The sequence below is a fragment of the Pezoporus wallicus genome, unplaced genomic scaffold (assembly GCF_028554395.1).
Source record: "Pezoporus wallicus isolate ANWC-B61680 ecotype Strahan unplaced genomic scaffold, APGP_CSIRO_Pwel_v1 contig_10769, whole genome shotgun sequence".
Taxonomy (NCBI): Eukaryota; Metazoa; Chordata; class Aves; order Psittaciformes; family Psittacidae; genus Pezoporus; species Pezoporus wallicus.
The window spans coordinates 1,709,304-1,762,454 of record NW_026635715.1 but is presented as its reverse complement, the minus strand read 5'-3'; the positions used below and the strand labels follow the sequence as shown (position 1 = coordinate 1,762,454).

Below are 53,151 nucleotides of genomic sequence, written 5' to 3'. Positions count from 1 at the left end.
TGATTCTTCATCAAGCACCATATGAATATTGTAAACCAGCCACATCCTCTTCTCAAAGCTTGTGGAGGTTGCATCTACAGTGAATGGTTTGAAGAAAAACATTCAAAAACCTAAGTGGAAAGCACAGCAAACAGCTTTACATGAACACCCGGTCACAAGAACGGGGCTAAACTACATCCTAAGTACAAAGGCTGAAGGACTCCACTGAAAACGAAGCAGCACAACATGACAGTTCAACAGGAAACACCATTGTGGTGGTCACCTTCAGCCCGGCACGTGAACCCCCCACCCGCACCCCTTCCCCATGGTACACACACCTCAGCACAGCGCCATTCTCTACGCACAAGACACACAAGAACAATCTCTAAGACCAAGGAAAGCTCAAGTAAAAGGGCTGAAGGTCTCTTCCTGCAGCTCTTACAACACAGACTTTCACAAGAGGTTCGTTTTCCCTACTCTGAGTGTCTTCACTTTCAGAGTCAGCCATGGGAGAAGCTGAATCTCCCAGCAGTTTGTGCTGCACCAGCCAGAACCACGCTTGGCCAATAGTCCATGTCGAGTGGCTTCTACCAATATTTACAATCAGGTGGCACCTTCATGCCAGAACGAACAGAAATGGGGATGCCTGGCCACCAAATACCAGTTTGGATCCCTATTTACATTCTTACCCACTTCCATTTGCAAGTTTGTCTCCCAGCACAGATAATCTGACTCTTTTCCAAGTGTTCTCACATGCAGAAGTTCACCCTTAAGCAGATAATCCCCAAAAATACCCTCTGATGTTGCATGGACTCAACAAAGATCTAGTGGTACCCCAAAGGCTTAGCCCTGGTCAGCTGCAGGGGGGTTTGCAATGTGCCACCAAGATTTACAGCCCCTTCTTTTGCTCAGATATTCAAAACCCCCAAGGACCCAAAACCAGAGGTTGGCTCCAACTTTGGCATCTACATGAGCTGGCATTTGATGGTCTCGATTTAGATTACTAAAACAGAGCCCTCAGGTTTCAAAGATGATGTCCCAGTGATTTTTCTAGGATGATTTGTGTCAGTATGACACTGTTCAGCTGCTACAAGCTCCGATCTACAGGTGACCTGGAATAGGGGCTACTGAAAGCTCAAGCAACTGAAATTACAGCCTGTGATGCCAGGATCTCCTTGCGAAGGTGGCACTCAAGACCAGATCCTTTCAAAGCAAGTCTTGTTCCCTTCTGCTGTTTTCAAGAATCACCAGGAAAGTGCTGGCTTCAAAAGCAGCTTGTTTCTTCTCTCCTCACCCTACCCCATCTGGCAATGAATTCTCAACTGCATTTGTGAGACCAGAATCACTGCCCCCAAGGAAATTACAACATCACTGCAGGATGGAGCAGACAGAGAAGCTGAATTGTTCTTTTTCAGTATGTCAAATAAAAGCATAAGATGGGCAAAAAGAATCCAACTGGTTAAATCAGAGGGCTCTTCGGGTTTTGGGTTCTGTCTGATGTTTGGAAAGTGTAAAGTCTTTACCCTAAAACCTGAGGAAGCACTCACTGCCTTGTTAAGTGGGAGGAACTGCTCACTCTTAGTCAGCCACAGGCTTCTGATCTAGCACTTACTCCAGCCAGAAAGACTCCTACAACTTGCCTTTTCATGGAAACACATGAACACCACAGTAAAGAAGCATTAACAGTCTTATTTCACAGTATATTTCAGTTTTGCCTCTTCGTTAGGAAACAGGAGGTTATCTGTAAGCAAACAGGCTTTCTGGTGGTGGAGTGTTTTCTTCTAAAGCCTCCCAGCTTGATCTTGAATAGTTTTTATCAGTTTGCTACTGGAAAGGTAAAGAAGATCTCACCTCCTTTGGAAACCAGCCTTTATCTATCTCAGCAAAGAAGCAGGAGGTCTACACCAGAGGGTTTTGTTTAAAACAACAAAACAACACAAATACTTGGATAAATTCACACAATAACATAAACCATGAGAAGGATCATCAAAGACTGAAAGAAAATAGAGTAAAAGAGAAAGAAAAGGATTTGCGTACAAAGAGACTAGTAAAAAACTCTGAGGTTTCCTACCCAACAGCTTCAAAAAGGGTCATCAGAGCTCTTTTATACACACAGCTCAGACATTTATATTTAACTACTCCTCAGCTACACCAGTGGTGAATGTGGCTACTTCATCTGCCACCACCTCAATTCCCACAGGACCTGACTGACAGCTTTCCACTTCTACCATGAAAAGCTGAAGAGAACTGGGCAGTTCACTCAATCTAAATGGAAAGACCAGGACACACAACACCATAACGTGTGCTTAAGCCAAGACTACCAAAGTCTAAACAACATCAGACACACATCTGAAGCTCTGGAGGCTGAGCTCTTGAGAGAGGAAGCTGCAGTAAAAGCAATTGAGAAGGAGACGCTTCTTTTCTAAATACCTGCAAAGTTAAGGTCAGATGAAATGTATGTACTCTTACTGTCTATGCTCTCAGCAGCAGCACGGTTTTGTTCTCCTGGGTGTCTGCCCTGGTTTCCAGGTCAAATCCACTCTAAATAAACCCTTAACCTTTACAATTTGGAGAATACTGTCCTACTACAAAAGGATCGCGACTTAGCTTAGAAATGGTCCAAGATGATGGGTGAAAAACACACTCATTTTAATGTGATCTTCAGAGAGGAGATGGGGCCCCTTTCAGATCAGGGATTAAGGACCGTGACAGCATTATTTGAAGAGACCTGTTATCAAAACACACAGAGATGTTCCACCCATAAAATCAAGACTAGGAGGCAGAGACACCACTGGAGATTGCTCAAGTACAACCTCAATGAACCCCAGGCAGCAGATTCTTCACAGATTTCTGGTGCACAGCACTGAAAAGTATTAAAAATTCCAATTCTCCCCACTTTCTATTAAAAAATGGAATGATAAAAAACAGCACAGTCTCACTAACTGGGCAAATACTCAGTCTTGTGTCACAGACTGACCACTGTCACAGAGACGCTTCAAACACTCCCATTCTCCTCTCACTGCTACATAAGTGTTTCTCGGTCTGACAAGCTCCTGTGGATCTCCTGCTTGTCATCACCATCAGCATCCTCATCATCGGCTGGATCGTTTTCCTCTCCAGACTCCACATATATAGGCCAGTCGTTATCGGCATCACCTTTCTCTTGGCCTTCTGATGACTGCTCCATTAGGCTGAGGTTGATGGGCATCGAGTCCTCGTGGGTGGTGGTCACACAGGTACAGCTGTCGCACAAGCCGAAGCGCCGCAACCCTTGCGACAGGCTACTTGTGAAGGTTCTCCTGCAGCCTTTGCAGATGATTGGCTTGTTTGATCGATGCACCTGAAGTTAAAATGAAAACACCCCGGTAAAAAAGGCCATCTGCCTCCTTTAGCTCCTTCTGGGGTTCTCTTTGCACCAGAAGAACACCTCTGCTTCAGCTAAAGGGCAGGTGATCCCATCATACTTGGGACTACACAAACCCCAAGTAGCTCCATACTTGGAGCTACACAAGTACTAACAACTCAACTATCTGTGGCTTAAACTTATAATCACAGAATGGTTTGGGTTGGAAAGGACCTTAAGATCATCAGTTCCAACCCTCTGCCATGGGCAGGGACACCTCACACTAGACCGTGTCACCCAAGGCTCTGTCCAACTTGTTCCTGAACATTGCCAGGGATGGAACTACTTCTTTGGGCACCCTGTGCCAGTGCCTCTGCACCCTCACAGGGGAGAATTTCTTCCTTATATCCAACCTGAATTTCCCGTTCCAGTCTGAACCCATCACCCCTTGTCTTATTGCTACAGTCCCTCATGAAGAGCCCTTCTCCAGCATCCTTATAGACCCCTTCAGACACTGGAAGCTGCTCTGAGGTCTCCACGTGGCTTCTCTTCTCCAGGCTGAACAGCCCCAATGTTCTCAGCCTGGCTCCATACAGGAGGTGCTCCAGCCCTTGATCATTCTCGTGGCCCCCTCTTGACTTGTTCCAACAGTTCCATGTCCTTCTTATGTGAGGACACCAGAACTGCACACAATGCTGCAAGTGGGGTCTCATGAGAGCAGAGCTTAGGGGCAGGATCACCTCCTTTGACCTGCTGGTCACGCTCCTTTTGATGCAGCCCAGGACATGGCTGGTTTCTGGGCTGTGAGCACACACTGAAGCTGAGTCATGTTCAGTTTCAAATCAATCAACACCCCCAAATCCTTCTCCTCAGGCTACTCGTAATCACTTCTCCACCAACCTGTAGTTGTGCCTGGGATTGCCTCGAACCAGGGGCAGGACCTTGCACTATGCGTTATTACTATTATTACTTACTCCTAGACAAGTTAATCTCACATCAGCAACAACCACTTTGAACACCACATTTTGGGAAATCAGGAAACACCAAGAACTTGCCAAAGCTCCCAGAGAGACAGAATCCTTCCAACTTACACTTAAAGCGTGGCTCCGGAGGTGCTCCTGGCGCGTGAAGCGCTTCCCGCAGGTCTCGCAGGGGTAGGGCCGCTCACCCGTGTGGGAGCGGATGTGCCTCTTCAGGATTCCTTTCTGCTTTGCTGTGTAGGGGCAGAACGGGCATTTGTGAAGCTTGATGGGCACCACTAACACGTCACCTTTGGGGGAGAAACACACTGCATTAGGTGAGGCAGATTTCCAGTGGTAGCTCCTTGTCCTCCCTGCTGCATACATGAGTCAAGACAACCACACTGTCCTGTCCCTCCACATTTCCTTTACCTGGGATTGCTGGAGGTTGTGCAGTTCCAGAAGACATTAACACAGCTGCAGGTGATGGCATCCCTGAAAGCTCAGCCTGCCTGTACCTACACAGCTGCTGCTCTGAGGGAGTTGGCTCTCAACACATTCATTTGCTTTTAAGAAGCCATTTAATTAAGTACCAAACATTTGCCTTTCGTGCAGTGGGGTCTCTGCACCATCTCCGCTGTCAAAGTCTCCCATTTTCTAAGACACCATTAGCATTAAGCAGCATTAAATCCTAAAACCACAAATTACACGTAGTAGCAGCAAAATATGCCCATGCGCTTTTATGAAATGCCTAAACTGAGGTGTGGGGAGCCCATCTGGAAACAGGAATGCTTGTTTCTACTGCCAGTCACTTCAGCCTTTCTACTGGTAGTAACACGATGAAGGGCTCCAATACATTTGCTGAGGATATTTTCCTTCTGAAATTAAACTCTATGAACACAAGTAATACGTAATTTATGAAGTCAGGCAAAAAAAAAAGAGGATTAAAATCGAAGATCACATTTTCCATAACCATGGGTATTGCAGAGTTGTGCAGCAGCAGCCCAGGCATGAGCTTCCCCTCCAGCATAAAGGCTGGGATGTTACACTACAAGATCCGTTTTCCCTGTTTCAGGTTTTCAGGTGCTGACCCAGGGAAGGGTTTGTGTGTTGAGCCTTGAGCTATGTCAGTTACACCAGGCTGTGGAACGTTCCTTGTACTGAGGTTTGTCCAACCCAGTCTCAAAGAACCCCAAGAGGAGTGTCTAAATGTATTAACATGTGAGTGAAACCCATCTCACCTGATCTGGGACCTTCACAAGGTGTTGCTAATCCCTGCTGGGTGGTTAGAGCTCCATTTAGCAAACAAGAAACCCAGTTCCTATTCCTGCCTTGCTCCATACTCTTCCAAGGTGCCTGCTCCCCCTCCCTCCACGGTGAAGGAAACCAGGAATGGATGTGGACACATGAAAGTCACTGGTATTCATCTCAACTTTGTATTTCTCATTCCTGGCGTCTTCTGAAAATGCTAAGACAGCAGGAGCACTGAAAGGTGAGGAGAGATACTCCCATCCCACTAAACATCCTCGATGTTTGGTTTTAGCAGAGAAACAGACCTAAGGCATGTTTGAGGGCTTCCTCACTCCTGTTTAAAGCACATCTACCACTCCATTTCCACTCTCACACCACCTGATTCTATCCAATTCTAGAAGCACCACCCTTTTAGTGAGTCATTAATGGTCTGAAGACTTAAAGAGAGGAAAAAAGGTAACTGAATTCTGTGTGTGAGATGCTCTTGCCTTGCTACACATCCCCGCTCAGAGGCACAATGTGGTGACAGGGCTCTGTCCTGGCAAACTTTGCCCTTCAGTGTCTCGTGATGTTATCAGATTCCTTCTTTTAAAGCAGTAAGAGAATATACTGGGTTTATTTGCTTTAAGATCACACATGTGCACTGGAGCTGGAAGTGATGTGAGTGTACTTGCTATGTAAGAGTAAAACACTTGGGGAAAGGTTTCCTGCCTGGTGCCCAACCCACTCCTGCATCTGTCACATCCTGACCAGTGATGACACTTGCAGTGCCTGTCAGAGCTGCCTCCATCTTTGTAAGCAACTAAAATGCCCAAATCCTTATTGTCCATTTCAGGAGAAACTCGTCTGGACCTGATCTTCCTTTCCTCCAGCTCTCTGCCACTGCTGCTGGGACATATTCCTGCTAGTGTGAGCCATCCCATCCCATGGGGTTCAGGAGGCAGTGGAACCTCTGGTGCCCAGCTGAAAAGCCAATCTGCCTCTCGAGGTAAAAATTAAGTCTTGTCTTTCTGCAATACCACAGAGCTTAAAGCTTTCAGTGCTCTGAAAAGAATTCCTGGGCACCACTCAGTGTTGTATAAAACCCATTTCTGTCCTTTTGAAGTTCAAAGCACCAGCAGCTGATGTGCTGGCAAGAGCTCCGGTGGAATGAGCTACTTCTGCTCTGTCAGTTCTGCAGCAGATCCCTCTTGTGGCAGCTCAACTCATCTTCCTGATCGCTCTTTATAGCACTAATGCTACAAGAGGAAGAGTCGTTTTCACAATCCTTTCAATCGGGTCCCAGCTGAGATCGTTTATTAAAGCCTTACCACCAACACTGAACTTTAGCATCTACCTCAGAGAGGCTGGAAGAGCCACCAGAAATACTTACCTGCCATGTGCTGCACTGAATAAAGGAGTACAGCTCTTTGGGAGTCCAGAACAATAGTTTATTTTGCTATGGCATAATATTCAGCAATATATTCCTGCACAAGAACGAGAGTAACAAAGGAAGTCGCACACTTGGTGGTTGCCTCCTCCAACCTACAGACTGCACCCTCTGAGTCCTCTCACCTGTGTCCTCACCATACCAGTCGCTGTGAATGTCCATCATGGAGCTCACTGCCACCCCTGCATCCTCTGGCCTACCCTCAAAGCCCCGGACAAAGTGATGGACCACGTCCTCCTTTCTCTGAGCCGAGCTGTTGCGCAACAGGGCCTCGAGGAATTGTTTCATGTGATAGTTATTGCAGGCCAAGTCCATGGCCTGCCCGCTGTGCAGCCCCTCTTCCATCTGCTCCAGGGACAGCGGGGTCGGATACTGCGGCAGCCGCTCACCCGCTTCCACCTCAACCTCCACCTCATCCGAGTCAAACTCCACCTTGGGTTCCACCCCTTTGGGCAGTGAGGAGTTGACATCGTCCGGGGAGTCGCTGCTGACGGGGTCCCGGACCACGAGCTCCAGGGGATGGCAACCACTGCACTCGCCGCACGGAGGGTCCTGCTGGCAATCCGAAATCCCTTCCTTCTCCTGCAGGGAGGACACAGAGGCAGAGCACTGGCTCTTGGAGCTGAAAGAGGTGCCCTCTCTGGCAGACCCGGTGCTCCCACTATCAGCCTGATAGAAAGCCGCTTCCCTCTCTATTTTCCTGCAGATATCCAGCGAGGAGCGGATGTAGGTCTTGCAGAAGTTGACCACGTCGGTCATCTGCAAGTAGCTGGCTGCAGACATCACCTCGATAACGTTTTCCCCACAGAGATCCAGCTTCCCGGAGTAAAGGAAATCCAGGATGATGGAGAAGGCCTCGGAGGTGACAATGTCCAGCGAGGCGGTGCTGTGCCTCCCGCTGTCCTGGATGTAATGGATGAGGAGCGCTCGGAAGTATCCGCTGTTGGCGAACAGGATGTTCTTGTGCGCTTTGAAGATCCTCCCCTCCACGATAATGCTGCAGTCGCAGAAGAAGTCCCTCTTGCGCTGCTCGTTCAGCTCCCCCAGCAGCTTCGCGTAGTACGACTGCATCTCCATGGCTCCCGCCGCTGCGGGGACAACGGGAACGCACCGTCAGTGGAAGGGGAGGGTGGGGGGGAAAGGAGGAGGACTCCGGGACCCACAACCGCTGCGGGCCGCAGGGGCCGCGCTACCTCCCCCCAGCCACAGCCACCACCGCGGAGACCCCGATCCCGGTTCGCGGTCCCCGCTCAGCGCCGTTCCCGCCCGGCCGCCGTACCGGGGCCGTCCTCCGCGGAGGAGGAGCAGGAAGGGGAAGTGACGTCACGAGAGCCGCGGCCCACTGAGGGGTGAGGGGTCGGTAAATATTGATGACGTCACGCCGCCAAGATGGCGGAGGGGTGAGAGGGGTGGGGACGGGACCGGGACGGGGGTACCGGGGGGAGATGGAGCGGGGCCGGGCCGGGCTCCGAGCTCCGCCTCACACACGTGTTCCCCGCAGGGAGGACGCGGGCTGGTGGCGGAGCTGGCTGCAGCAGAGCTACCAGGCCGTCAAGGAGAAGGTAGGAGGCGGCGGGAGCCCCTGCACCGGGACGGGGGAGCCTCGGGGGCCGGGGCCGCCGCAGCGCGGGGCTCTGCGGGTGCGGAGGTCGCCACCCACCAGGGCGGGCAGGTGCTCGCGGTGCTGCTTTGCAGTGCCCCATCCCTGGCAGTGCTCAAGGCCAGGTTGGACACAGGGGCTTGGAGCAAGCTGCTCCAGTGCAAGGGGTCCCTGCCCGTGGCAGGGGTTGGAGCTGGAGGAGCTTTAAGGTTCCTCCCAACCCAGACCAGGCTGGGATTCTGGGATTTCCTGCCTGTGACAGCAGTGCTTATGTTAATTATATGCAAAACTCAGAACAAAGCTCTTCCTAACGTGTCTTTTTGCATTCTTAATTTAATCCTCCTCCATCATGTGTTGGACATGCAGGTTCCTGTTGTTATTCAGGTTATTGCAGTCTTACCTATTGCACGTGTTGGGCTAAAGGCACTTCAATCTCTGTGACATGACTGGTGTTCCCAGAGCAACCGTGGCTTTGTTGGAGCACAGAAGGATTGCACAATCTATTTGTTCTCTTCTTGCAGTCCACAGAAGCTTTGGAGTTCATGAAGCGGGACTTGGCTGAGTTCACTCAAGTGGTGCAGCATGACACAGCCTGCACGATTGCTGCTACAGCCAGCGTGGTCAAGGACAAGCTGGCAGTGAGTAGGGGTGTAAGAGCTGGGATTCCTGTTGCAGAAAGCAAAGTGGGGGGCAGTAGGATGTACCCACCTCCAAGGTCAAGGTCCTCTGAGTAAGTCCCACCATATAACCATGAGCTTCAAGTTTCAGATGTTCTCCCTGGTGCAGGTTTGGTGCTGAGCACTGCGTAGGTTCCTTACTGCAGTGGTGAGGAACATCTGGAGATGAGTGGAGGAAAGTTCTCTGTGCTTTCCCTTCCTCTGTGCACCACGTAAGCAGGATAGTGGCGGCATCACTCTAGCACAGCAGCAGACCTCCACACAAGTTGCTGCCGTTAGCCCTGCACAGCTGCCACAGTGACAATCCAGTCCCCAGACCTGGCTGCTCCTTCCTGCAAAACCAAGGCTTGGTTCCCCACAAACCTATTTTAAGGACTGCCTGCCCCCCCCAACCTTCTAGTCCAGCCCTGGCCACAAGTCACCTTGTTAGCAGTTATTTGACAGGAGGAACACCCTCCTCTCTTAAAGGAACTTACCCAGGAGAGAGCAAGACTTGTCCTACTGCCGCAGGCACTGTTATGAGGGTGGTCAGGGGCTGGAGCACCTCCTATAGGATGGCAGACTGAGAAAACTGGGGCTGTCTACCCTGGAGAAGCTGCATGGAGACCTCAGAGCAGCTTCCAGTGTCTGAAGGGGGCTACAAGGATGCTGGAGAGGGACTTTTCATCAGGGACTGAGGTGGCAGGACAAGGGGTGATGGGTTCAGACTGAAACAGGGGAAGTTCAGGTTGGAGATAAGGAAGTTCTTCCCTGTGAAGGTGCTGAGGCACTGGCACAGGGTGCCCAGAGAAGCTGTGGCTGCCCCATCCCTGGCAGTGTTCAAGGCCAGGTTGGACAGAGCCGTGGGTGACCTGGTTTAGTGTTGAGGTGTCCCTGCTCATGGCAGGGGGTTGGAACTGGATGATCTTAAGGTCCATTCCAACCCAAACCATTCTATGATTCTGTATACTTACCCTGTGCTGCCTTTTCTTTTCAAGAGGACCGAAGGTTCTTCAGGTGCAACTGAAAAGGTGAGGAAGGGGATCTCTGACTTCCTGGGTGTCATCTCAAACACATTTGCTCCCTCGCCGGATAAGACCATTGACTGCGATGTCATAACATTGATGGCAACCCCTTCGGGCACCACCGAGCCCTATGATAGTGCCAAGGTGAGTGCCCCATTTGAGAGCTTCCCTCTGGGATGTGGGGTCCTGACCCTTGTCCTTGGGGGCTCATTTACCACCCCAGCATTGCTGACAGCTCTGCCCTGTGCCTCTTCTCCTCCAGGCTCGCCTCTACAGCCTCCAGTCAGACCCAGCCACGTACTGCAATGAACCTGATGGTATGACAGGGCTGCTCAGAGCCTTTCTCAGTGCCTCAACAGGGAACACTGCTTATGAAGGGCAGATGTGTCTGTTGCACTGGGGACTAGCTTAGACTGAGAGTTTGGTGGGTCACTGCATGGCCTCTTGCTGGCACAGGACCCATGAGAGTGGATGGGCTCAGAGACCCACATCTCCCTCCTCCTTGGGTCTCCCTTGCTCACTCCCATCTAGTCTGGTCTGTAACATCTTCCCAGTGAAACTTCCCAAAGCTGTTCCTGCCCTGTTTGTGCCAAGATCTGGTATCTCTGCGCTTGCCCTTTCCAGGCCCTGCTGAGCTCCTTGAGGCCTGGCTCTCTCAGTTTAACCTGGAGGAGAAAAAAGGGGAGATCGCGGAGCTGCTGGCAACCAGCCCTTCCATCCGGGCTCTCTACACCAAAATGGTATGGCCCTGCCTGGCTTCTCACTTGGGGTGTGGTGCAGGGAAGCCCTGAGCTGCTGGGCCCTGGTGCTGGTGGTAGAAAAGACTGAAGTGGCCCATGGAGGTTAGGATTCTTCTTCCCTTCTCATTTGTCACGGGCCTGGAACAGAACTTCCTCTGTAGCCTTCCAATGTGTTAGAGCATTTCCCAAGCCTATGCCCCTGAAAACACAGGTGCCTTGCACAGGTTAAAGGGTGGCTGTAAGGATGGGGAAGAGAAAGGAGCTCGGCCCTCCCTCTCAAGTGACTCATCCCATTTCTTGTGTCATTCCCAGGTCCCTGCAGCTGTTTCCCATTCGGAATTCTGGCAGCGCTACTTCTACAAAGTGCATCGGCTGGAGCAGGTGGGGGGGTGTGGGTGTACCCCCGGGGTGGGTGCTCCAGCCAAGGAGCTCTCTGATGCAGACCAGAGATGCTTTTCCTGGAGGTGCAGGGATCTGGGCTGCTGTGACTGTGCCCTTGTCACTGATGGGGAGGGAAGGGCTGGGACGGGAGCTGCTGACACTGAATCCCTGCAGGATGAAGCCCGGAGGGAGGCTCTGAAGCAGCGAGCGGAGCAGAGCATTCACCGAGAGGAGCCGAGCTGGGAAGAGGATGAAGGTGGGTTGGGTGGTTGGGGGTCTGTGGGAGGGCTGGTGCAGACCTCAGCAGTTAGAGAGGGTGGTGGCTCCTCCTCACTCCCCCACATTCATCTCCCAGCCCCACTGCAGCCACCCAGCTGCATGTCACCTGCTGAAACATCTCTCGCTTCTCTTCTGCCTTCCTACAGAGGAGTTCTTGGGGATGTCACCCCTGCCTTGTGCAAACGTCACATTGCCAGAAGCAGCAGAGAAAGAGTGTGCCTCTGCAGCCCCGGAGGGAAGGCACCCCACTGCTCACAAGGGACCCTCAGAGGAGAGCTGGGCTGTCCTCCCTCCGGAGCCAGCCCCAGCAGAGGGGAGCCCCTCTGAGAGCAGTGAGAGCGTCTCCCTTGTGACTCAGATTGCAAACCCTGCCTCTGTGCCTGCTGCGCAGCTACAGACTGGAGCTGTACAACCAGCTGGGGCCGGAGACCTCTCCCAAGAGCTGGTGGAGGCCACCTCGGAAGAGCAGAGCTCCCTGCCAAAGCCCTCAGACCCTGCTCGTCGTTCTGCACCTACACAGGAATCAGCAGCATCCTCAGAGCAGCCGGCTGCTACCGAGCTCAAGGAGGTGGAGAGCAAAGCCCAGGCCAGGACAGAGACTCTGAAAGAGGAAGGACCATCCGATCTACGAGTCTTCGAGCTGAACTCGGATAGTGGGAAATCCACTCCCTCCAACAATGGCAAGAAAGGTGTGTATGTGGGGGCCAGCACAGGGCCTGAAACCTGCTGCTGGGGGTGGCAGCTTTTGGGGAAAGGGCTCTGATTTTCATGATGATAGGGAGGAGGAAAGGGTTTTTGCCAAAGTTACTCAGGAAGGGTAGATCCAAAGAGTTCTCTCATGGCCAGAACTAAAGTGGAAGGAAATCCTTCTGCTGTTGGGCAGGGTCAGGCTGGTCACATCAGATAGTGACAATCTGCTCCGGGCAGATGGCTGGGCTGGTGCCACAGTTGGCTCTGTTCAGTTGGCAGGGGAGGCTCTTCCACCCTCTGGCTGACACCATTCCCAACCCTTTCCTTGCAGAGGATGCTGCCTTCAGCAGAGCCTGCTGCAGGGCTCCCACAGCAGTGATTATATAGGTTGTAGGATTACAAAGCCACTGAAAGCAGCTCAAGGTGCAGCACGGTGGGAGGTTCATGAGCTGGGTCTGTGAGCAGAATGAAGGTGGACAGGAAATCCAGTGTCTGTTGGCTGGACACAGCAGGGCTTTGATCCCTGGGTGCTGGGTCTGGGGTCTGGGAAGGGAATGTGGTGGGTCCTTACCTCTGAGTGTCACCCTGAGGAGTTTCCCTGCTGCTCCTCTGCCTCAGAAGGTCATTCTTTGTACTGGGGACTAGGACAGTTCCTGTCATTCCTTATCTGATGTATTTTCTGCATGACTGAAACGTGACACATCCCAGTTCTCCCAGGCCAGAGAACAGGTTTCACTGTTCACCTCTCCCAGTTGTTCTGGACTAGCCCTTTGCTGCGAAGCAAGTACAGCTCAGTCCACCCCATCTCTGTTAGTGAGCTGACAGCCTGCTCCTAGGCTTTCTCTCCTCCCAGGCTGCAGGAGATCTGAGCCTCAATGAATGCCAGGGCTTTGTGGGGCTGCTTGGGCACCTGTGTGCTTTGGCCAGAGCATCTGGAAAGCATATGCAGCTGTAACAGCTCCATCGTGATGTTTGTGGTTCCAGGCTCCAGCACTGACATCAGTGAGGACTGGGAAAAGGACTTTGATTTGGACATGACTGAAGAAGAGGTGCAGCTGGCACTCTCGAAGGTGGAAATGGCCGGGGAGGTGAGTCCAGGGAGGTGCTCACTCACATAGGGTTGCATCCAGAGAGGTGTGGCTGCTGCTGCTCTGCCTGTCAGCTACTGCCCACATAGAGCAGCTCACAGGAGCCTTCTGGAAGGCGTGAGGTGCTCCTTGAGGACACAGGCTTAGCTTGGGATGCTGCTGTGGGAGTCACAGGTATTAGCTGAAGCAGAGAGTGACTGCCTGGGCATGCTTGAAGAGGGATGAGTGTGTAAGTTCCCTAAGGGAAGCAGAGCAAGAGAATCCCTCTTGAGAGCATGAGAATATGTCAGGCCTTGTGCTGACTCAGGTGCCCTGGGCAGGAGGAGCTGTTGATAGATGGCTTTTGAGTTACAAACACTGGGGGATGCTCTTTTGTTTGCAGCTGGAAGATGAAGAGTGGGAAGACTGGGAATAAAGCAACTGCTTCCAGTGTGTGTCACAGGCTCATTTCCACCATCGACTGTGAATTAAATCACGGACCGGCTGTTCCTTTGTGTGTGACTGTGCTGGGGATTGCATTTCCAGGCTGGAGGAGTTTCATTCCTGCTAAATCCTGTGGGCAACTCCAGTGACCCCTTCAGACCTGGATGAGGAGGAGGAGGAAGCAAGAGTTCACTTGTACACTTAGCTGCTAGGGAGCCCATCTTCTCAGTAGGTCCTAGAGACTGGCCAAGCCAAACTGGCTGCCCTGGGTAGGGGCAGATGTGATGCAGTGAGGGGTCCCGGGTGCTTGGGTGCCTGGCAAGGTGCTTGCTTGTGTGTGTGTGCACGTCAGCTGCAGCCCAGCAGCTCAAAGGCTCTTGGATGCAAGCTGTGCCTGCTCCCTCGTGCTCTGTGCTGCTCCAGACCAGCCCTGGAGACCATTCCCTGCACAGGTGCTGCACGGCTGGAGGTGCCACAGGCTCAGCCCCTTCTGCTGCCACTCATTGCTGCAAAGAAAGGCAGTGGGTTTGTGGCTTTGCCCCGGAGCTGGGTCGTGCTGAAAGGAGCCAAACTCCCCTCCAAACCCTCAGCTTCTGCCTGGCTTTTTTTCTTGGAAGCTTTTTCTAATGGGAACTCTCATTTCCTGCTGCAGGAGCAGCAGCTCCTCAAAGAGCCAAGGCTTTGCTGCTTCCCCCTGCACTGCCTTCCTCTCCTGGCATTTGTGTCTTTCGAGTTAAATTCCTCAAGCAAACTACTTGTGGCTTGCTCTTAACTTGAGTCACTCGGGCAGGCAGTGATTTGGGCTGCCCTGGGAGCAGAACCCTTCCCTGTGGTGCCCAGTTTGGGGTGCACAGCCCCAGCCTGGCCCTCGGGGATGGTGGTACCTGTGGGCTGAGGTCCACTCCTCCAGCTCCCCTCGTGTCCCACCAGGGTCTCAAGCTTTGCTGTGCTCACTTGGGTTCCTTCACTCAAGCCCTCTGTGACTGCTTGCAACGCTTCTCTCTGACCCGCAGCCTCTCTTTTTGGGGCACTTCCCTTCTCATGTCCTGAGGTGCTCCTCAGTGGATGATGCTAATACACAGTTATCCTATAGAGATGGAGCCCTTGCTGCTGCTCCTGCCCTTTGGGGGGTGGTTTTATACATGCTGCCTTTGTCCTTCTGCCCCTTCCAGGGCTGCTTGGTTGGAGCTGTGGGTTTCCTGCTGGTTTAGGGTAGCGTTAACCCAGGTACTCTTGGAAGAGTTGGGTTTTTGGGGTTGGTTTGGGTTTTTTTTTCTCCCCTTTAGGATTGATTCTCAGGCACAGCTGCCCAAAGGATTGCATCAGTGGCAGTGGTGGCTTTGGGCACTTACATGAGAGCACGTTTGTCCTGCAGAACCTTTGAGGGCTGGAGCTGAGCTACGTGGGCTGGCAGAGCCTCTGGTGCCTGGCCCCAAATGTAGCTGCAGCAGGAAAACCAGCCTTGGGTGGGTGCCAGCAGTGGGTGCAGGCTCAGGTCTCTGCTCCCCGGGTTTGATGTGAGTGGTGGCTGCATCCCTGCCCGGCAGCAGGGCTCCTAGCGTGCCGTGCTCTCCTCTGTGTCACTTCTGGTTTGCTCTTCTTTAGTCCAATTAACCATTGGGTTGTCTGTGCAATATTCTCTGTTCTCAAGTATCCCACCTCTCTCTGAGCCTTTTGTAGCTGGGGAGAGAGCCAGGAGCAATTCTAACAGCTGGTAGTTTTGTAACGATGACTTTCTCCAAACCTTTTGCAGTTAACAGCAATTAAAGGAATTCTACAGAGTCTCTGCGTGTGCTGAGAGTTTCCTTTGCCTTCGGGATGGGAATGGGATGGGGTTGGGATGGGGACGAGATAAGTACAGCTGCCCCAGGAGGGTCTGTGGGTCGTTGCTTTAAACCTCCCTTGCCTCCCACCCTGTACAGAGCTTGGATTGAACCCATGCAATGCCTGAGCACACGAATGGCACTGTCACCTGCGAGGATGGAGACACAGCAGACACTGACCTCCAAATTTATCTTAGTATTAGAAACGCTTCCATCTGGGGAGATCAGGGGTTGGTGAGCCAGGGGTGCCTGCGCACGGCCTCAATGGACGGCCTCAGCACCATGTCCGGTTCCAGGAGCATCCTGAGGAGGTTCTGCCCCTCCTTGGAGATGCCGAGGTGCGCGGGGACCGAGACTCCCTTCTGCTGCTGGTGCAGCATGCGGGGGATGTCGGCATCGTTGAAGGGCAGGCGGGCACAGAGCAGGGCGTAGAGGATGACCCCCGCGCTCCACACATCGCCCTTGCGGCTGTCGTGCGGGAGCCCCTGCAGCACCTCGGGCGCCGTGTAGGCCGTGCTGCCGCAGAAGGTCCAGCTCAGCTCCTGCCGCTGCCAGGGCAGCAGCTTAGCGAAGCCGAAGTCCGTCAGCTTCAAGGTGCGGCCGTGCAGCAGCGTGTTCTCACACTTGAGGTCGCGATGGACCACGCCGCGCTCGTGGCAGTACCGGATCGCCTCCACCAGCTGCAGGAAGAGCGCCCTGGCGCGGGGCTCGGGCAGGGGCCCCTCCCGCACCAGGTAGTCAAAGAGGTCCCCGTCCTCCGCCAGCTCCATCACCATGCACAGCTTCCCTTCCGCCCACTCCAGCACCTCGTGCGTGCGGATGATGTTCGTGTGCTCCAAGCGGGTGATGATCTGGAGCTCCCGGGGCAGGAATTTGTGGATAAACTCTAGCAAGAGAATCATGGGATCAACCAGGTTGGAAAACACCTTTAAGGGCACCAAGTCCAGCTGTTGCCCAACAGCTGTCTGGTGGCAAGGGTGGGAAACCAGCTTTCTGCTGGGAATTCAAAGCCTCCGAGGACGGACAGTGCCTCTTTGGAGCCCTTTTTGGAGTCACCCCTTACCTTCTGGCCTTCCCTTCTTATCAATTATTTTAATGGCCACTTTCTTGCGGTGCTTTTGGGAAAACGCCTCCTTCACTTTGGAGTACATCCCCTCGCCGATGGTCCTGCCCAGCTGGTAGCCATGGGCGAGCAAAAACCGCTCCATGCCTCCCTTAGTTCGTCCTACAGTGAATCCTCAGCAGCACCCTGGAGGCACCCGGGGGCGGGGCAGTACACAGAAGGGACCTGTGAACCCCCGGGGGTACCATTGTGACGCAGGTCGGTGCTGCCCAGAACCGGTGGTGGATTCTCAGCGAGGTGGGTGCAGGCTGGAACGTCCTCGCCCGGAGCCCAGCGGTGGGCAGGGTGATGCTGAGGGGCTCGCAGGGGTCCCACTGCTCCTTCCTCTCCCCCAGGTGCACGCAGGGTCCAGCCATGAGCTCCCAGCGAGCGCTGCAGGCTCGGAGGTTCCCCATCGAGGCCGGCGACTGCCCCAGCTCAGAGGTGCCCCCCGAGGTGCAGGAGGCCCGGGGCCAAGAGCTGGCAGTGGGGAGGTAAGGAGTGGGCAGGACGTGCTGCGGGGGCAGGCACAGCCCCACTGCGGCCCCATCGCCTGCAGCGCTGCCTTGGTTTGCTTTGCTGGGTGCTTCGATTCCCTCCGTGTCTGGGATGGGGGGGGAGGTTGAGCCCTGCTTGCCTGCGGGCTGCTGCTGCCCACAGGCTTTGCTGGGGCAGGCAGGGGCTTCTGATGTGTTGTGCTGAGCTGTGCCGTGTCGGTGCTGCGCTGTGCTGGCTCATGTCAGATCATGCCGTGCCATATCAGAGCGCTGTACTGAACCACGCCATGCTGTGCTGTAGAATCCTGGGATCCCAGCCTGGTTTGAGTTGGAAGGGACCTTAAAGCTCCTCCGGCTCCAACCCCGGCCATGGGCAGGGACACCTTCCACTACAGCAGCTTGCTCCAAGCCCCTGTGTCCAACCTGGCCTTGAACACTGCCAGGGATGGGGCAGCCACAGCTTCTCTGGGCACCCTGTGCCAGCGCCTCAGCACCCTCACAGGGAAGAACTTCCTTATCTCCAACCTGAACTTCCCCTGTTTCAGTTTGAACCCATCACCCCTTGTCCTATCCCTACAGTCTCTAATGAAGAATCCCTCTCCAGCACCCTTGTAGCCCCCTTCAGACACTGGAAACTGCTCTGAGGTCTCCACACAACTTCTCCAGGCTGAACAGCCCCAACTGTCTCATCTTGTCTTCATATGGGAGGTGCTTCAACCCCTGAGCATCCTCATGTCCCTCCTCTGGACTTGCTCCAACAGCTCCATGTCCTTATGCTGAGGACACCAGAACTGCATCCAGCTCTGCAAGTGGGGTCTCATGAGAGCAGAGTAGAGAGGCAGGATCAGCTCCATGCCATGGTGTTCCTCTGCTTTGCTGTACCATGCTGAACTATGTTATACCATGCGGTACCATGTTATGCCATGCTGTACCACGTTGTACCACACTGTACCATGTTATACCATGCTGTACCATTCTGTACCATGTTATACCATGCTGTATCATTCTGTACCATGTTATACCATGGTGTATCATGTTATACCATGCTGTACCATGCTGTACCATGCTATACCATGCTGTACCATGCTGTACCATTCTGTACCATGTTATGCCATGCTGTACCATGCTGTACCATGCTATACCATGCTGTACCATACTGTACCATGCTGTACCATGTTATACCATGCTATAATATGCTGTACCATGTTATACCATTCTGTACCATTCTGTACCATACTGTACCATGCTGTACCATGTTATACCATGCTGTACCATGTTATACCATGCTGTACCATGTTATACCATTCTGTACCATTCTGTACCATGCCAGGCTGTGCCATGCCGTCCTGCACCGTGCATTGCTCCCTGCCTCACTCCTCTTTCTCCCACAGGCAGCTGCGGCGATGCCCCGGCAGCCACTGCTTGACGCTGCCCAACGTCCCCATTGACGTGTTCATCGCGACGGGCGGCAGCGGGCGGCCCCGCACCTCCTGAGGGATGCCGAGGCCTCGCACGAGGCACAGCGTTTGTAATAAACCGAGTTTTTTGTGTGTTCCTGTGCTCGGAACCCGCACTGCTTGCGTGGGGAGCTGGGGGGGGGGCGGGTGGGAGCAGGGGGTGAAGGGGGGACACGGGAGGGCAAGACACGGATTCCACGCCCGGCCGCTAGGGGCCGCCCGAACGCAGCGGGTGGAAGGAGCGGCCCCGCCCCGTCCGCGCGCTGAGGAGGTTTGTCCCCCCGCGGCCGCCGTCCGTGCCCGTCGCCCTCCCTCTGCCGGCGCCGCCATATTGTGGCTGCCGCCGCTCGGGAGCCGCCGCCGCAGGAGCCGCGATGGGTGAGCGCGGGCAGCGGCCGGGGCTCGGGGAGCGGGGCTGGGGGGCACCGGGAAGGGCCGGGAGCGGCCGCGGCTCCGGCCGGAGCAGCGCGGGCAGCGCGGCCTGTGAGCCCCCCGGCACCCCGCACCGGGGCTCCGGCCGCGTCCCCTCAGCGGCGGCGGGCCTGGCTGGCGGGGCGCGGAGTGCGGGCCGGACCGCCGCCGGTGCTGCTGCTGCTGAGTCATCCCGGCACGGCGGGGCCTGCGCCGGGAAGGGCGCTCGGAGCCCCTGGGGTGGTCCCAGCCCGGTAGCCGGGCCGCGGGGCGGGTGCCGGGGGTCCTTGGCCGCTCTGAGCGGTAACGGCTCGGGCTCAGGGAGCGGCGGGTTCAGCGCTGGGGCACGGGGGCTGTTTGAGCTGCGGGCACCGAGGAGAAGGGCGTCAGGGCTGCGGTGGGGGAAGGAGCTGCCGCGGTTGGTGCTGCCTGAAGTGCCCGTGGCGCTGTCAGTCCCCTGCGAGCCTCTTCTGGAGCCTGTAAGAGTTTAGGGCAGCTTAAAGCCATTCCTGTCCCTACATCCCTTGTCCCAAGCCCCTCTCCAGGTTTCCTGCAGCCCCTTCAGGCACTGGAGCTGCTCTCAGGTCTCCCCTTCAGGAGCCTTCTCTTCTCCAGGCTCACCCAGCCCAGCTCTCTCAGCCTGGCCCCAGAGCAGAGCTGCTCCAGCCCTCGCAGCATCCCCATGGCCTCCTCTGGCCTCGCTCCAACAGCTTCAGGTCCCTCTTTGTGCTGTCGCCCCCAAAGTGGACACAGGGCTGCAGATAGCACTCTCAGAGAGCTACAGATAAGTCATAACTGAGCGCTGCCCTTCAAAAGGCACTTCAGTAGCAGCAGCCTCTTCTTGTTCCTTTGGATGCAGCCTGAAACTGAAGCTCCCTGCTCAGGGAGGTGCCTTTTCCTTGAGGCTTCAAGTAGTAAGGCAGGGTTTGAATGGGTGAAGTGGGTGGGAAGGCCAAGCCTGTGGCAGGCGTGTTCTCTGTAAAGCAGAGTGAGGATCCTCAGGGGGGGTTAAGGTTTTACCACCTTTCACCTTGTCTTGGAACCAGATTTCCCTTCAGAAGCCTTAAAAATGGCCTTTGGGGTGGGATCCTGCAGTGTTCCAGGCCAGGCTGGGCAGAGCCTTGGGGTGACGTGGTCTGGTGTGAGGTGTCCCTGCCCGTGGCAGGGGGCTGGAACTGGATGAGCTTTTTCATCGCAAACCATTCTATGGTTCCATCGGGAGCTCTCCCTCCACCTTCATCCTGGGTTGTTCCAGGCCAGGTGAGTGGCCACAAGCCTGCGTGTGCCGCGGCTGCAGCGCCTCCCATCCATGGCAGCTTTTAAAACTGAATCCATAGCTTGAGATGTGAAACCTTGAGGTAGCACAAGGGCCTGGGGGGGAGTGTGAGTGCCTGAAAGCTGCTGCTGTTATCTGGAGCCGAGGAGTTCATGCAGAGGAGCTCCCCATCCTTCCCCATCGTTGCTTGAAGCAGGGATTGAGAACTCCTTGCAGTGAGGCAGTTACATTCAAATAGTTCATCGTTTAAAGGAATCAAGGCGTTGCTTTTGCCTAACAGGGCTAAAGGGTGGCAGCTCAGCCCTGTTACTCCTTGCGGGGTGCAGGCTGAGGGTGCGTGGTGGCTGTGAGCAGTCGTGGTGTTGGTCTTGCCTGCGTTCTTAGGCACGCTGCTGGGTCTGTTCTTCGTTTGCTATGCAAATGGCACGTCTGGCTGCCTTTGCAGTGCTCCTCAGCCTGTGGAGCAGTGTGTGATGCTCCGTGCTTCACAAAACCTTCGTGGCTGATGGATTGAGGGAGTTTGGCTCTTTTGGCTCTGTTTGCTGTGTTCAGGAGAGCAAATATGAACTTTGTAAAGGGGAGCTCGATCATTAAAGGAATGTAATAGTGAAAGTACGAATTCCTGCAGCCTCTCAGCTTTAAGCTGTTGTGCTGGCAGGGTCCAGCTGAACTCGGATTTGCTTTGCAAATCAGTGGTGGTTGTTTCTGGAGCAAAGCACATGTTGGGAAGGATGAGCTTTTGCTGGAACTTGATAGCCCTCTAATCATCTCTGGTCGGTTTTAACCTCGTATAACTCTTGTGGGTCGAGTTTGAGTTGACTTAGTTGAAGAGCTAATCCCTGCTTAAAGAACTGTAACAAAGGACTCCCTGGCCTTGGGTGACGCTGTTGTACTTGGGAGCCCACTCACTCTTCAGGAAATCTGAATGTCTCAGAATACATCAATTGTGTGGAAGAGGACTTGAAGCCCCAAACCTCAGATATTGGAGGTGTAAAGATCAGGAGGAGGCAGAGTTGAAATTAATCACTTAGGATAGATGTAAGGCAGGAGCTCTTCCCTGTGAGGGTGCTGAGGCGCTGGCACAGGGTGCCCAGAGAAGCTGTGGCTGCCCCATCCCTGGCAGTGTTCAAGGCCAGGTTGGACACAGGGGGTGGAGCAAGCTGCTCCAGTGGAAGGTGTCCCTGCCTGTGCAGGTGGGTGGAGCTGGGTGAGCTTTAAGGTCCCATCCAGCACAAACCATCCCATGTACAGGTGAGTTCTTTGAGACAGCCCGGAAGGAATCCTGGTCTTTGACCATCGGGAAGGACAAGCGTGCTGTGGGGCTGTTGTTTTTCCCCAGAGAGGATTTTTGCCTTTCCCTTCCCCCTCCCCGGCCACATCCATGGCACTGCTGCACATTCCAGCAGTGATATCACATCACTGGCTCTGGGGAGCTGAAGCAGAGGGGAGGGAGCCAGTGGTGGCTGCTGCCCCAGCAGCCAAACAGGGCTTATCCCCTGGTACAGCAGGGCCCGCAGGGCTGGTGGCAGCCTGGGGTTAAGACCACTCTGAAAGAGAACTGCCTCTGCCTGTGCTTCTGTGTAATAAACCCTCCAACAGAAGAGCAGCAGAGCAAACATAGCAGCGTGAGTGATGGGATGACAGAACTTGGCCACTTTTCCAGCAGCTGGGGTAATTCCAGGGCTGTAAGGGAAAAGCCTTGAATTGCTGCTTGTTTGACGGGACTTCTTGTGTAGTTGGTCTCCTGTCAGCACAAGTGTGTAGCTTCCTTTCCCCTCTGTGGCCTTCTGAGCAAGTGAAGGGCGTTTTAATTCACTCCACATTATCAGTGGCATGTTCAATAGGGGAATCTGTTCTTGGCTCATTTCTGGTAGCAGTTCAGAGCTGTCTGTTTATACTGTACAAGTAATTCAGCTACTTTTAGGTATTTATTACACCCAGCTTCGTTTAGCCTGTACTTCGGTAGCATGGATTACTTGGGCTTCCTTCCGTGCTTTCAGTTGAAATCACAAAGTTGTCCTGGACGTGCTTCTTCTCGAAGAGAACTCTCCAGAGACATTAAGTCCGTATCCATCAGGAGGAACCTTTCTGCTGTGTTGTAAAGAGGGTGCTTGAGCTCTTAAGAACTGACTGAAGACACGTCCATGGAGTGCTGTAAAATGCATTGCACAGCTGAGTTTAGGAGGGGTCCTGTAGGAATATGTATTTAGCTCTGAGCCTGGTCAAGCAGGGAGGCAGGAGATGGGAGGTTCCTCTGGGTTTCCAGGTAAGTGTATGGAAGTGTAGGAGAAACCCAAAGGACAGAGTCAGTAACGTTTGCCAAATGAAACTTAGTAGTTTGCCGGATGTGTTTTGCTACTGCTTGTCCCATTTAGATGGGGTTTAATTGTAGCTGTCCCAGTTTATACCATCACAGGGAAACTCAGCTTGGAAGGAGCCTTTGGAGGATCTGCCCCAGCTGGGAAGCTTTGAAATGTACTCAGTGGAAATGTGGGTGCTGATGGGGTTCATTTCTTCTCCCCTCTCAATGCAGAGCTGCTGCCTTCCTGACTGGTGAGGCTGTGCTGTGGGTATGTGTCTCATGCCCAGCACCAGAACTGTACCAGATGCAAAGATTGCCTTTGGGAAAAGGGGGTTTGCCTTAAAAAAGGCCTTGTCAGATGTGTCAGTGTAACTGTTTCTCTGCCTTGTCACTTCAATCTGACTCAGCAGCTCGAGTCCTGATTTAGACCTGCAGTGACTCAGCTCAAAGTCTTTTAGCAGCAGCTGAGGAAGTGTTTGGAGTAAATGCTCTCTGTAATGCAGAGAACTGGGAAGAGCATCCTCTGGAAAGGAGCAGGGATTTGTTTCTGATCCAGTAACATCAAGAAGCTATTACAGTCTTAGTGATGACCCTGGAATTCCAGTTTGTGACTGAGCTGCTGGCGCTGATGCCGGCTTTTGCACAGGCTTTGAGGGCTCTGCTGAGCCTCCAAAGCCAAACTTTCACACTGGTTTTCCTTCCCTTTAAGTGGTAAATACCTTCTCATCCTTCAGTACATAAGGATGAGCCTGTGTCCTGGCTTCAGCTGTAGCAGGCATTTTTCTCCTTCTTAGTAGCTGGGGCAGCGCTGTGGTTTTGACTTTAGCCTGAGAACAAGGCTGATAACACACCAGTGGTGTCAGTTGTTTACCCCAGTCAAGGACTTCTCAGGCTCATGCTGTGCCAGTGAGCAGGGGTGATTCCAGAGGTGGTTAGCATTCAGCAGTTGTTGGTGTGGGGACTCTGTACTAAACATGGGCTGTGTGCTGGGAGGCATTGCACTGATCATGGCTTTAAACCCCCCCCTCAGGTAACCATTCTCTCTGGGGACACTAAGGAAGTTGAGTGGTTTCAGGTGCACTTTTAGTAGTGAGGATGGAGCTAACAGGCTTCTTTTGGAAGTTACAAAGCTGTGTTTTAGCTCCTTGATGCTCGGCAGCCCTGGAAGGCGTTGCTGTTTGGTTTACATCTGTGTTTAGCACAGATTGCTTTGTGCTCTGAAGTGACCCCAGCAGATCATTGCAGCCAGTGGTTAACAGTGAGCAGAGTTCCTTGGCTGACACTTGCCTTGTCTCTCTGACTCGGGATGATGGAGCTGCAGCTACACTCGTGCTGCTGCTTTAGTCTCAGTCCTTGTTTGTGGCAGCAGGGGCTTCCTCAGCTGTCAGTGAACTGAATTACACACTCCCCTTGTGCTTGTCCCCGTGCAGAGCCACTCACAGAGCTGAGAGCTAAAAGGTAATGCCTCTGACACTCAGTCCACGGGCCCCAAGCTTCCCAATTGCTGCTCTTTCCCCAGGGCAGAGGAGTCCCTCTGAGCCAGGAGCAGTGGGTGTTTATGGAGCCTTCCATCTGCCTGGTGCCTGAGCAAAGCTTTACCCAGCTGTGCTTTGTTAAAGCAAGTCATCAGATGTACACTGGGGCTCAGAACCTGTCCTGCAGAGCCAGGGTTACCTCGTGTTCCATGTTCAGGAGGCAGAAATCACTCTTTCTATGTGCAGGCTCATAACCCTTAGACCTGCTCAATTGCCTGAGGCCAGGGAATTCCTAGAGAAGTAATGTTTTGTCCAGGCTCTAAGAACACTATTTTAAATGGAGTCAATCTTGCAAGTCTGAAGTTGTTTTCTGGTGTGATCTCTGGGAGGTTTTGGTGCAGACAGCAGGCTCTCGAGAGTTCTTGGTATTCGGAAACAGTGTGAAAACTCTTTTGTGGAGCTCTGATTTACAGAAGGAGCTGGGGGAAAGCTCTGCAGGCTCAGGTTTTTAAACACCTTTTCAACAAGCTTTTACCTCTGCAGGTTTTCATTCTGCCCAAGAAAGGTGAATTGGATGGAAGAGGTTGAGGTGAGGGTGGTGGGGCACACTGAGCCCCTCTGTAGCCAGTGCTCAAGAATGGCAGTAACCTGCTGAGGAAGCACGGATGCTTCAGAGGGACTTGCAGTAGTCACTTCTAACTGACCAGTGGAAAGGGAACAGGTAGAGGTTGTACTTTGGGTCCAGGGTAATCTGAGGGATGCAGAATGTGGAGGAAACCAGGTTCCTAGGAACACAAGGCTGCCTCTTGCAGCGGGAAGGAGTTGAAGCATGAGCAAGGGCCTGGAACTGGAGGGCCTGAACTGACTGTTAACCCTGGTGGTGAAAGTGCCTCATTCTAACCCTGTCCTAATTCCTGATGGTTTTCCTTTTCTAATGCCATATTCATGATATTCCAGTAGGGGTTTCCCTTTAGTATAACAGGGAAATGCAGAGCCTTAAACTGCAAGGTGAGGAGAGTGCTCTGAGACCTCCCAGCATGTTGGGGTGTGCTCAGCCCAGTGGTTGTGCAAGCTGGGAGGCAGATGAGCTGTCATGTGTTGCTTTGCTATTTATATGACTAACTGCTTGGTAATCCAGCATATGGCATTAACTCCTTTAAGCACTTTTCCCTCCTCCTTGTCTTCAAAAACTACCTTTGAATTGGAGCCTTCAGCTTTCCAAAGGGAGGGAACAAATTTGACTTTGTTTGGGATTCTGCTGTAATCCTCAGAAGGAAGCCAGGAACTCTCACTCTTTTGTGTGGCTGATGAGCCATTGGCGTTGGGGCAGCAATGGGGCTGCACTGAGGTAACACTGGTACTTAAATAGATCTTGTGAATGCACATCTCTGTGCAGGTGCCACACCTTGCTACTGTCAGATCAGATAGAGCCCCCCTAAAGCCTGTAGCGGTTTTAAAAGCCTTTTCTATGTTCTGAATTAGCTGATTTTCAGTTAATAATCAATTCTTCAATCTTAGAATCATAGAATAGTTTGGGTTGCAAAGGACCTTAAGATCATCCCGTTCCAACCCCCTGCCATGGGCAGGGACACTGCACACTGAACCATGTCACCCAAGACCAATCTTGCCATACAATGCTGCTGAGAAAAGGGATAGACAAGTAAGAGTGGTTGCATAGTTCCTATGATCTTCAGTCTGCTCTTTGCCATGTAAAGAAAGTGCTGCCAAATACCTTTAGGAACAGGCCTCTGAAATCCTGACTTGTGAGAGGTGAACTCGGGGGGAAGATGAATGGTTTAATGCAGGCTTCACAGTGAGGCTGCTGCGAGGTAGAGTGCACTGTTGAGTATGGCATCAGCAGGTTTCTTGCCTTGGTTTTATGGAGGACAGGCCCTATAAAATGGGGTATTTAGGGAAGGGACAAAAGGTAGATTTCTGTAAGGCTCCAGATCTTGCAGGACCTCCTGTAACTTGGTTACTTCACCCCTATGGTCGGTTTTGAGGCTCTGTGCTTCTTCAGTGGTGCTCAGCCTGATGGACTCCCTCTTTCTTACAGCCTCTGGCCACTCACTGTCCCCTAAGCAAGTTACTGATGAAGACTCTAACTGTGGACAGGGTCAGTGCTGTGTGCCAGGGACCTGCATCTCTTACAGTGGAACTGACCAGAGGAACTTGGAGTTTGGGGTTTTTATCTCTTGCTTTTCAGAGGCCTTTCCTCTTGCTGTTTTGGGAAGAGAATTCCCTCCTAATAAGATGCTGTGAAGTCGCTTGCCTTTTCCCCACAGTGCTTGCTGCCTTTTTAGGTGGTTTGGGGGAATCCTAGAGCTGAAAGGATTTTGTCTCCTCTCCTGTCAAAACATGAATTTTCCCAGTTTCCTCTTCCCCTGGCACTGAACCCTTGGCTGTTTGTGTGTTCTATATATATGTGTGTGTGTGTGTGTGTGTGTCTTCTCACAGGTTCCTAGCAGGAGGGCAGTAAGGTCTGAACCATCTCCAGCTGACCTTGGAGCAGCTCCAGAAGGGCTGGAGGCAGTTGATAAGTCAGACTGAAGCTTTCTGTAAGCAACGTGGCTGAGGAGTGCCTGAAGCTGGAAAGAGGAGGGGAAGGAGGTAGCACTGCAAACCTTCACAGGGCACTTCTTCCACCTGCCCTCAGCAGTTGGATGGAAGCAGATATTGGTGACCAGCAGAGTTCTGGAGGAGAGGAAGTTGGTCTCGGGGTTGATTTGCACTCTGATGTTGTGTATCGTGATCGCTCCTCTCCTGTCCTGAGAAAGGCATGGACATTAAGCAAGTAACTGTAAATGGGAGAAAGGGAGAGTCTGGAGAGGTGCAAGAAGGAGTTGACACGGGCAGAGCAGTGGATTACAGCTGGATGCAGCTGGGGAGTTGATACCCCTCTGTCCTCGGGTTTCTCCTTGGCCCTGCTTGCCTTTCTTTCCCTGTGCCAAATAGTGGAGTGTCACTTCCCTGACTGGGAGGCACATTTACACTCACCAAGAAGGGCTGCGTGAGGCAGATAGGAACCAGCAAAATAAGTAGGTCAGGTATTGAGCCCTGGCAGTACCTGGTGGGACAGACATGGCCTGTACATGACGTGCAGCCCTGCTCTCTGCAAGGTCTGCTACCATTGTTATAGCATCAAGGCCACAGTTTGCCTGGGGGTCCTCTTGGCTTTTTGCTGCGTGTCTGGGGCAGAAAGTCAAGGTGTGGTTTAGGCCATGATGACACAAGGGAAGGAATTTCTGCTTAAAACCAAAGTGGAATTTAGTTGTGCATCCCCTGAGGACAGTGAAGCCGTTTGTGTGGGAGCCTTTCACGTGGGTGATAGCCTGATGCTATCCAATTGGGTCTGGGCTCCTTTTGGAACCTATGGATTATGCTTCCTAGAAACTTCCTAACCCTCTTTCCATAGCAGCCTATGACATGAGCTAAGGTTGGGATCACATCCTAAGTCTGATCTGGCTATTCCGTGCTGCTTCACGTGCCCGGGCTACCTTGTCAGCAAGGCTGTGTGGGTTAACGAAGCAGAGAGCTGAGGCAGGCGGTGTCTTCTCCTCCCAGAGACCATGGCGAGCCCTGCCAAGGACAACTATCGAATGAAGAGTTACAAGAACAAAGCCCTAAACCCCGAGGAAATGCGGCGCCGAAGAGAAGAGGAAGGGATTCAACTGCGCAAACAGAAACGAGAGCAACAGGTAACTGTCACCTTGAGTAGCTTGTGTACAGCCTTAACACACCCAGGATTGTGCTGCTGCCTAACTGGAATCTTCAAGGATCTGTGCATTAAGGTTCGTTGGCAGTCCTCTTATTTTTCCTGTTCTAACCAACATCTTGCTTTTCTCTTTCTCTTCGTACCCGGTGCAGAGCACACAGCTCGTATCCAGAGCTTTCCAAGCACTTTTTTTCCTTGGGGTATTGGAGGTTTTTGCTCACAGATCCTTGTTGGTAAAGGGGTGTTTGGATTAGTTGGTGAATGGGACTGTTTCCCTGAAGCAGGAAGCACAAGTGGGAGTATGGGCTGCACGTAGTAATTTGGAGCTGTGGTTTTCTTTTTGCCTTGGAGGTCTATGAACCTAAGAGGTGCTGTGTGGCTCAGACTGTTTGCTCTGTCAGTGCATCACCTACCAGCTGCCTTCTCCCTGGTTTCCCTCACTTGTTAAGTCCAATTCTGCACTTGCAGACCAGTGTCTGAGGGCAAGACTTGGCATGTTTTATTACCGGGGTTTGGTGCCAAACTAGGCTTCAGAGGGCAGAGCTGTTAATGACTGCTTCTCTGTTCAGGTTGGGCTCAGCCTAGCTGACAGTATCTTGTTTGAGGAACAAGAATGTCTAGTTATGAAGACTATACATCATTGCTTTCTAATAATGCCTCCTGTGTTTTGGTCCTCCCCAGCTCTTTAAAAGAAGAAATGTGGAACTGATCAATGAGGATGCCTCCATGTTCGATAGTCTCCTTGTGGATCCCTACGTCAGTTCCACCACATGTGGGGTAGGTGCCTTATTGTGATCATGCCTGTGGGTAGATTTAACAGTGGGGACAGCAGAGAGCTGACAACCTTGAGAGGTTTTTGCTTTCTCACTTTTGAGAACGTTGCAAATATCACTCTAGTGAACTGGAAGAGTCTGTCAGGAAGTAAATAATGTGCTGAGATCTCAAATTTGTATCTTTGGATTACTGGCTAAGCCCAAAATCATGGTAGGCTGTCAAGGACTGTGATGCCTTAGTGTGAAATGGAACCCTTGTTCTGTCTCCTTTGCATGCTTTCAGGAGGGAGTGATCACAAGAGAGATGGTAGAGATGCTTTTCTCAGATGACCCCGACCTACAGCTAGCAACCACTCAGAAATTCAGGAAGTTACTCTCCAAAGGTAAAAGTAACTCCTTCCTGCCATCAGCTCTGCTGTAACCTGTCTTCTACAAGCATTTGTGCTTGTATATTGCTGGACAGAAGCTTCGTAGCTTTGAGCCTGGGGGGAAGAAAGCTAGAATCCTTTACATTGTAATGATTTCTGGTTGTATGAATTACACAGAAAGTGTTTGTGGAGAGTTGCCCTGCTGGGTTTGGTACCAGTTGGGATCATTCAGTTCATTGACAGCTCATCCCCTGGTAGACCTGCGTGCTCTTTTGACACTGTTCTGCTGTTTCAGAGCCAAATCCTCCAATAGATGAAGTGATAAACACTCAAGGAGTGGTGGACAGATTTGTGGAATTCCTGAAGAGGAGTGAGAACTGCACACTACAGGTAAAGGAGATGCTGCTGGGGAATCATCGGGGCATGGAGCTGTGGAACCTTCACAGCTCAGCAACCTGAGCCCACAGGGGCTATCAGGGAAAAGTGGTGTCTTGAACCTGAAAGGTGCAGGTTCTGTGATGCATGGGAGAAGGCAAAGGGAGCCTGTAATGCTTAGGCAAGAAATGAAATAAATGGCTCTGAATTAAATTCTTGGAAGAATGCTGGCAAAAATACCATAGTTGAGCCACAGCAGAAGGGAATTTGGCCTCCCTGTCTTTGCTGGGAGCCAGTGGAGTCATGGAACATGTGTGTGTAGGAAGAAATTGGGTGAGGAGAAGCCTTTATTGGAGGCTGTTAAGAACAGGTGAAGAGTCTGTTAGAAAGGGGTTAGGTAGAGCTGATGCTGCCATGGGGCAGAGGGATGGAAGTGATCTGCTCCAGGTGTGTTTGTGCACTGTGTGTCTGCACCTTTCTTGCTGGAAGATGGTTGTATGGGTGAAAAGATGAGGTGTGACTGGTGATGTCTTCTGCCTCCCGCTCTCCTATCTATCCTTAGAGCCTCCAAGAAGGCATTTAGCAGATGTGGCTCTTTAGTGCTCAGGAAATTAAAATCCTTTCCTTCAAATATGGAGCTGTTGGGATATGGTTTTTCTCTCACAACCTTTTTAATAGAAGTCAAAAGCCACAACTTGCTGGCAAATATTTTGCTAAATCAGGATTATTTTAGTCATCCTCTTGTCACTTCTTTGCTTGTTCCAGTTCGAAGCAGCGTGGGCACTGACAAATATTGCATCAGGAACTTCCCAACAAACAAAAATAGTAATTGAAGCTGGGGCAGTTCCTATATTCATAGAGCTGCTAAACTCTGACTTTGAGGATGTTCAAGAACAGGTAAGGTTCACTTCTTACTGTGGGGTTAGGGAGAGAACCACAGTGGGGTTGCCTGTGACGAAAATGTGGTGGTAAAGCTGTGTGGCCAGTGTCTAACAACTGGCTTCGGTTCCAGCTTGCCTGGAATGACAGGGAAATGCTCTCTTAGCACACTGCCCTCTTCTTCCTCTGTTCAGAAACTGTGTGAATCCTAAAACTGTTGCTGTTTCCTTTCAGGCTGTCTGGGCATTGGGGAACATTGCTGGAGACAGCTCTCTGTGTAGAGATTATGTCCTTAACTGCGCTATTCTTCCTCCCTTATTAATGTGAGTAGCCATGAATACTTGCCAATCCAGTTCCTGATGTCCCAGTGCCCTACAGCAGAGCCATATTTGCGCTGGGTGAATAGATTCCCTAGCAATTCATGGTGGTGATTGCTGGGAATCAAACCATTGGTACCAGTTAAACCAGCAGTTCAGACAAGTATCTGATACCGAGTGGGACTTGGTAGCTAACATGCCTTCTCACAAACCTTTACACTGTGCTCAGTCTGAAGCTGGTGCTGTGCAGTGTGCTTGTCTTTCTGGAGTCACAGTGCTCACTGTGTCCCCCTCCAGATGCCTGCTCTTTGTGCTTACACTGTGGATTTCAGGGGCTTGTCCAAGTGGGTTCCTCTATCTAGGGCTGACGAGAGGGAGCAGGTCTTTGTACCCACCTCCCCTCTGCAGCTCCTGAGCATGGTGCGTGCCCACCAGAGCCAGGGCTGTCTGTCAGACACGTGCTTTCACTGCTCTGGAAAGAATGAATCTTTATCCTGGCCTTGGCAAACTGCTGCTTTAGCACAAATGGATTGTTACACTGCTACTTCTGTCAGTCACCTGGCAGCAGTGACTGCTGACAAGTCCTCAGCCCACAGGACTTGCTGTCCTCATTAGAGTGGAGTGACAGCAGTTCATGTCCTCTAGTGAGGACCGTCTGACCTCAGACAGGGTGTGAGCGGCTGCCTGGGCTGAATTTGAACTTGGAACTGCAATTCAACTAACTTGCCCTTCCTTCTGTGACTTCTCTAATGTGGAACTTGCCTTCTTGACCCACATCCCTTGGTGGTGGTAGCAATAAAAGCTCTTTATCCTAAGAAGTAGTTGCATGTCACTTCTCTTCTTGCTTATGGAGAGGCTCAGGCGGCACACAGCATGGCTTGAGCTGCAGCAAGTGGAATAGTGGTTCGACTTCCTTAAAATCATACTGGTTCTTTTCCCCTTGATTCCCTTGCTGGCTTCCACATCAAGGATGATAATTCCTGCTACTTGTCTCTTTAGGCTCCTTACGAAGTCCACCAGGTTGACAATGACACGAAATGCTGTCTGGGCCTTGTCAAACTTGTGCAGAGGAAAGAGTCCACCTCCTGAATTTGATAAGGTGAGAGGAAAAGCCTTGTTGGCAGAGGGGTGATGGGGAGACACCCAGGGTCCATGGTTGTCTCAATTCTTTTTGACTGCTGGACTTCTCTAAGTCACTCTGGGGGGGGGAACAGGGTGAGGTTCTCCCTGCTGAGACTCATTTTCCTGCTCAGCAGGTGCTTATGTACCCATTCATTTTCTGCCGAGCTCCAGTGGCAGCCCATCAGCTGGACCCCTCAAGGAAGGGGCAGGCACGGGTTTCCCTGTGAGGCAGCCTATGCTGTAGGCTTCCCTAAACCTTTTTAATCAACACTGGAATGTTGAGACTTCACTCAAATTGTGACTGAAAACTTGATTCTGAGACCTTTAAATGCTACAAAACAGGACTCCTGGAGCGGTGGGAGCTTTCCTCTCCCCCTTTCCTGGTGTGCTGCTGGCTTTTCAGTTGTCTCATCCTTCTTTGGTAGAAGAAAACCATTCAGATCAATGTTTTCACCCTCAAAGCCTGAGAGCTGACACTGTTCAGATTCCATCCCTCACCTTGGGATGAAATCTCAATGGAGTGTCATATCAAATCACTTATAAATGATCAAAGTACTCAGAGGTGGAGCTGTTGGTGGTTGCTGCTCTGAATACGGAGCTGTTCGGGGTTATCAAGAATAAGAACTGGAGCAGTGCTCTTCCCCAAGATGTGTAAGGAGCTTCCAAATGGTAGCCTGCACAGTAGCACTTATCCCAGGAGTCCAGACTTGGTCCTAGAGGAAGGGATGTAATTTCACTTTAGCAATAACGCTGCTGAAGTAACTTCAGACCCTGATTATAAGGTGTGTGAACCAACAAGGAAGCTGCTGACTCTAGGGGAGGAAACAGTGGACATCCAAGACTTGTTATCTTGCCAGTCAGCACAACCACGTGGTGCTTTGCATGCAAAGGTGGTGGTCCTGGCCACAGCGTGACTAATCTGGGGTGGTGGCTGTTGTTGTAGGTGTCTCCCTGCCTGCCAGTGTTGTCCCGGTTGTTGTTCAACAGTGACTCTGACCTGCTGGCAGATGCCTGCTGGGCTCTTTCCTACCTATCAGATGGTCCCAATGAGAAAATCCAAGCAGTTATTGACTCGGGAGTGTGTCGGCGACTGGTGGAGCTCTTAATGTGAGTACCTTGTCTTGCTGCTTCAGCCCAGTGAGACTGGGAAGCGTGTGCCTGAGCCTCGGTTCATGTCAAAGCCCATCAGAGCACCCTTCACACCTCTTGTGTGCATAGGATCCAGGTAGTGGGTGCTGTAGCTGACTTCAGAGCAGTGATGACATAGGAGGGTCTGAAGCAGGTTGAGAGCTGTAGTTTCCTGTCTTTTCTTTCTGAGAGAAGCTGGGTTCCTCCGATGTGCTGGGATAAACTTGCTAAAGAGAGGTTGGAATGGTGCTTCTAACGTGTGAGAGAGGACAGCAGTGTATCTTGTGCTCTCAACCTTCAAACATGCTTATGGAAGCCTAGTTCCTAGGCAGATCCACAGGTGGCAAAAAGAGTGTCTACCAAAAATCACCTTGGCTTTGTTGCTCTGATACCTATATGGGAACTTAGATAAAATACTGGAATGAGCCTCTAACAGCTTCAGAGCTGGGAGACAGTTGCTTCCAAAATTCTCCTGAAATATTCTGGGTGTTCTCATTGGGTTAACATCTTTTGGTCAGGAAGGGGGGGTATGTAAGAGGTGAGGTCTGTAAGAGGTGAGATCTGTAACTAAGCCATCTGAAGATGATGGAGTTAGGATGAAAATCACTGCTCTGTGACTTTGTTTTCAGTGTCAGTATTACCGTGTGCTAGGGGGAGGGATTGTAAGCAGACAATGCAGATGGGTTGCTGGGGAGAGAATCTTCTGCCTGTGTGTGATCTGATAGACTTGGCTTTGTCCTTGTGCCGTTTCTCCTGCAGGCACAACGACTACAAAGTGGCCTCTCCAGCTCTGCGAGCAGTGGGTAACATCGTGACGGGGGATGACATCCAGACCCAGGTGAGGGAAGTGCCTGTCTCCCACGGAACAGGGAGGTTCTTCCTGCTGAGGCTCATCCTCCTCTGCAGCAGCTGTTGGAGTGCCTGCTTCATTTTGTGCCCAGCTCTGGACCTGACACTGCTGATCTCACTTCTGCTTTCTTTCTCCAAAGGTGATTCTGAACTGTTCAGCCCTGCCTTGTCTCCTTCACTTATTAAGTAGTCCCAAGGAATCAATCAGGAAAGAAGCCTGCTGGACTATATCCAACATCACAGCAGGAAACAGAGCGCAGATACAGGTAGGGTCTTCTCCAGCCCGCCTGCAGTGAACCTCAATTCCGAGCTCAGCATTAAGGGTTCTCAGCTTTTTTTCCCTGGCAGTCAGAGGGTTTGTTCACATCTCTCATTCTGCAGTAATGTGCAAATTTGCTGCTCCCAGCCATCTGCCAACGGCGCTAAGAAAAGCTTTTAATGGTACCAACAAAGACTGGGCTGAAATGAGTGCCACAGGTTGGATCACTGGAGCAGGAGCAGATACAGCCCCTGCATTTCCCTGCTCTGTTAGAGGTACCCCTTTGAAAAGCTGGAGCTTGTTGAGTTGTAATTTATCCTTTTCGTGCCCTACATAAAGGCAGATGAGTGATGGGAGCACTGCTCCAGTATTGCTGCAGTAATAGGGGTTGTCTGCTGTGGGCTGGTTGTGGGATCAACCGTCTTGCATTAATAGGATTTGGCTGAGGAATTGCTGAAGAGCACAGCTTGGAAAGATCTTTTGCATTGACAGATGGAGGTGGAGGTTTCTGTCACGTTGCCAACTCAAACCCTTCTCGTTGCTCTCTCCCCAGGCAGTCATAGATGCAAACATCTTCCCAGTCCTGATAGAGATCTTGCAGAAAGCAGAATTCCGCACGAGGAAGGAGGCAGCGTGGGCTATCACCAACGCGACGTCAGGAGGAACCCCTGAGCAGATCAGGTATTCCCTGGGGCTCCTCTTGGGGGACAGCTGTTAGTGTATGGAAGCTTTGTCTTTGTGGGAACCGTGAGACAAGGACAAGGGGGTGATGTGGAGAACCTCTGGGAGGGTACCTGAGGCAGAGCTGGAGCTGGATCGTGCCCTGAGCTGGGAATTGCAGCTTCCTTCAGAATCAGGAGAAGGAAATCCAATCTGCTTCCCCCTCCCTCTTCAGAGAGCTCAGGCCAGGCTAAATGTCCAAACCTGATGACAGATTGAATTCCACATCCTGAGCAGTGTGTGTTGCCGGTGCTCTCTCTTCAGATACTTGGTAAACTTGGGTTGTATCAAGCCTCTTTGTGACCTGCTGACTGTCATGGACTCCAAGATTGTCCAGGTGGCCTTGAACGGACTGGAGAACATCCTGAGGCTTGGAGAGCAGGAAGCCAACCAGAGTGGGACAGGCATCAACCCATACTGCAGTCTGATTGAGGAGGCCTATGGTAGGTTGTGGCCTTGGTGCTGTTGGCTTTGAACAACACAACTGTGTCTGTTAGTTCTGTTGTTGCTTTTCTGCTGTGCTAAAGGATTTAGTGTACCCCAGACTAGCCAAGATTTGTCCCAGTGGTGTGTTTAGACTCTTAGGATTTGGGCATAGGACAAAATACTTGGAAGTAAAAACTATCCTACTTCTGGTCTATGCTTCCTAGACCTGCAGCCGAGCTGATAATTGTGGCTTGTAGCAGGATTAATCAGAAACGAGCTGAGCTAAGTAAAAAGTGACACTTCTAGGTCTAAAATTGCTCTAACTGGACCCAGTTATAACGGTGGATGTTCCATGGAAATCCAGAGAGGCTTCACTTTTCCCTGGAGCAACTTAATTTGGTGGGTTTAATTAGGACAGGGAAAGCTGCTGCTGCCCTTCCACTGGAGGCTACTGGGGCAAGCGCTGCTTCCTTCCCCTCCATACCCCCAGCAACTACCAACCTGCTTGTGCCACTTGGTTTAACCTCACTGAGATGTGGGCTTGTCCCCAGCAGAGCTGGGGGTGCAGCTGCTTTAGCTGTGTCAGTGAAACAGGCTATTGAAGAGACATGAATGCTGCCTGATAGGAAAGCCACAAGCAGCTCTGGAATAGCTTTATATGTTGGTGCTGCTCGCCAGCCCCAAATGTGATGCAGACTGAGGTCTTGCAGTGAACAGGGGAAGGGTGGAGGATGGATGTGGGGTTGCAAATACCAGGATCCCCTCATTTCATCACATTCCATTTCTCTTTCCCTCCAAGGTTTGGATAAGATAGAGTTCCTACAGAGCCATGAGAACCAAGAGATCTACCAGAAGGCCTTTGACCTGATTGAGCACTACTTTGGAGTAGAGGATGACTCTGCTTTGGCTCCCCAGGTAGATGAGAACCAGCAGCAGTTCATCTTCCAGCAGTCCGAAGCCCCCATGGAAGGTTTCCAGCTATAATGTGCCCGGGGCAGGGAACAGAACACCACAAACTTGCTGGAAAGCAACCGAGAGCAGCTGATCATCCCATCCCTTTCTTGCACACAGGAGGCCAAGCACCCACTCCATCTTTTAGGAAGCAATTCTTCCTTCAACCAACTAAACCAGTGCTTTGCCGGGACGGAGAGAAGGGGATGTTCTTACACTTCTTTTTCTTTTTGCTGCTGCATCCATGTCTTTAAAGCAGGCATCTGGGTGGAGGAAGGACACGGAGGTGGCAATTGCACCTCTGGGTTTGGGTTATTTTTTTTCCCCTTTGTGGTGATCTCTTCCCAAATGTCACTTCTTAACTCGGGTACTTAATTGAGATGGCAGCGATGGGTCGGGTAAGAACACAAGTAGCAGTAAGCGTTCTGACAGCAGTAATTCTGCAAGCCCTGGGTTGAGCTATTTAATGATTTATTTTTTCCTTTTTTTTTTTGCACATGTTACTCTTTATTAAAGACTCTAATTTGCCAAGAGCAAAGTTTAGCCCTGGCCTTTCTGCGCCCTTCCTTCAGCGGACAGTCCTCTCGCACCTGGGCCATGGTCCCCTGCAATACACTGTACATGGACAGAGAAATGGGAAGTTCTCCCACTCCGGGGAAGAGTTTTTTGGGGGAAGGCTCCTTCCCTCGGCATAGAGCTGTTGTATTTTGGTGATCTGTTTCTTGAAGAACTACTTGTACCATTCACAAAGGAGAGAAAAGAAGCAACAAGACCCCTAAAGCTGATAACTGTGAGGAGGGGAGGGGGAAGCAGAGGCTGTGTTTGCATTTCTACTGATGCCTCCAGCCCCGGGCCTGTGGCCACGGTGAGAGCCCACCTTCAGCTTTACATGAAATCTATTTTTTTTCCATGAGAAACACGTTTTGAGTCGTGGGTTTTTCTTCTGGATGAAGGGGGGGGGGTGGGGGGGAGGGAGGGAAAGAGGATGGGGGAAGGAAGAAGGGGGCAGGGGGTGGTACTTCCAGGTCCCAGCTGTGCCTCCTGCTCGCTGGTACATCGTGTGTATTCGACCAAACCAAGGCACATCGCTGTGTTTTCTATAGCACACAGACGTGACCGTTGATGGGATTGGGCTGCAGCGCTACTGCTGCCTACGCAAGTGCTGTGATTTACGTAACGGGAGCACCGCGGGGCAGGAGCAACAGGACCCGAGCGCTCTGGCTCCTGCTCCGCGGCTCCCTCCCGCACTGGGCGAGCCCCTGGCGCCTCCTCACCCTCTTCCATCGCTTCCCCCGGCCCGCATTGACCGGCCCCGGCCCCGCGGGACGAGGCTTTGACCGGCGAACTGCGCCCGTGCGGGCCCGCCGCGGGGCACTCTGGGAGCTGTAGGCGCAAGGGAAGGGAAGCGAGGGGCATGCTGGGAATCGTAGTCCGTAGGGCAGCCAAGGTCACGCGCAAAGCACGCCGGGAGTTGTAGTTCGCCGTTCTCCCGGCATGCCCCGCACTCCGTCGCCGCTGATTGGGCGGCGGCGCGGCTCGGCGCTTGCGCGTTGCGCGGCCGGTGGGAGGCCCGGGCCGGAGCCGCTTCCTTCAGCGCGGAGCCCGGCGGGGGGCGGTGGCACCGGGCACCGGTACCGGGGAGCGGCCGCTCCCTCCCCCACCCCCCCCTCCCCACCACCCCCACCACACACCCTTCCCCTCCGGTGCACCGCGGTGCCGCCGGGCTCTGCGCGCTGATTGGCTGAGGAGAGAGCGGAGCCGTGCGTCAGAGCGCTGGCGGTGACGCCACGGGGGTGCGTGCGTGACGTCAGCGCGGGGCCGGGGGGCTCGTGGGCGATGTTAACGGGGGGGGGGGGGGGGGGGGGGGGGCCGGGCCCCGCCCGGGCACAGGGGTTAATGAGGTACGGGACTGATTGGGGGGGGGGTGTCTCGGCCGGTCCCGCGGTGTCAGTGCCAAGGGCAGGGGGTGCTGAGGGGGGCACCGAGGGAGCGAGGCCGGGTCCGAGCATCGCCGGGGCCCGGTGTCAGCCCCCGGCAGAGGGAAAAGCGGGGCCGGAGCGGGAGGCGGGAGCGGACACGTGTGCGGTTCCCCCCACCCCCCTCACCCCCTCGCCGCGGAACCGCTACGGAGCGGGGCTGTGCCCTGCGCCCCGGGAGCCGTTCCTGCCCTCCGGGCTCCGCTCGGGGCGGAGGTGCTGAGCTCTCTGCTGCCCCGGTCCCTGTCAGCGGAGGCTGCTCTGGGGTTGGAATGCAAGGGTAAAACGCAGGGGGCATGGAGGGGAGGTTGTGCCCAGCGCATGAGGAAGGCTTTGCGCTGTGTGCGCATCCGGAGGTGCTGCCTCGCTCTAGAAGAGGCGGTTTCAGCTTTCCTCGGGTGGAAAAGGAGTTATCCTTAACGCAGGAGCTGGTCCTGGGAAGGGGGACACTGAAACACAAGGATGCTTCCTCAGCACAAGAGCCGTGGGTGGCAGCCGCTGCCGAGAGCAAGCCCTGGCGGATGGCTCCTCAAATCAAAGCGTTGCTGCTCACAAACGGCCCCTGCTTCTCTTTCCCTTCCTTCAGGCTTTTCCAGGCTGAGCCAGGAGGAAGCTCACGATGAAGAACCAAGGCGGTGAGACCAAAGCAGCCCCACGGCCTCCCAGCTCCCCCAGGATGAGCAGCGCTCTGGTGCTGGAGGAGGGCGATGCACCGGAGGCTACGGCACCCCCCGAAGGTGGGGAGGCCCCAGGGCTGGGCCAGGCTTGATTCTGTTCACGTTAATCAAGTGGTTCAAAGCAACCCTGCCATTGTACTGTGATGGCTCCTGGGTAGCAAACAGGGTTCCTTTGGTAACCGGCTGCTGTGAGGCTCATCTGGAGAGGCTTTAGTGCCTCCTGGCTGCTCTTCCCCAAAGCCCGTGCAGCTGGGGACAAGAGGCAGTGCAGCTGCTCTTATACATAAGGAGGAGGCTGACCCAGCCTCCAGATCTATTGTCACGGAAAACACCTGGCTCTGGGGATATTGGGAAGGGGTTTCTGGGAGGGAAGGCTCAAACACAACCTGCTTTCCCTCATGGGTGGTGGGGAGGAAGGGGAGTTCCTGCTCCTGACAGATACCAGGGGCTTGGTCGTGCTTCCTGATCGAAGCAGTGGCTGTGGGGGTGCCCCAGCGTTGTCAGGGCAGCTGGCTGGGACGCAGCGGAACAAAGCAGCTTATGTGCAGCCTGGAGAGGAGGAGCTGCATGGGGGGACCTCAGAGCAGCTTCCACTGTCTGAGGGGGGCTACAAGGATGCTGGAGAGGGGCTCTTCATCAGGGACTGGAGCGATGGCACAAGGGGTGATGGGTTCAGATTGAAACAGGGAAAGTTCAGGTTGGAGATAAGGGAGAAGTTGTTCTCTGTGAGGGTGCTGAGACGCTGGCACAGGGTGCCCAGAGAAGCTGTGGCTGCCCCATCCCTGGCAGTGCTCAAGGCCAGGTTGGACACAGGGGCTTGGAGCAAGCTGCTCTAGTGGAAGGGGTCCCTGCCCATGGCAGGGGTTGGAGCCGGATGAGCTTTAAGGTCCTTTCCAACCCAAATCATTCCATGTTGCTGAAGTTCAACCCCTCGGTGCCATGGGGTGCTCCGGAACCCTTCCCTTTGCCCTGTGCTTATAGAGCCCAGAGGGGCTCTGTAATGGAGGGGAATCTCATGCTTTGTGTTCCATCTCCCACAGCTCCTCTGGCACAAGAGGACACCAAGTCCTCCCGGCCCGCTGTGCGCGACGTCTCCGAGGAGCTGAGCAGGCAGCTCGAGGACATCCTGAACACGTACTGCGTGGATGCCAGGCAGGAGGCGCCGGGGGAGGACGGGGGCCAGAGTGAGCCCCCGGAGCCTGAGGAGCCTGAGAAGGGCCTCAGCGAGTCCCCGAGGAACGGGGACCAGGAGCCGGGCGGCCCCGAGATGAACGGGGAGAAGGAGAGCCCCAAAGGGACCGAAGAGTTCCGGCCCGGGGAGGAGTGTGGGGAGCGGGATCAAAAGAAGGCGCAGGAGAAGAAGAAAGCCAAAGGCCTGGGTAAGAGGTTCCCTGCTCTGGTGATGCTCCCGGCCCGAGAGCTTCAGTGGGTTATGGACTTTACACGGCTTCAGTTGCCCTCAGGAGCACTTGGGAATGCTGCAGCATTCTGCATCAGGGAGGTTGTGAATGCTCCATCCCTGGCAGTGTTCAAGGCCAGGCTGGACAGAGCCTTGGGTGACCTGGTTTAGTGTGAGGTGTCCCTGCCCATGGCAGGGGGGTTGGAACTGGATGAGCTTAAGGTTCTTTCCAACCCAAACCAGTCTGTGATCCTGTGTAAGGACATGTACTGAGTGCTGCAAAGGCACTGACTGCTCCTGGGTGCTGCTGCAGCCTCACAGGTCTGTGGTGGTCTCTCCTGCTGGATACAACCCTCTGTAGCCAGCCCAGTGCTGGTTTCCCACTTGGAAAACCAGGTCTCTCCCCAGCTCAGCTGAAATCCGTGGGGCAGAGGCCTGAGAAGGCTCTGGAGATGTAGCTCTGGCCAGGGCAGGGCTGTGAGGCCTGGTTTGTCTCTCTGCTCTCTTTGCCCTCAGGAGCCAGGCTGCTGTGTGAGTGCTGTTTTTTTAATCACATGTCTCCCTCCAGGCAAAGAGATCACTTTGCTGATGCAGACCCTGAACACCCTGAGCACGCCAGAGGAGAAACTTGCAGCCCTGTGCAAGAAATACGCTGAGCTGGTGAGTGCTGCTTCGTTCCAGGCTCTGGGGCTGGGCGAGGACGCTGCAGCCGTGAGGAGGCAGAAGATGCTTGTAGATACTTGGGGTTTGTCTTGATTGTGCAAGGAGCAGTCCAGGAGCACGCGTGCAGCTTTGCAGTGCGTGACCTGGGATCCCTGCACTGCCGGAGATCCAAGCAGTAGAGGAATGATGGTGCTGGGTCCGGGCAGGCAGCGCTGTTTGCAGAAGCCTAAGCAAGGACAGGAGCAGATCTGCTCCTCTCAGAGCACAGGGAGCGTTTCGGTGATCCCCGTGTCCCTCCTTGGGATGCTCTGCTCTGTCTGGCTGCATCTGTGCCCTTTGCTCCCCTGTCGCAGCTGGAGGAGCACCGGAACTCCCAGAAGCAGATGAAGATCTTGCAGAAGAAGCAGACGCAGCTGGTGCAGGAGAAGGACCACCTGCAGAGTGAGCACAGCAAAGCCATCCTGGCCCGCAGCAAGCTGGAGAGCCTGTGCCGCGAGCTCCAGAGGCACAACCGCACCCTCAAGGCAGGTGTCTCCTGGCTGCTGCTTCACCTCAGCCCTTGGATCAGCCGCTCTGGCACGTTTCCCTTCACCCAGAGCCAGGGCAGAGCTTTGGTTCTGCTCTTAAACCATCCCTGCCTGCGGTGCCCAGGTGTTATTTCAGGGTGTGTCACTGGGGAAAGGCCCAAAGTGACTTCCTCATTGATGGAAGCAATGGTGGGAGGCCGGGGGAGCTCTGAGCATCCCAAGTTTGGGCTCAGGCACAGAGGCTGATGCGTCCCTGCCCTCCTCCCGCAGGAGGAAGGTGTCCAGCGTGCACGGGAGGAGGAGGAGAAGCGGAAGGAGGTGACATCCCACTTCCAGGTGACGCTGAACGACATCCAGCTCCAGATGGAGCAGCACAACGAGAGGAACTCCAAGCTGCGCCAGGAGAACATGGAGCTGGCAGAGAGGCTCAAGAAGCTCATCGAGCAGTATGAGCTGCGGGAGGAGGTGGGAGATGTGGGGCTGGGCTGCATGGGGGGGGGGGCTCTGCTGCTGCCAGAGGGGAGAAGGGGGCTCTGGGGTTGCTGCCTGGGCAGCAAGGCCTGGGCTGGGTGTGTTGGTGACCGGGTGGTGCCGTTCCCTTGGCAGCACATCGATAAGGTGTTCAAACACAAGGACCTGCAGCAGCAGCTGGTGGATGCCAAGCTCCAGCAGGCACAGGAAATGCTAAAGGAGGCAGAGGAGAGACACCAGCGGGAGAAGGACTTTGTAAGTCTTAGAGCAGCTCTCTCATGGTTGTGAATGCTTTTGGCCTTGTCCCTCTGGGGTGGTTTGTCCCTGTGGGATCCCTGGTGCAGAGCCCAGTTGGGATCAGGCCATCCCAGGCCTCCTGCACGCCCAGCAAGGACTAATCCCCCCAGAGGATTCCGGAGTGGGGCTGGAGCCCTGCTCTGCTTTTCCAGTGCCTCCAAGCCCGCTCCTGTCTGCAGGCCATGCAGCAGCCAGGTAACTGCTTTTGCTCTTCCCCAGCTGCTGAAGGAAGCTGTGGAATCCCAGAGGATGTGTGAGCTGATGAAGCAACAGGAGACCCATCTCAAGCAGCAGGTGAGATGTTACCTGATTGATGAGGTGGGAGGTACCTGGACTCTGTGCTCAGCCTCATTGTTGGTTTGGGGTCTTTTTCCTTTCTCCCTAAGCAGGAAACCACCCAGAGTTCCCTCATGTGGGAAGCACAGGGGCAGGAGTAGGAGTGCTGCTGGGTTTGGTGTTGGGGAGCCTGTGTTGGCGTGGTGTGAGCAGAGAATTCCTGCAGCAGTTCAGCCTTCTGGCTTTTCCCAGCGCTGGGAGCAGTGCTGGGATCACTGCATCAGACCCAGCCTCTTGCCAAGGCCAGGGGGTGTTTGTGGCACCCCTCAGTCCCAGGATCCTTCCCTAGGAAAGAGTTCTCCCACATTCCCTGCTCCCTGCCGCTGGCAGAGCAGCTCCAGCTCCCAGTTTATCACAAAGTCCAGTCAGGAGACCCCAGCTCAGTTGCTGGCAGCCACGGGCCCTGTGCTGGCTGTAACCCTGCCTCTCCCCACAGCTGGCTCTCTACACGGAGAAGTTTGAAGAATTCCAGAACACCCTTTCCAAAAGCAGTGAAGTGTTCACCACGTTTAAGCAGGAGATGGAGAAGGTGAGTACCGCGTCTGCTCCCGGCCAGGCTCCCTGCTTACATCTCCTTGGTGCTACCCGGAGCTGCAGAGCTGCCGCTCTCTGCTGTGGGATTGCTGGTGCTAAAATCAGCCACGAGGTCGCTGCCAGCTTTGCAGCAGGGACGAGCAGCACAGCCCTGTCCCCTGCGCTGTTGGTTGCTGCTCAGTGCTTGGAGCTGGCTGCAGGAGACGGGGAGACGTTTCCCAGGCCCAAGGCTCACACTGGGATCCTGGGTGCCCGTGTGGGATGTCACAGAGCGCAGCGCTCTGCCCGTGCCTTACTTGTCCCCTTTTCATCACCTGTAGATGACGAAGAAGATCAAGAAGCTGGAGAAGGAGACCACGATGTACCGCTCTCGCTGGGAGAGCAGCAACAAGGCGCTGCTGGAGATGGCTGAAGAGGTGAGGAGGCTCCGGCTGGCCTGTGCCCTGCCCGCGGTGCTGGGAGCCCTCTGGCCCGTGTGGTTAGTGCAGAGGTGGGTGGAAGAGCTCAGTCTCTGCAGCAGTTGGCCTCTGGGAGCACAGGAAGAAAGCAGCCGTGATGGCAGCATCAGGTTTGGTGTGGTCTTGGCAGTGCTGGGGTTCATCGGTTGGATTTGATGATCTTAAAGGGCGTTTCCAACCTCATTGATTCCGTGGTCCTAGGTTCTTTGGATGCCAAACGTTGGCTCCGTCACGAGTATTTCGCCTCCCTTGGGCTCCCCCTGGGGTTTCAGCTCTGCCTTTGTGCTTGAAGGAGCCTGAGCCGCTGCTCTCTTTGCAGAAAACCCTGCGGGACAAAGAGTTAGAGGGGCTGCAGGTGAAAATCCAGCGCCTGGAGAAGCTGTGCCGAGCTCTGCAGACCGAGCGCAACGACCTCAACAAGAAGGTGCAGGACCTGTGTGCCCACGTGCCCCGGGCGGACACCGACCTGGGCGAGCCCCTGAAGGACCCCCCTCGGGACAGCTCGGACGTGGTGGCTCCAGCTGAGGAATGCCTGAACTTGGGAAAGCCAACACAGAGCCCGGATCCTGCACCCGAGAGCTTGGGAGAACTGAGCATAGGAGCCTTGGGGCAGAGCGGGACTGAGGGAGGCAGCCGGGGCGCTGACTGAGCCTGCTGTGCGCCAGCACAGGCAGGGCGAGGGAGGGCAACGTCAGTGCTTCCATAGACTCCATCTGATGCCCCTCTCCAGGTCTTGGGATGGGCAGGAGAGGCCCTGAGGGGACCTGAGATTTCCTAGCTTAGGTTTTTTGGAGGGTTTTTAAGATTTTATATATATATATATGATATATAAATACATGCAGGGCAGCCATAGGTGAAACCGAGAACGACCCACCCTGCGTGTGCGTGAGTAACTAATATATGGAGCTCAACTGATCGACCCTCTCACTGGGAGACCTTGGCATGGGCAGGCTGCAGCTCCCCAAAAACCTCATGCACCTCAGGAAAAGGGGGTGCCTGGATCTGCCCTGGCCCAGCGGGAACATCCGGATGCAGCAGCGCTCTCACATGGAGTGAAAGGAACCGAGCCAAGCAGGGAGAAACGAAGCATTTCCCAGCACTGATTCTCCCTCCCTCCCTCCTCCGGGTCGGGAAGGGGCAGGCTCCTGGACTTGCTCCTGGGTTTCCATGCTCTGGCTGGCAGCGAACGAGGCCGTTTCCCCTCCTCTGTGTGGGTTTTGTGTGTGAAACAGGGACAGAACGAGCAGCTGGGGGGGAGGGCCCGGTTCTCCCCAGGGCCCGCCGGTGTCTCAGTAGCCTTATGAATTCACAGTTGCCTCTTTGCTATACGCACACGTGCACAAGTGTATTAAACAGTTAACCCAAAGCTCTCCTTCCCCAGTGTTTTGCCCCCGGGCGTGCGATCGGGCGTGCGAGGGGAACCGGGGAGCTTCCACCTCAGCCCCTGTGCCCCTGCCCCAGCTCCATCCCTCGGTGCCAAGCGGTCGCTCTTGGAGGTCCATGGAGCTGGGGCTCCAGGAGGATAAACCCCGCATCTGCTCCGTGAGACTGCTGCGTAACCTCATCCCTGGGACCGCTGGGGCTGCCGTCAGACCCCCATGGACCCTCAGGCCTGGCCGTGCTGGTGCTGTCGGAGCTCCCCCCTTTCCTTTCCTCCTTTGCTCTCTCAGAAGAGCCTCACCCCAGCCTCTGCCCGCAGGGGGAAGCACTGACGCCAAGGACCCTGTTGTGTTGCGCTGTGATGGACAGACTGGAGCCTGCTGCTGGCACAGGCCTGGGGGAGCTCTTGTTGCCTCAAGGCTTTCTCTTTTCCCTGTTGTTTTGGGAGACCTCAGCTCGCTGCAAACCTCCTCCTGCAGCTCCGCTTCGCGACAGCCTCCTTTCAGCGTTGCCTTCCTTTGGCTGGGAGCTGTTCCTCGCAGTGCAGCAGCTTTGGTTTCTCTCCCAGCACCGGGGCTGCTCTTGCACCTCCGCATCCCCTTTTCCTCCACAGGGACCCCAGGGCTAACAAAGAGCAGAGACGGGGTCTCTGGAGCCTCCGCAGGGCCGCAGCCTTCAGCACCCAATGGAGCGAATGTGGCTTCAGCAGCGCTGCTTCCTCCAGCACAGGCACACGTTGGCCTCTGGAAGGAGCCCCTCTGCAAGTGAATGTGGCCCCGGCCTGGAGGGACCGGCCCTTCCCAGCAGCCGGGCTCTGGGCTTCCCTTCCTAAAACCTCTTAGGAAAGCACTGAACCCCTTTTGGTTTCCTTTCCCCGATACAGGACACAGCCCCCCTGCAGGGGCTCCTGTATCCTCGTACCCCATAGAAACCCCCTTGCCCTCACTGCTGCTGCCTCTTGTTTCTTGCTCATCGTGTTGGGAGGGGGGGTGTGAAGATTTGGGCTGTGGGGCACGAAGGGGGGAGGCCGGGAGGGACCCGGGCTTTGGGTTTGTCCCTGGCACCTCCTGTGCCGCTCGCCCTCCCTGTGAGCCATGGGGCCCCCGAGCGCCGTGTCCTGCACCAGCCGCTGCCACCCCGGGTGCCCTGATGGCATCCAGCTGGTGTCGGGCTGGGCCCGGTGCTGGCATCACCCCCGCAGTGATCGCCTGAAGCGGTTCTGTGTGCGCCGGGCGACGGGGCTCGTCCCTGCAGAGCCGGCTCCTGCGATCAGAGGGGGGACCCGGGGGCCATGGCCGCATCCTGCCCTCTCCCCAGCGCCACATGGAGCCGGTGCTGAGGCTGGGAGCGGGGCGGCCCCGGGACACGCCGGAGGAAGTTCCCTTTCCCTTTAAATGCAAATCCCAGCCCCGGGCTTGCGGGACGAGTGTCCGGAGGGGCCGCGGCCGGGTGCGCTCTGCAGGCTGGGCCGGCGCCTGGCGCAGGTCAGTCCCGCTGCGTGGCAAAGGGGCTCCCCCATCCCGGTCCTGCGGCCACTGAAGGGCCCCGAGCGGGGCTCGGGGGGTGCCGGGTCCCGGCGGGCTCGGGGCCGCTCTCGCCGCGGGGTCGCTGGGCTCCGGTGCGTGTGGCCGGAATCCTCCTTCCCGTTGGGAAGCGGCCGGCGGCTCCCGGCTGCGGCTGAGCCCCGGGGCTTTGTTCCGCACGCTGGGAGAATGCCATGGGCTGAGGCAGGCGGGTGGCTCCGCTCCGGGCGCTGCTCCCTGCGGGCACCTCGGTAGCGCCAGCTCGGGGCGGACGGGTCCTGCCCGAGGACACCAACGGGAGCCACCAGCAGCCGTGTCTGTCCCACGCAGGGTCCCTGCCCCCATCGCCATGGAGGAGCGGAGGAGGAAGCGCAGCCCCCGGCCCTGCCTGGCCCAGCCGCTGCCCCCCAGCAGGAGCACGTCCTTGGCGCTGCCGCTGCCCGCCCTGCCCTCGCCCCGCCAGCGCGCCCGGCTCAGGCGGTCAGTGCTGGGGCAGCGGAAGAGCCGGCACCGTGCAGCCCTGCGGGGCGGGCGGCACCAGGGTCTGTGTGCCCGGTACGGGTGGCACCGGTGTCTGTGCCCAGCATGGGTGACACCGGTATCTGTGTGCCCAGTACAGGTGACACCAGGGTCTGTGTGCCCGGTACGGGTGACACCAGGGTCTGTGTGCCCTGTACAGGTGACACCAGGGTCTCTGTGCCCCGTACGGGTGGCACTGGTGTCTGTGTGCCTGGTATGGGTGACACTGGTGTCTGTGTGCCCAGTGCGGGTGACACCAGGGTCTGTGTGCCCGGTACGGGTGGCACCGGTGTCTGTGCCCAGCATGGGTGACACTGGTGTTTGTGCACCTGGTACAGGTGACACCGGTGTCTGTGTGCCCGGTACGGGTGGCACCGGTGTCTGTGCCCAGCATGGGTGACACTGGTGTTTGTGCACCTGGTATGGGTGACACCGGTGTCTGTGTGCCCAGTACGGGTGGCACCGGTGTCTGTGCCCAGTGAGGGTGACACCAGGGTCTGTGTGCCCGGTACAGGTGACACCAGGGTCTGTGTGCCCGGTACGGGTGACACCAGGGTCTGTGTGCCCAGTACGGGTGGCACCGGTGTCTGCCCAGCGTGGGTGACACCAGTGTTTGTGCACCTGGTATGGGTGACACCAGTGTCTGTGTGCCCGGTACAGGTGACACCAGGGTTTGTGTGCCCAGTACGGGTGGCACCGGTGTCTGTGCCCAGTGAGGGTGACACCAGTGTCTGTGTGCCCGGTACAGGTGGCACCGGTGTCTGTGTGCCGAGTGCGGGTGACACCAGTGTCTGTGTGCCCGGTACAGGTGACACCAGGATCTCTGTGCCCGGTACGGGTGGCACTGGTGTCTGTGTGCCTGGTATGGGTGACACTGGTGTCTGTGTGCCCAGTGCGGGTGACACCAGGGTCTGTGTGCCTGGTACAGGTGGCACCAGTGTCTGTGTGCCCAGTACGGGTGACACCAGTGTCTGTGCACCTGGTATGGGTGACACCAGTGTCTGTGTACCCGGTACAGGTGACACCAGGGTCTCTGTGCCCGGTACGAGTGGCACCGGTGTCTGTGTGCCTGGTATGGGTGACACTGGTGTCTGTGTGCCCAGTGCGGGTGACACCAGGGTCTGTGTGCCCGGTACAGGTGGCACCAGTGTCTGTGTGCCCAGTACGGGTGACACCAGTGTCTGTGTACCCGGTATGGATGACACCGGTGTCTGTGCCCAGTACGGGTGACACCGGTGTCTGTGCCCAGTACGGGTGACACCAGTGTCTGTGCACCTGGTATGGGTGACACCAGTCTGTGTACCCGGTGCAGATGACGCCAGTGCCTGTGCACCTGATGCAGGTGACACCAGTGTCTGTTGTTCCCTGTGCAGGACGAGCAAGGAGCGGGTGCGCGGCACGGTGGTGGCGCGGGGGGCCCCGCTGCAGCACAGCTTCCTCACCGACGTGTCCGATGTGTGCGAGATGGAGGGGGGGCTGCTCAGCCTCCTCAGCGACTTCCACTCGGGAAAGCTGCAGGCCTTTGGTGAGGGGCTGGGGCCGGGGGCAGAGCCCGGGTGGGGGACCGGGGCTGCTGGGCTGTGACGGCTCCGTGTGTGGCACAGGGAAGGAGTGCTCCTTCCAGCAGCTCGAGCACGTGCGGGAGATGCAGGAGAAGCTGGCACGGCTCCACTTCGGCCTCGATGGCTGCGTGGAGGAGCTCCCTGAGGAGCAGAAGAAGGCGGCGGCCGACCGGAACCTGGACCAGTTGCTGGCGCACGTGAGTGTCCCCCACCTGCCCGCTCCTGATGCTGTGGCCGGGGACCCTGCTGGCCCCGGCTGTGCCACCGGTGCCTTGACCTCTGCCTTTGTCTCCTGCAGCTGGAGGAGCTCAGCAGCTCCATGTATCCTGGGCGATGGTGGTATGGCAGTGGTGGTGGTGGTGATTTTAGTGGTGGTGGTGGTGGTAGCAGTGGTAATGGTGGCAGTGATGGTGGTGGCAACGGTGGCTGTGGTGACAGTGGCATTGGTGGCAGCGGTGCTGATGGTGGCAATGGTGATGGTGGCAATGATGACAGTGGCAAGTGATGGTGGTGGTGGCAGTGGTGGTGGTGATGATGGCGGTGGTGATGATGGCAGTGGTGATAGCAACTGATGGTGGTGGTGGTAATGGTGACAGTAACAAGGGTGACAATGGTGGCAGGGGTGGTGATGATGATGATGGTGGAGATGGTGGTGGTGGCACTGGTGACATGACAATGGTGATGATAGTGGCATTGGTGATGGTGATGATGGTGGTGATGGTGGCCTTGGTGACAGTGATGATGGTGGTGATGGTGATGATGGTGGCGATGGTGGCAACGGTGATGGTGATGATGATGGTGACAATGATGGCAACGGTAGCCTTGGTGACAGTGATGATAGCGGCATTGGTGATGGTGATGATGGTGGTGATGGTGATGATGGTGGCGATGGTGGTACTGGTGATGGTGATGGTGATGGTGACGATGATGGCAATGGTGGCCTTGGTGACGGTGATGATGGTGGCACTGGTGATGGAGGCAGGGCCCCGCATCCCCCTTGCGCTCTCCCTTGACCCACGCTCAGCCAGAAGCTGCACCTGGCCGAGAGCTCCGACCCCGAGGACTCCGCGGCCTGACCCCGCGCCCGGCCCGGCCCCCGGAGACCCCGCGGCGGGGCCGGCGACACCGGAGCCACCGCACCAGGACCCCCCCGGCCGCCATCTTGGTGCGGCCCACAGCGGCGAGGGGGCGGGGCCTGGCAGTGCCGCGGCCGGATGACGCCATCAGCCGGCGCCTGGGCGCTGGGGCCATGGCGGCTGAGGGGCTGTGGGCGCAGGCGGAGGCAGAGGGATGGCGGCGGCTGCTGCGGGCCGTGACCCGCCTGCAGGTCGGGGCCGGGGCCGGGGCCGGGGCCGGGGCCGGGGCCGGGGCCGGGGCCGGGGGGGAAACAGCCGCGGGGGAGCGTGGCTGAGGGGGCGCCCGTGGGGGGCACGTCAGGGAGAAGAGGGGGGCCCAGCTGGGTGGGGGCACAGATGGATGGGGGCACAGATGGATGGGAGCCAGCTGGACGGGGGCCCAGCTGGACAGGGGCACGGCTGGGTGGGGGCACAGCTGGATGGGGCACAGCTGGATGGGGCACAGCTGGACGGGGACGGGGGCACAGCTGGACAGGGTCACGGCTGGATGGGGGCACGGCTGGATGGGGTTGGCAGGGGCCGTGCATCGGGCGCTGCCTCATTAAAAGCTGCCGTGGTTCCAGACCCGTCTGCTCCTTGCGCGCCGGGCTGGGTGCTGTGGGTGGCTGTGGGGCCACTGAAGGGCTTCGGGTCTCTGTGGCAGGGGTGGGGGGGTTGTGACCGGCCCCACGGGCACCCTCGGCCTGTTCCCACAGGCCTGTGTCAGGGGTTACCTGGTGCGGAAGCGGTTTCAGAGCCTGCGGGCAGCGTTCGAGGAGGTGGTTTTGGAGATCGAAGGAGACCTGAGCCAGCTGCAGTGGAGGGGACGGCTCCTGCCCCGGCCTGTCTTCATCCCCGAGGTCTGTGTGCCGGCCCAGGCTGAGCTAATGCAGCCCCTCCGAGGGGGGGGGCGGTAGGGGGGCAGCCGTGCAGACGGTGCTTCTGCAGCAGGAACCTGTAGTTCTACCACACAAACCCAGTGGTTACTTAGTGCTGCCTGGAAGAGTCTCCCTGGCTTGTGCCCGGAGGATTTCTACCCCCGGGTGAAGCTCAGCCTCCAGTCAGGCAGTGCAGGTGATTCCGTGGGTCTCCCATCTCCCGTGGCCATGCACTGCAGCAGCTGAGCCCTGCTCTGCAGGGGTCTGGGCACATCTGGAAGGAAAGCCCCTTAAAGAGTTCCAGCCCGGAGCACGTCAGCGTCCCAGCACTGCTGATGGTGGTGGGCACATCTGGAAGGAAAGTCCTTTAAAGAGTTCCAGCCTGGAGCACGTCAGTGTCCCAGCACTGCTGATGGTGGTGCACAGAGCCCCTGGCTCACAGCAGGGCCACCGTGCAGGTCGTTGTCTCTTCCATATGTATCAGTCTCTTGCATGTTGCCCCTTTAGGAGCCAGCACAAGGGAAGTGTTCAAATCCACGTGAGGCTGCACCAGGTGACAAAGCCAGCACAGAAAAACCACAGGAGGAGCTGGATGCTTCTGAGCCAGAGCAGGACCGGGGCTGCAGCAGCATGAATCCTACAGCCCAGCTGCTGAGTGAGAAGGAGCTGAGCCCCACGGGTGCAGGAGATGCAGAGACCCCCCTGAATCTCGAGGCTGATGCTGATGAGCACCCTGAAAAGGGGTGCAGTCCCCCAGCTGGGAGCAAGGACTGGCAGAACGACAGCAACATGTCCTCTGGCCTGGAGGCAGAGTCCCTTGGAGCCTACCTGGGTAAGAGCCAGGAGCTGTGATCTCTTGCATGGGCTCAGGGACCTGCTGGTGAGCACCAGCAGCAAGGTAGAGAACCCAAAACCTTGGAAATACCTTGGAGAAGCTGGAGCAGCTCGGTGCAGGGGAGGCAGCAGTGGGAGCCTTTGTTCTGCTAATGGGTTATTCGTCCATTTCTTGGCAGAAATTCCACTTGTGGACATAAAGGAACTTCCTCAGACTCGCTCTGGTCTCCAGTCCTACCGAAACCACTTGGTCATGGAGCTGCTGTGGTTGGAACAAGCTATTGTCAGCCGTAAAAACGTAAGGCCCTACCCTTTCTAACGCAGTGGGGCAGAGTGGTGGGGCTGGGGTTGAGTGGGGCTGGATCAGTTGCCCAGGAGTTGGGCTGGAAGATGCCAGCACCCTTCAGTTTTCCTTCTCTAGGGGAAAAGAAGCCCAAAAGGAATGATAAAGGGGAACAAGAGGTGTCTGGATGTGGTTACAGGCTTTGCTCCTTGCCTGCTGCAGGGCTGTTGCTGCTTTAACCACCCTGTTTGTCCAATGCAGTGCTCTGAACCCAGGCACTGGGTGGCTTTGCACTGCTTGAAAGGGGGCACTTGTGCATCTTCTGGCCAAGTGCTGCGATCCTGCTGGCTGATGTGCAAGGGGGGCTGCCTTCCTCCTCAGAGACCTCTGGGATTTAATCATGAATGCTTGGTTTTCTTTCTCTTGCAGTTCTTGACGTTGAAGCAGAGGCTGGGGACTCCTGGAGGAGGGCAGTCCTGAGCATAAAGGGCACTTGTATTGGTGTGGAGAAGCTGCAGAGCTGCAGCACCTGCGTTGTGACGTGGCCCTCATGGACAGCAGCAGCTCTGGGGAACTCCAGCTTTCTGGATTGACGTGTGCCACTTCAGGTGAATGTTGCAAGAAAGCCTTTTGTTTCTTTTAAATGGGACTATTTGGCCAAAGCAGGGGTTAGACATCACTGGGAAGCCTGGAGGTGGTTGTGTGGCCTGGAGGGGGTCTCAGTGAGACCTCCTTCTACAAGAACCTTATTTCTGTTGGCTAGGCTGGATGGTCCTAGGGGCAAAACAAGCTTAGGAGGGCTGCTGCTTAGAGAAGGCTCTTTCTGACCAGCTCATTGCTTGTGGTGGAACTAAAATGCCTGAAGGCAGAAGGTGCTTCCAACCTGCAGGAACAAGCTCTTCTGTGCTGACCTGTGTGTGATTCATACCAGTGTCTGAGCTGTCTATTTGAGGTGGCTGCACATCAAATCTGACCTTCAGGACATGAGGCTTGGTTCCCAACTCGTGTATGGATGGCCATTGTAGCATCTCTCTGTGTGGCAGAGTGACCTGGACTGGTGCTTGAGGTGGCAAGTAAGGACCTGTGGGGTTTGGAGCTTTGTTCCTCTAGTCCAGGAGCATTCAGGGCCCCTCAGAAAGGGACTTTTCATGTGGTGCTGTGGTTCTTTACCCCAAGTCTACTGTGGAAATGCTCTGCATTCCTGCTGCCTGAGCAGTCACTCTTGCCATGTGGGGGATGAATCCTTCTGGTCCTGAATGAAGCCGATTTGTTTGTGAATAAAAAGCTTTCCTGATGTTTGTTTCTGTCGATTCCTGGCTGGCTCCTGCCTTCTAGGCAGAGCCAAGTGAGTCCATGGTCCATTTCAAGGCACAGCATCCTGTTCAGTGCAAAGGGTGGAGCATCCGCTGAGATGTGTATGTTTGATGCAGACAGCACAGAAACCCATCACACTTCTCATGCAGGTAGCAAGTGATGGCAAAGGGGTGACAGCATCTGGATAGTGCTGCTGTGGATGAGACGTGAGCTGCTGCCATCAAGATATTGGTGCTTACTGTGCCTCCGGGCTTGCTAATCATAGAATCACAGAGTGGTTTGGGTTGGAAGGGACCTTAAAGCTCATCCAGCTCCAAACCCTGCCACAGGCAAGGAC

The 53,151-nt window shown here is 55.0% G+C and overlaps 8 protein-coding genes across 10 annotated transcripts; 6 read left to right on the top strand and 2 right to left on the bottom strand.

The window, feature by feature from the left end:
* Positions 1-1,658: 1,658 nt before the first annotated feature.
* ZBTB8B (zinc finger and BTB domain containing 8B) lies at positions 1,659-8,089 on the bottom strand. Its single transcript, XM_057397910.1, has 3 exons — positions 7,087-8,089; positions 4,414-4,592; positions 1,659-3,319 (listed from the first exon to the last, which is right to left on the bottom strand). The coding sequence occupies exons 1-3, from the start codon at positions 8,036-8,038 to the stop codon at positions 3,002-3,004; spliced, it is 1,449 nt and encodes a 482-aa protein (XP_057253893.1). The 5' UTR covers positions 8,039-8,089; the 3' UTR covers positions 1,659-3,001.
* A 197-nt stretch (positions 8,090-8,286) lies between these two features.
* BSDC1 (BSD domain containing 1) lies at positions 8,287-15,625 on the top strand. The gene is made up of 11 exons (XM_057397909.1): positions 8,287-8,361; positions 8,463-8,523; positions 9,083-9,199; positions 10,216-10,386; positions 10,505-10,559; positions 10,867-10,982; positions 11,295-11,363; positions 11,538-11,619; positions 11,789-12,331; positions 13,317-13,420; positions 13,803-15,625. The coding sequence occupies exons 1-11, from the start codon at positions 8,351-8,353 to the stop codon at positions 13,833-13,835; spliced, it is 1,362 nt and encodes a 453-aa protein (XP_057253892.1). The 5' UTR covers positions 8,287-8,350; the 3' UTR covers positions 13,836-15,625.
* A 265-nt stretch (positions 15,626-15,890) lies between these two features.
* On the bottom strand, positions 15,891-16,874 carry TSSK3 (testis specific serine kinase 3). The gene is made up of 2 exons (XM_057397857.1): positions 16,730-16,874; positions 15,891-16,552 (listed from the first exon to the last, which is right to left on the bottom strand). Exons 1-2 carry the CDS (start codon positions 16,872-16,874, stop codon positions 15,891-15,893), a joined length of 807 nt encoding a protein of 268 aa, XP_057253840.1.
* On the top strand, positions 16,873-18,759 carry FAM229A (family with sequence similarity 229 member A). The gene is made up of 3 exons (XM_057397937.1): positions 16,873-16,970; positions 17,125-17,262; positions 18,657-18,759. The coding sequence occupies exons 1-3, from the start codon at positions 16,873-16,875 to the stop codon at positions 18,757-18,759; spliced, it is 339 nt and encodes a 112-aa protein (XP_057253920.1).
* A 212-nt stretch (positions 18,760-18,971) lies between these two features.
* Positions 18,972-36,653, top strand: KPNA6 (karyopherin subunit alpha 6). 3 transcript variants are annotated; one of them, XM_057397901.1, is made up of 14 exons: positions 18,972-19,100; positions 27,751-27,977; positions 28,583-28,678; positions 28,958-29,057; positions 29,338-29,432; positions 30,183-30,314; positions 30,531-30,619; positions 31,613-31,712; positions 32,679-32,842; positions 33,623-33,701; positions 33,853-33,978; positions 34,525-34,652; positions 34,956-35,134; positions 35,917-36,653. In XM_057397901.1, the coding sequence occupies exons 1-14, from the start codon at positions 19,097-19,099 to the stop codon at positions 36,099-36,101; spliced, it is 1,704 nt and encodes a 567-aa protein (XP_057253884.1). In that variant the 5' UTR covers positions 18,972-19,096; the 3' UTR covers positions 36,102-36,653. The 3 variants fall into 3 exon arrangements, with proteins under 3 accessions (XP_057253884.1, XP_057253885.1, XP_057253886.1); XM_057397902.1 differs by having other exon boundaries at positions 27,751-27,884; positions 35,917-36,649; XM_057397903.1 differs by lacking the exon at positions 18,972-19,100 and adding an exon at positions 27,383-27,510 and having other exon boundaries at positions 27,751-27,884.
* Positions 36,654-37,753: 1,100 nt separating this feature from the next.
* On the top strand, positions 37,754-44,181 carry TXLNA (taxilin alpha). The gene is made up of 11 exons (XM_057397908.1): positions 37,754-37,861; positions 38,631-38,781; positions 39,762-40,100; positions 40,689-40,780; positions 41,137-41,307; positions 41,581-41,775; positions 41,917-42,036; positions 42,298-42,372; positions 42,851-42,943; positions 43,269-43,364; positions 43,726-44,181. Exons 2-11 carry the CDS (start codon positions 38,664-38,666, stop codon positions 44,053-44,055), a joined length of 1,629 nt encoding a protein of 542 aa, XP_057253891.1. The 5' UTR covers positions 37,754-37,861; positions 38,631-38,663; the 3' UTR covers positions 44,056-44,181.
* A 2,470-nt stretch (positions 44,182-46,651) lies between these two features.
* On the top strand, positions 46,652-49,506 carry CCDC28B (coiled-coil domain containing 28B). The gene is made up of 5 exons (XM_057397907.1): positions 46,652-46,789; positions 48,202-48,353; positions 48,433-48,587; positions 48,689-48,711; positions 49,415-49,506. The coding sequence occupies exons 1-5, from the start codon at positions 46,659-46,661 to the stop codon at positions 49,464-49,466; spliced, it is 513 nt and encodes a 170-aa protein (XP_057253890.1). The 5' UTR covers positions 46,652-46,658; the 3' UTR covers positions 49,467-49,506.
* A 104-nt stretch (positions 49,507-49,610) lies between these two features.
* IQCC (IQ motif containing C) lies at positions 49,611-52,794 on the top strand. Its single transcript, XM_057397904.1, has 5 exons — positions 49,611-49,717; positions 50,222-50,365; positions 50,891-51,215; positions 51,397-51,515; positions 51,930-52,794. Exons 1-5 carry the CDS (start codon positions 49,640-49,642, stop codon positions 51,978-51,980), a joined length of 717 nt encoding a protein of 238 aa, XP_057253887.1. The 5' UTR covers positions 49,611-49,639; the 3' UTR covers positions 51,981-52,794.
* The last annotated feature ends 357 nt before the right edge of the window (positions 52,795-53,151 follow it).

Coding starts and splice junctions, on each gene's coding strand:
- ZBTB8B (XM_057397910.1), bottom strand. CDS start 8,038: ATGGAGATGCAGTCGTACTACGCGAAGCTGCTGGGGGAGCTGAACGAG. Junction 4,593..7,086: donor CTGGTATGGTGAGGACACAG/GTGAGAGGACTC, acceptor TCTCCCCCAAAG/GTGACGTGTTAGTGGTGCCC. Junction 3,320..4,413: donor TCCGGAGCCACGCTTTAAGT/GTAAGTTGGAAG, acceptor TTTTAACTTCAG/GTGCATCGATCAAACAAGCC.
- BSDC1 (XM_057397909.1), top strand. Junction 8,524..9,082: donor ACCAGGCCGTCAAGGAGAAG/GTAGGAGGCGGC, acceptor CTCTTCTTGCAG/TCCACAGAAGCTTTGGAGTT. Junction 10,983..11,294: donor GGGCTCTCTACACCAAAATG/GTATGGCCCTGC, acceptor TGTCATTCCCAG/GTCCCTGCAGCTGTTTCCCA.
- FAM229A (XM_057397937.1), top strand. CDS start 16,873: ATGCCTCCCTTAGTTCGTCCTACAGTGAATCCTCAGCAGCACCCTGGA. Junction 16,971..17,124: donor GGACCTGTGAACCCCCGGGG/GTACCATTGTGA, acceptor CCTCTCCCCCAG/GTGCACGCAGGGTCCAGCCA. Junction 17,263..18,656: donor CAAGAGCTGGCAGTGGGGAG/GTAAGGAGTGGG, acceptor TTTCTCCCACAG/GCAGCTGCGGCGATGCCCCG.
- TSSK3 (XM_057397857.1), bottom strand. CDS start 16,874: ATGGAGCGGTTTTTGCTCGCCCATGGCTACCAGCTGGGCAGGACCATC. Junction 16,553..16,729: donor TAAGAAGGGAAGGCCAGAAG/GTAAGGGGTGAC, acceptor TTCTCTTGCTAG/AGTTTATCCACAAATTCCTG.
- KPNA6 (XM_057397903.1), top strand. CDS start 27,408: ATGATGACACAAGGGAAGGAATTTCTGCTTAAAACCAAAGTGGAATTT. Junction 28,679..28,957: donor TCAGTTCCACCACATGTGGG/GTAGGTGCCTTA, acceptor GCATGCTTTCAG/GAGGGAGTGATCACAAGAGA. Junction 30,315..30,530: donor TTGAGGATGTTCAAGAACAG/GTAAGGTTCACT, acceptor GTTTCCTTTCAG/GCTGTCTGGGCATTGGGGAA.
- TXLNA (XM_057397908.1), top strand. CDS start 38,664: ATGAAGAACCAAGGCGGTGAGACCAAAGCAGCCCCACGGCCTCCCAGC. Junction 40,101..40,688: donor GAAGAAAGCCAAAGGCCTGG/GTAAGAGGTTCC, acceptor GTCTCCCTCCAG/GCAAAGAGATCACTTTGCTG. Junction 41,308..41,580: donor GGCACAACCGCACCCTCAAG/GCAGGTGTCTCC, acceptor CTCCTCCCGCAG/GAGGAAGGTGTCCAGCGTGC.
- CCDC28B (XM_057397907.1), top strand. CDS start 46,659: ATGGAGGAGCGGAGGAGGAAGCGCAGCCCCCGGCCCTGCCTGGCCCAG. Junction 48,354..48,432: donor GGGAAAGCTGCAGGCCTTTG/GTGAGGGGCTGG, acceptor TGTGTGGCACAG/GGAAGGAGTGCTCCTTCCAG. Junction 48,712..49,414: donor GAGGAGCTCAGCAGCTCCAT/GTATCCTGGGCG, acceptor ACCCACGCTCAG/CCAGAAGCTGCACCTGGCCG.
- IQCC (XM_057397904.1), top strand. CDS start 49,640: ATGGCGGCTGAGGGGCTGTGGGCGCAGGCGGAGGCAGAGGGATGGCGG. Junction 49,718..50,221: donor GGGCCGTGACCCGCCTGCAG/GTCGGGGCCGGG, acceptor CTGTTCCCACAG/GCCTGTGTCAGGGGTTACCT. Junction 51,516..51,929: donor CTATTGTCAGCCGTAAAAAC/GTAAGGCCCTAC, acceptor TTTCTCTTGCAG/TTCTTGACGTTGAAGCAGAG.